This window comes from Paroedura picta, chromosome 8 (assembly GCF_049243985.1).
Source record: "Paroedura picta isolate Pp20150507F chromosome 8, Ppicta_v3.0, whole genome shotgun sequence".
Classification (NCBI taxonomy): domain Eukaryota; kingdom Metazoa; phylum Chordata; class Lepidosauria; order Squamata; family Gekkonidae; genus Paroedura; species Paroedura picta.
In genome coordinates this window covers 70,480,167-70,552,255 of record NC_135376.1, presented here as the reverse complement: position 1 = coordinate 70,552,255, position 72,089 = coordinate 70,480,167, and the positions used below count along the sequence as shown (strand labels likewise).

The following is a 72,089-nucleotide window of genomic DNA, read 5'->3' as shown; positions in this document are numbered from 1 at the left end:
ATCAGAACCATGGAGTAAGCAGCAGAAAATCTAAGCTTAGGTCTAGTTCCTTATATTTTCAAAGGTCCCCCAAGTGTTTTTTGCAGATGCCATTATTTTGGTCTTTTTAGTGTTTAAGAAAAGGCCAAATTTCTTACTTACCTCACTGACCTGTGTAATCAGCTGTTCTAGGCCTTCCTTATTTTCTGTCACCAGCATACTGAAGATTATTTATATTCCTTCCTCCAGTCTTAATCCCAGTGTTTGATCCTTTGAGTTCAATCTCTCTCATAATGATCTCAGCATACAAGTTAAACAGGAAGGGGGAAATACTACAACCTTGGCACACTCTTTTCTCAGAATCCATAACTGCATTTTATTGTTTCTACAGACTAAATCCACTACTTGGTCTCTGCCTACTTAAAATGTGTGGGGGTTTTCATTCCATGCCCATTAAACTTCTAGAGGCAGATGTCTGTAACAGCCTGCCCATGAAACAGCAGGAGAAGCCTATCCACCAGCCCCATTTCTCCCACTGCTCTTCATTAGGATTCTTGAAGGGGCAGGAAGGAATGTAGCTCAGGACTGCTGGCTGAGTGCAGTGCCACCCTGGAGCTACTAGCAGAGCTGTAAACAGCCTGAAGACTGAAGACGGGCTCTCACCCAACAGGTAAATCTGAGACCAGTTTCAGACAATTTCCTATAGATAGTAGACCTGCCCTCTACAGCCTGGAAGCCAGGCCAACTGACTGTTTTTTGTTTTTATTGCTCAGCTCCTGCCTAGCACATCAGCCCTTTAGAGTTCTTCCACATTCTCAGTTTTGTTGTCTGTTTCTCTGTTGCTTTGGTGAGGTATTCCTTTTCTGCTCTTGTTTTGCTCCCTCTAGTGGTCAACTCAATATTACATTGCTTTATGTCCAACACATCTCAAAGCAAACTTAAATCTGTAAAGAAATACACTGGATATAAATTATGTAATATCAAATTGACCACTAGAGGGAGGAAAACACGTGTGGAAAAGAAAAAAAATGAAGCAATAGGGACACACGAGAGATGAAAATGAGACTCTGGAAGAGCCCTAATTTGTATGTGAACACTGTTTCCTCTGGAGTAGACAGCCTCTGAAGTTGGACACCAAGCCTATCCCATAGGAAATAATGTTCCTTTAAAATCTAAAGGGCTGTTGCACAAAAATCACCTGGGGCCCTTGCTCTCCCCCCCCCCCCCCGCACCCTCCCACCCTGGGACAGTGTGTACAGCACTAATATCTGCTACTCCTAGTGGCCTTAACTATGTATTTTATAACCTTGAATAGTTACAAGGGCAGATGTTCAATTGACAGGTACTTAGAAAATGTCATCAATTGTGGCTAGTGAAATTTGGTACTTATAGGGAAAGGGACACACAGATGGGACACTCATGATGGTAGAGTTACCAGATGCCCTCTTTTTAGAGGGCATTCCTCTTTTTTGTGCGACCATCCTCTTTTGGACTCTTAAAAATAAACAACTGGTGAACATGTCCTGTTTTGGAGTTGGAAGGTTAGGAATATTTCCAGTTAGTAGCAATATTCATAGCTTAAATACTAGGTGAATTTAAAATGAGATTTGTTATAATAATCACTTGTTTGTACTAGTCAGGGGGTAAATATGTCCTCTTTTTTGATTTTCAATATATGATAACCCTACCTTACCGCCTTTCCCCATTTTCCAGTGGCGGATTTCCAGTTGTCACCTTCTAGTTGTTCCCTCATTTAAGGCAGCCTGCTTGGTGTCTTCTAGACCCCATTCCTTCCCTGTAGTGGCTCCTACCTTGTAAAACAGTCTCCCTAACCAGGTAGGAGGAAGCATCGTATTGTTTTCCTCTGTTTTTGAAAAACTGTAATTGGACCAATACATGTCAACTTCCGTTCAGCATAGACTACAGTAAACGATTAAAGATGAAAATTAACCTACACACTTCCCCACTTGGTCATTGAGCTCTTTCATTACAATGCTTTTCACAAAATGAAATTAATTGAATGAATTAAATGCATGTAACCTCATTTCATAAGGTGTTCTTTTCTTGATCACAACTTCCTTTAATACAGTTTAGCCATTATTATAGGTCATTACAATTTATAGAAAGTTTTAAAAACTCTCTTTGTCTTAGAACATCTAAAGCACCACTAAACTACATGCCAGATGTCACCAAAGTCTCTCATTCATTCAGAACAATTTTTGAGCCTAGTAGCACCTTTAATACCAACAAAGTCTCTTCATTCATTCATTCATTCATTCATTCATTCATTCATTCATTCATTCATTCATTCAATGATGGTTTTCTGTACAGTGTATTTTGTTTCCCATTGCAGAGTCTCTTCTAATGTGTACTTTGGTTCCCACAGTCTTGGGGGTGAGGAGTGTTAAAACAGCAATGAACTGTGGGAAGAACAAGTACTGAGACAGATTTAGCTTATTAATGAAAATAAGCTTTGGCTGGAATGGCGCTAAATGCTCAGGATATGTGCAAAGCCCTTGTGGGAGGTCAGCATGCTGTTATTTGCTCTATACATAAAATGATTTATGTTGATAGGTCCCCATTACTGTTATTTCAGTTGCCTAGCATATGTTCCAGCATTCTGCCTTTGTAAGACAGTTATCATATATCCTTCCCCACTCCTATGTCATTTCTAACTATAGAATGCAGACTATTGTGGAAACCATAGGGAAAAGCTAGATAGAGCAGCCGAAGGATTCTGACTGATGGAGGACTAAAACTGATTACAGTGCTCGTACTTTAAAAAATACTATTGCATTCTTATGGTTTCTTACAAAGGCATGCCTTTCTAATGGTGTTTAGAATTAAAATCCCGGCATTTTTATTATGGAAATCTCAATGGTGCCGAACATTATTTTTACAAATGAAATAATCTGAATCGCAGCCAATCTGCACTCTATCACAGCAGTGCAGTGCAGTGGCAAAATACAGATTGTGCTTGCAAGCTGTCTCAAATTCAATTCTTGGCAAGCTTTCCGAAGTTCAGTTCCTGGTATCTTTACTGTTCACAGATCGGTAGTAGCAAAGACAAGGAGGACCGGAGTCTTTGGGCCTGAATGCCCAAAATATTGAATATTTTCAAATTCCTTGTGTCCCAAGTACATGTGGGCCTCATTCCAGTCAGGACCATCATCTATGAACAAAGGGGCTCCTTTCACCTATTACACACTCTGACTGTTCATTTCACCTATTACACACTCACTGCCATAGTGTTAGCAGCTTGGGAAATAGAGGGACACTTTGGGGGTGGAACTGGGAGTGGGTGGGATTTGGGGAGGGGAGGGACCTGCATGGAGTATAAGGCTAAGGAGTCCACCCTCCAAAGCAGCTATTTTCTCCAGGGGAACTGATCTCTGTTGCCTGGAGATGAGCTATAAAACAGGGGGATCCCCAGGTCTCAGCTGATGCCACCAGGGAAGTTTGGACTGTGGTGTCACCAAGACGCAGATAACACCCAGTTTTACATTTCTCTTCCAATTAATTCCAAGGATGCTGTTGATGTTCTGAACTGTGCTCGGAGTCAGCAATAGGGTGAACAAGCTGAAGCTTAATCCTGACAAGACAGAGGTTCTCTGGGTTAGTAGAAAGGCAGAGTGGGGACTTCAGAGCTCTCCTGTCTTGTACAGGCTTGCAGGCCCTTTGAAAAGCCAGGTTCACAGCAACACAGCAATCCTCAGGGTGCTGTACAGGCCTGGCAGATTCCCCCTGTACACTGGCAGGGGATGTGGGTGTCGAGTTCCCAGACAAGTTGGGAATGGTCCCAGGGAGGACAAGGACTTCCGTAGAGTAGGATGCCATAGAGTCCACCCTCTAAAGTAGCGATCCCCAACCTGTGGGCGGCAGACCACATGTGGGCGGTGGACCACATATGGTCCGTCGACTAATTGGAGGCGGGCCCCGAAGGACGCCTTCTCTCCCCCCCCCCCCGGCCCTTTACAACACACTTTGGGTGTCATTGTCTCCCTTCACTCCCAGATGGGACTATCTCATTGCAGAGAAACAAGCTCAGGGTTCCCATTGATTTGTCATTGTCATGAGTTAAAATTTCCATGAAAATAAAATGTTCCTTATGTTCATTGTTGTGGCGTGTCTGTATCTTATTTTGAAGGGATGTTTAAACATTACCATAGCGATCAGAGAGCGTTAGGGCAGTGGTTGAGAGTAGAGGAGTAAACTACCCCCCCCACACACACACACCGGGCCTCAGTAAAATTGTCAAGCGTTGAGTGGTCCCCGGTGATAAAAAGGTTGGGGACCACTGCTCTAAAGCATCCATTTTCTCCTGAGAAACTGATCTTTGTGGGCTGAACTGTAATAAAAGAATTACTGAAGAGAGACGACTCTATATAAGTCCAATTTGGATATTTTATTGCCATATTGGTTTCCCAGTGCGTCTGTATTGTTCTGTATTTGTTTCTTCACTTGGGACCACCCCTCCCAGTTCATTATTTTTGCCCATGGAAAACAAAACATGTACACAGGCATTCAGGGACAATTAACATACATAGAACTTCCCTGGAATTGTGAATTTCCTGCATTCTGTAGGAGTTTGGACTACATGACCCATGAGGTCCCTTCCAACTCTAGGATTTTATGGTAGACTTTAAAGGTTGGCATAAGGTAAAGGTAAAGGTAAAGGTATCCCCTGTGCAAGCACCGAGTCATGTCTGACCCTTGGGGTGACACCCTCTAGCGTTTTCATGGCAGACTCAATACGGGGTGGTTTGCCAGTGCCTTCCCCAGTCATGACCGTTTACCCCCCAGCAAGCTGGGTACTCATTTTACCGACCTCGGAAGGATGGAAGGCTGAGTCAACCTTGAGCCGGCTGCTGGGATTGAACTCCCAGCCTTATGGGCAAAGCTTTCAGACAGCTGCCTTACCACTCTGCGCCACAAGAGGCTCTAAAGGTTGGCATAAGGTATCCCATTAGCTGGCTGCATGTGGAGGAGGAATGAGAAATCAGACCTGGTTCTCTAGATTAGAGCCCGCCACTCTTAACCAATACACCACACTGGTTACAACTATGTAGTAAGCACTTGGGGGATTAAAAGATCTCAATAAATAATCATATATTCTGTTGGCATAAGGTATCCCATTAGAATATATGATTATTTATTGAGATCTTTTAATCCCCCAAGTGCTCACTACATAGTTGTAACCAGTGTGGTGTATTGGTTAAGAGTGGCGGGCTCTAATCTAGAGAACCAGGTCTGATTTCTCATTCCTCCTCCACATGCAGCCAGCTGGGTGATCTTGAGCTAGTCACGCTACTCTGAGAACTGTTCTCTCAGAGCAGTTTTCTCAGAGCTCTCTCAGCCCCACCTACCTCACAGGGTATCTGTTGTGGGGAGAGGAAGGTGTTCGTAGGCCATTTTGGGACTCCATTTGGTAGTGAAAAGCGGGTATAAAACCCCCAGGTTTTCTCGCTTCTATAATTTCAAGTGTTAACAGTGAACAAAACTAGTTTTTCTCCTCTTGGATTCAAAATTATGGTACATGGTACCAAACTTTCTAAATAGTAGCTTATACCCTATAGGCTTGCAGGGAAATTAACTCTCTTATCTTTAAGTACTCCCCTGTCTCTTTTTCAGAATTAACAGTAATCTTGTGGCACCTTAAATACTTTATTTTCAAATAAGCTTTGGTGGATCTCTCCACAAAGAGCCCATTTGAGCTTTCAAAGAAAAACATGTTAGTCTTTATGGTGCCACAACACTCCTGTTTATTTTTATGGCAACAGACTAACACAGCAACTTTTCTCTCTCTCTCTCCCCCCCCCCCCCCCATTGCTTAGCTCTGAGCTGAAAAGAGACCGTTGTCTTTTTAATTCAGCCCTGGTAGAACAGCTCCTTATAGTTTTATCAACACTCAGCTGATTTTTTTTAAGTCTAATAACAAAGTGTTATCCACATGGGAAGATGCTTGTGTGGGTTCCCTGTTGCTGCTACAGTTGCTGAAACGGCAACTGAACTCACCTTATTTTCCTGTCCCTAGTGTTCCAGATGTGGCCATTCCTATCGTACCTTTAGGTCTTCATTGGCAACTAAATAAATACAGTGTTATAACAATATGTGGATCAGGTTCTCTGGATTTCCAGCATTCATTTTTAAAGTATGTTTCTAACCTCTTTCGTTGCAGAGATATAAGGGGAAATGCAAAGCATCACAACAAAAGGGATTACAGCAAGGGTGTTTCCACACAAGGACCAATGTTGCCAATTGGTTCCACAAAATGGAAACGCTATTTTAAAAAGTGCAATCTCAGCATTACGCATACCTGCATTTGTAGTGGAAGTAGTGTTTCATTCGTTTTCCACAGGTTTCCGGTCTCGCAAAAATCGCTAGAAAGGAACTGATTTTTTCTGTGCTTGGTCCCGCCCCTGGCCGTCAATCAAACAAACAGCCAATGGGCGGTTGTTATCATGCTCCGAAAAAGCCCCTTTCCCTTTAAGCACAGGTTAAAAAAAAAAAACACGTTGCAACGAATATGCCTTGATTCTTCCTAACGTAGTGACCCATCTATCTGGTGTGTGAACTGGCGAGTCATCATTACCATGCTCCCCCGAGTGAACCCCCCCCCTGCACAGGTGCGATTTTCGGCCGAAAATAAAGGGAACTTGCAAACGGGGCTGTGTTGTGCTTGGGGACTTAGGGGAGCTTTAAAGCAGCTCTGTGGAGGGACTGTAGCCGGAGAAGCCTCGCTGGGTGAATGAAGCCTCGCTGGTTCGTTGCTTTCCCCGCTTGCTCCGAGGGGAAAAAAATGGCGATCGCTTTGCTGGAAGTTCGGAGGAGAGAGCCGGGGGGAGGGACTTTGTTGGAACCGCAACAATGGGAACGCACAGGTCTTTTTCGCTAGTGTTGCAGATTGTTCGCAAGAGTGTAGCACTTTTCGGAGGGTGAATCCACTTTTCCTGATTTCCCTAGAAGCGCTACAACGAATCGCTTTTCGCGGAACTGTTGCAGGAGTGTTGCAGATTGTGTGCGGTACTGCAAATTAGTAGCGTTTACAATATGAATGCCTTCTGCTATATTAAAGTCATGTGGAATGGACCCAAAGATTCTCAACCAGGGCTCCCTGAGAGCTCCCCAGAGGCCTCCCAGCCTTTCCCCATATATCCTGTCTTGATGGAGGAACCAGCTGCTTCCATTGACTTGGGAGTGGCATTCTCACACGGCTACCACACCAGGGAAAGGGGGCAGAATCTGGATACCTACTCCTGCCTCAAACTGCCTCCTTTCTGTCTCCCCCAGTCCTCCTTGGGCATGGCAGGAGGTGTGGCCAGCTAACATAATTTCCAGCCCAGTTCTGGGACTCCTTGAAGCCTGCAAAATATTTCAGGGGCTCCTCCATGGTCAAAAGTATGAAAAAGGCTGGGTGAGAGCTGGTAGGGAAGCAGAGAGAGATACAAATAAATACTTGTTTCTGATTCTGTTTTGCCCAGTCAATCAGAAAGCTTGCTTTGTTCATTCAGACATCACACTAACCCAATGTGACCAGTGCTCGCGAGCCCACATGGGGGGACTCAGAAGAATGGGAGGAATGGGTGCAAGGTGGGTGTGGCTGAGCGCACCATTGGCGTCCCTCCTCCCCATCCCTCTCAATTCTGTTGGCGCTCCGGGCTCAGTGGCTTTGCCTGGGCATTCTTATTGCTGCTGCTTCTGCGTGGGGAGAGCCTGACAAGGGAGCGGGGGGAAGGGAAGTGCTGCCAGGTGAGGGGACAGTAGGGGTGCAGACACGGGACACAGGACATTTCTTTTAAAAGCATGCTTGTCCCGCTAAAATCGGAATGAATGGGCAGCTTGCACTAACCTGATTAAACTTCCTTAATTATGATGTCATAATTGGATCTTCTCTCATGTTGTATTTCAGTTTCATGTGCTAGGGTTGCCAAGCTCCAGATGGGACTTGGAGATTTCCTAGATTACAACTGATGTCCAGACTACAAAAATCAGTTCCCTAGAGAAAACAGCTGGTTTGGAGGGTGGACTCTAGCATTATGTCCTGCTGAAATCCCTCCCCAGACTCCACCTCCAAACCTACAGAAATTTCCCAGTACAGAGCTATCCCTGCATACTCTGAAAAAGAGGCTCTGTTTCAGAAGTGGATAGAGGGGACGAGTGAAAATTTGGTCATCTAACTTTTCTCCTTGCCTCATGCAATGTTATGTATGATACAAATGCAGTAAGCAAATATATATATATATAATTTATTTATTGTTGGGTTTATATCCTGCCCCTCCCGGCATTGCTGGCTCTGGCCAGCTTATAACATGATCATAAAAACACATGCAATACATTTATAAACACTTATAAAAATTTAAAGTTTAAAATAATCTAAAAACAGTCAATCAGCTGTAAGGGCAGACTAAAACAAAGAGGGTCTTCATTTTTGGTTTTCCAGGGAGCCCAACAATGTTTAGTTAAGTCATCTAGATCAAACATAATTTTAAATTGCTGATAGAAAATGAAGAGGCTGATGATCCTAAATGTGTCTCTCAAAACATGATGGAATGTTAAGGGTTTTCCCCCCCCCCTGGTATGCAGTCAATATGTTGAGCCTATTCAAACACTTAATCCCTGCAAACTGTGCCTCTTCTCTTCTGACTCCTAGGGAATAGAGTGAAATTTAGTAGGCGGGGAAAAAGTTCCGTCTTAAGTTATAAAGATGAGGGTGTGTGGGTTTTGTGTTTTTTTGCCTAATTAAAAAATCCCCAGAGGATCTAGTGGAAAAGAATTTCTGCATTAAAGATCTTGACAGAGAAGGTTTTGTGTGAATAAGTCATACGGTTGAACCAGCCTTATGGTTGAGGCCAGCAGAACCCCAACCAGCACAGCCAGCCTGGGCCTCCCTCCCTTGGCCCTCCCCTACTCTCCTCTAATTCCCACCAGAGTTATTGTCAACTAATTTGGTTGTGGCCAAGACTTGTGGTTTTAAATGGTTTTAATGTTATTTTACGGACTAATTGTTTACAGTTTTACTACTGGAAGGATGTGTTTTAAAGCTGTATACCACCTTGAGACAGCTAGTTCAAGAGGGGCAGTATCTAAATTTAATAAATAAACAATTGCTAAGGTTTCCATTACTGGATTTCTAATCAGGAAAAGGACAGGGAAAAAGAGCAAGAAGGCAAGTGAGTTTTAAAAGCACTCGTGACTTCAGCTGTCCATGCATGAAGCTTAGACAGGGAATTTCTTATGGAACAACAGCTGGTTTTGAAGCAGATAAAAGGAGTGGGTGTCCTTGACTTCATCCCTGGTACCAGTTTAGCCTACAGTATGCCACTCAAACTATAGGTCAGACTTTTTCAACCGTTTTACCATGGAGGAGCCCCTGAAATAATTTTTAGGCTTCGAGAAGCCCCATAACCAGGCTGGAAGTGGTATGAGCTGGCAGGAGCCCTCTGGTTGGGGATCCCTATCTAACCAGTGCACTATGCTGTTTTGTCCTTATTGGGTGTGCAAACTCTGTTTGCTGCTAACTACGGCTGGAGTGAGTCAAAATCTGTATTTTTCTCAGATATGCATGATTAAGCTTTCACCCCTTTATTATTTTAATCCATATTCAGTGTGCTTACAACTCAGGCACTATGCAGGGATACTTCCATGGTTTCACCAAGGATATGGGCTTAACAGGCTTTTGTGTTTTAGATTGTTAGATAGCAGCTTTTTAGAAAAACACACCTGTATTCAGCATGCTGTCAGGTGCTGCCCCCCTCCACCCGGAAGTGTGAATTCATGCATCTCTCCCTCCACCTTTGAAATGGTAAAATGGTGTGTTTCTGTAGCTTAGATGAGGCCACCTGGCCAACTTCCCCAGCCAGCTTGTCTCTAGATTTCACACCTGGCTAAGATCAATTGTCCTTTCATGGGAAACGGCATCCCACGTCTTTGGAGGGTGGCTCCTGGTCCCATCCCTATATTAGGGTTGTGAGTGGCGGCATCTGAATTATCCGTTCCAGGCCGAAGCATCCAGCACTGTGCCGCGGGGAGGGGAGAGGGGAGGTGCAGGCGCTGGTACATAACTCGTTGCACACACGCAAATGCGGAGCTCCACCTCCCCTCCCCCCCACGGCATGGGGCTGGCTGTATCAGCCTGGAACACACACTGCCACGCACAAGCCTAGCCTATATTACCCCAGCCCGAACCCAGGGCTTTGTCCCAGTAAATTCTCCTGTCCTACAAGTTACCTATAGAAGAGTGATCGCCTGTATGTCTCTTATTCAATAAAGTAACTTTGGTTAAGTACCTGAGCGTTGGTATTTACCGTGTTAGGGAGTGAAGGGGGACCTCACAGCTGCGCTCGCTTAGGGTCGTGACACATGCTCACAACCCTTCTCATCATCTCTCATTATTTTTTTTGAGAGGACAAATCCTAAGCAGATCTATTAAGCAAAAGCCATTTATTTCTTCAAGGGGCCTTACTCCCAGGGAAGTGTCTTTAAAGTTGCCAGCTTGCTGCACAAGAAAAAGGGATCTATCTATCTATCTATCTATCTATCTATCTATCTATCTATCTATCTATCTATCTATCTATCTATCTTGCAACTGAGGTTTCACTGGTTAGCACCCTGTCGCCATGTGATCCGAATATTCCAATGGAAAAGCGGCACTGCTCATTCTGAAAAGCTCTGTGGTTGTGATCACCACATCTGCCCTCAGAGATTTGTACTCATAATATGACAATGGCCCACTAAACTGTTTTCTGTTCTTTATTCACCAGCTGCGTACTCCATCGGCACCATATGCCAGATAAACTGAAGCCAACAGCTCCATGTTTTAGCCATGTTTTCACTGTATAGCAATGAAGCACCCATTCCTGCTGCAGCTAAATTGTACAGAAGCACAGTAGGACAGATGCCCTAACGATTTTGTATTAAAATTTGTATTAAAACGATTTTGTATTATTTTTTGAAACTGGATAGCATACCCTTGCAGCCCTGGGATTTTAATTCTCATTTGACCACTGACATTGACAAGATTTACCTGTGTGTTTGTTCTAGATGTGAACAAAACAATATTTAACAGGCTGATGCCCACGCTAGACCTGCTAGCCTTGAGGAATGGTTTTCAGCCATCAAAATAATCTGAATCCAAATACTTTCCCCTCATGTCTAGAGGCTCGCCTACAACTGAGCCTTACACCAGTTCTATGGCGCCTATGATACAACAATCACAAAAGCTTATGCCTCGCATAAAAAATGGTTGGGCTTCAAGGTGCCACTGGACTCAAACTTTGTCCAGCTGCTTTAGAGCAGGGGTAGTCAAACTGCGGCCCTCCAGATGTCCATGGACTACAATTCCCATGAGCCCCAAGTTCAGTCCCTGGCATCTCCCCCAAGAGCTCAGAGAGGTCTTTTTTATCTACTACCATGTAATCCTTTTAACGACAAATGCCAAGGACTGAACTTGGAAAAAAGTCCAGAGTGACAATTTAACTTCATGAGGAGACACTGGCATGTGGCCTAAGGCAAACTGGAAAGCTTTAGAACAGGGGTAGTCAAACTGCGGCCCTCCAGATGTCCATGGACTACAATTCCCATGAGCCCCAGCTGGCAGGGGCTCATTGGAATTGTAGTCCATGGACATCTGGAGGGCCGCAGTTTGACTACCCCTGCTTTAGAGCATCTCAGCTACCCGGTTGAGTGAATGTTCTGTTCTAGTCAGAGGAATCATTTTTGTCCTTTGTACTATTCTGCCCTCTGGTGGTCACAATATTGAATCTATAGTGTCATCAAGTACGTGTGCACAGTAATTCAGGAGCTGACAACTCAATTTCCCCCTGCATTGCCCTCTATAAAACCTCATGGCATCACATGGAATATGCTGAGCATACAGCTTCTGCAACACATGGGGAAGGTTCTCCTGTGCAATGAATCTTTAGGTGTGAACGGTTTTCGCACATTGGATATTCCTGTTTTCCATTTGAAACGCAGAACCTTGACTTCTTTCCTTGTGGTTTTATTTCAGTGGTGGAGCTATTGCCTTTTACCCTGCACTACTTGCACTATATTTTGAATCAGGGAAAGGCCGCTCTTCCCCTCAGAAAGCAGATCAATCGCTCTTATGAATGGTCGTCTATTGGTTGTTGTATGTGACATCATGATCCAGAACCAATGCAGCTTTTTACCCACACATTTTGTAGCCTTTCAAGTTATATCTACTTTATTTCAAATGTCCAGCAGTACTTATCCAACTGTAGAGATATTTTAGGTTCCATTAACAGCATTCCTTACTGCTACCTCCGCCATTGAATTGCCCTGTCATTCCATTTCCCTATATTATTTGTTATTTTACTGCCTGTTTATGGCTCTGCTGTGCAAAGTCAAGAGAAGAATGCTCATCCTGGCCTGTTCTCAAAGAATTTGAGCATCACCCTAGCTATCAGCACAGCTATTACATGGAGACAGGATATGGCTCCATCAATGTGGAATTGGTACCTGGGGGGACGGTATTAAGTATGAGATGATATAGACAGACAGTTATTCCACTAAAAAGAAAAACTTTAAAAAATGGAAACTAAATCGTAAAACCCCAGTCTTAAACCTTTCTATGATGCTTCCTAATTACTATGTATCTCATTTAGCTTCATTGCAGGTAACGATTTTGAGTATGATCAGTATGTGACTGCAGAAAATGGTCAGTTGTCTCCTTTAATAGCTTCTGATTCGAATAGGGATGAGCAGTGTGGACAGAATGGGGGACCAGGACTGGGAGTGACCCCCATTCAGATTCCCACTTCTGTCATGGATGCTTGCTGGGTGGTCTGGGGTTGCCAGCTCCATCTTGGGAAATCCCTGGAGATTTTGGGGGTGGAGCTGAGGATGGCAGGGACTTCAATGGAGTATAATGCTATACAGCAGGGATCCCTAACCTGAGGCCCATGGGCTGCACATGGCCCCCTGATCTCTTTCTGTGCAGTCCTCCAACCTGTTTGTCTGCTGCTATTACCCTCAGGGCATTTATGCTCAGACCCATACTGTTCTTCTGGCCTCAAGAGGCAACATCTGCTGCTATTCCTCCTGTCCTTTTCTTGAAAAAAAGACAATAGCAACATTGTTTGTTTTGGTCTCCATGGTTCCTTCTGTCAGTCACCCCCCACCCTTGTTCTTATCCTCCATAATAGGAAGGTAAAGTTGATGTGTGAATGGGTTTAGGGGATGTCAGGTATGCTTTTGCAAAAAAGATGGGGAAAGGACAGTAAAAGGCCTAGAATTTTTGCAACAAATAAAAGGATACTAAGTGTTTTGCATACTGAACATTTCTAGAGGCTCCACCCATCAAAGCAAAAGGTTTCCAAAGTTACTGGTGAGGTTGCTGCTGCGAGCAAAAGCATTCTTCCTTCCACAAGAAGAGCTGGTTGCTCTGACTTCTGGCTTTGCTTGCTTCTGCTTCTCCTTCCCTCCTCACTCCAGCTAGGAGTCTTCTTATACATCTGTGGTTGAAGGTCTTTTGAGTACTCTCTTAACAGAGAAGCTTATGGCATTCCCCTTCTCACATCTTCCTCCAGTCAAGTTCCCCTCCTTCTGGCTGCCATTTTACTTCACATGATTGAGGCTTGGCTGGCAAGCAGTGATGTGTTGTTGGTTCTGGAGTCCCTTATTTCCCATAAGCTTCGCTCATATGTCTGTAAATAAAGCAAAAAGATACCCAAAGGCTCTTGTGTTTTCTGTCTGTAGGAAATGAAAATCTTTTGCACATCCTCTAGAACTTGTCACTGCTTGAAGGTGCAGGGAATGCTTAGTAATGACCAGTTTCTCTAATGTAATGATTAAACTAGCAAAACAATTTGACTAATTGGCTGCTATTTACGTCCCTTAAAATCGGCCTCACTTCACATTATGAATAGCTGGATCTATGCCAGGTCAAAAATGGGCAAACTTCCACTACCTGAAATCCTTGTGTCCAAACCACAAATGTGTGTGGAGAAAGGGTTATTAATAGTCGTCTAGTGAATGTATTCTAGATACAATGCAAGGTCTTTCTGTTTAACCTTACTATTTCCGTTGTGTGAGAGCCTGGGGAATGTGGAGCCTGCCATACCCAATGGGATGATTATTTTAAAGGACGGTGTAACTGTAATTAGATAATCATCTTCAACATTCTGGGTCATTTAAATTTGTTGTCCTGTTTCTCTGGACACCTTGGATGCTTTCAGAGTGTAGTTTAAACTTGTTGTCCATTGTTTAGTAAGGTTTGTTTTACACCTGGAGTGCTTTTAGAGTATCATTTAAATTTGTTGTCAAATTTTTTGGGGACCTTTGGGTACTTTTAGAGCAAGGCAAAATAGAAATGTTTTTTATAAATCAATTCCAGCGGGGTAGCCAACGTCTCATCTGTGGCACAAAAAAAAAAAAAGAAAGAAAAAGGAGCACCTTGCGGCACCTTTAAACCAAATCGATTGACTGTGGCTGTAGGTTTCGTGGACTGCAGCCTTCTTCCTCGGTACCAGGAATAGCTCAGGTTCTGCTAGAATGGGTGACCGTAGAAAAGAGTCTTACTAGAGTATTTTATATATAGTTTGTATAATGTAGCTTGACCAAAGTTTATAGAGATGGAAGCCCTGAAACAACCATTAGCTGTAAGTGGGAGGGTTACATATGCTGTTTGGTTCCACATACAAGATAAGGGAACAGAAGGCTTATTGCTGTCTCCAAGAAGACCACTATTAGCTCACTCCCACCATCTTGTGCCTGGCTAACAACCAGCAGCCCATCCATTTAATTTCCAGGCACGACAGGAGAAATTTGTCAGAGTATTTGATCATAAATTGGATTTTAGATTATGTTATTTTAAAACTGACCAATTGTATGGGCTTTTAATCAAACTGCTGTGAGCCATCCTGAGACAGTTTGGACAGAGGCAGCCTATAAGTCAAAATATAAATTTTTAAAAAGTTTGCAAATCTAGGAAGGTGAGGTGTCACCCAGCCAATCAACATTTATTTGTTTGTTTGTTTTCTTCAATTTTTATACCACTCTCCCATATGGCTCTGGGATAGAATGTTATGAGGTACAGTAAAAATCAAAGGTATAAACAGCAGTCATTACGTAACACAACATGAACAGTTTCAACAAGAATGTAAATTAACAATTACAGTAACTGGTCCAAATGAAAAATATCAGTAGGAACAATTTTAACAGAACTCCTAGGGAGGTCGGAATTATTCAGATCATGGAGGGTGTGACTTGAAAGGTCGGGTTAGCCTGGTAGAGGAGCTCCCTTTTGCAGGCCCTGTAAATTGTGGGAGTTCAGGGATGGCTGTGATCTCTTCAGGGAGCTCGTTCCACCAGGTAGGGGCCAGTAAAGAGAAGGCTCTGGCTCTTATTGAGGTCCAACATGCCTTTTTGGGGCCAGGAAACACTAGCCAGTTGGCGGTGGCAGAGCGTAGGGCTCTTTTGGGGGTATAGGTAGGGAGACAGGTACACTGAGCCCAGACCACATATGGCCTTGAAGGTAATTGCCAAGACTTTAAGCCTAATCCAGAATTCAATTAGGAGCAAGCTGAATTGCTGGAGTGCTGGCCGGATGTGGGATCTCCATGGTGTATTTTTCAGGATCCTGGCCGCAGGGTTCTGGACCAATTGTAGTTTCTGGATCAAGGATAAGGGTAGGCCTGCATAGAGAGGTGACCATCTCATGGATCACTGTAGCTAGGTGTTCTTGGGCCAAGTAGGGCGCTAGTAGCTTGGCTTGGTGAAGGTGATAGAAAGCTTGCCATGCTACTCTTGTGACCTGTGCCTCCATGGAGAGGGAGGCATCAAGGATCACTCCCAGGTTTCTGGCGGAGTGGGCTACTACTAGTTGTACGTCCAGATTGGGCAAGCACGCTTCTTTGCTTGGTCCCTTCTTACCCAGCCACAGGACCTCTGTCTTTGAAGGGTTGAGCTTCAGAAACTTTGCTTGAACCACCTCATCACTGTTTCCAGGCATCTGACTAAATATTCTGGGGGAGAGTCAGGGTGGTCGTCAGGATGAAGAGCTGGGTGTCATTTGCATATTGGTGGCAACCCAGCCCAAACCTCTGCACCAGCTGAGCAAGAGGGCACATGAAGATGTTAAATAGGATAGGAGAGAGGACTACTCCTTGTGGGACTCCACATGTGAGCTGGTGATGATTAGATACTCTGTCTCCTATTGCTACCCTCTGTCTGCAACCCCAGAGGAAGGAGATCAGCCATTTCAGGGCTGTCCCCCGTATCCTGGCCTTGGCAAGGTGGTGAGCTAAGAGCTCATGACTGTGTCAAACGCTGCTGACAGGTCTAATACCAGCAGTGCTGACCTGTCTTGATCCAGCTGGCGGCAGAGTTAGTCCATCAGAGTGACGTAGGGTTAGGCGCTTCAGCACAAACGGCTGCTTTGGACGCCGAAGTGCCCAGCCCTAGTGACTAGCACTGTTTCTATCCCATGGCCAGGCCGGAAACCCAACTGAAATGGGTTAAGGACTGAAATTTCCTCCAGGAATGTTGTTATTTGATCCACAGTAGCCCTTTTAACCAATTTCCCCAGAAACTCTTAAGTGCAAGATGGAGTGGTAGTTGTTAGGCTCCTGCAGATTTAGAGATGATTTTTTGAGCAATGCGTGTAACACTGCCTCTTTTAATCCCTCTGGAAATTCTCCCATTGACAGGGAGAGGTTATTTCCCGGAGAGGGGCTCCTATTCTTATATCTGTTGGTTTTAATTGCCACTTGTCTAGCTCGTGAGACTCATCTGAAGTAACTCAATGTTTTCTCCAAAGACGGCCAAGGGGCCTCTAGTTGCCTTGAACCCTGAAGGTGCCAAGGTACTTGATGATGATGCCTGTGCCAATGGAACGGTGTCAAAATTGAAAAAGGAATCTTACAAAGATCCACGCCAACCTTGCTGGGTTGGAGATCTGTATTTCAGTCCTTCTGCTGTGATCTCCCTATTTGGCACAAAATGCATTTTAATCTTTTGCTTCATCTGGGATTCTCATCTGATTCTTTGGATTACTGGTTTCCTCGTGGATCTCACAAAGAACTTGGTTTTTCAAGAAGTTGATTCTCAGACTCACACTTCATGCCCTTAAAGAAGTCCAAGAAACTCTAAACCAGTTAGGTTTCTAAACGAAGGTAACCCCCTGCCCGGTTATCTGAGAACTGGACACAACTGATGGGGATGGGGCTACGGTTTCCAACTCACACTAGGGAAACACCTGGAGATCTGGGGGTGGAGGTGGCTGAAAGGGGCAAAAAAGGCATAACGCCACAGAGTCCCTTGGCCATTATCTCTAGAGAAAGTGATTTTTACAGTCGCTCTCCAGTCCCCACCTAGAAGTTGGCAACCCTCGGGATACACAGAACCTCCGCCAATCAACGCCCCCCCCCCCCCGGCCGCCCATGCGCGTCTGGCGGCTGCCCTTCCGCCGCCTCCCCGTGCCCGCCCCCCTTCCACGACGCGCATGCTCTGTGCTTAGCCTGCCATCCCCAATGCTCGCGCAGCTCGGCGGCTCCCCCTCCCAGCCCTCAGAGGCCGCGTCTGCCTGGCTGGCTGGCTCGCTCGCCGCCGTCTCCGTCCCTTCCGCGCCCTCCACCCCGCCCCCCCCCGTACCCCGGATTTCCCCCAGGAACCTGGCGGGCGTCGGGCTGTGAGGAGAGCGGGGGTTTCTCCCCGGCATGGCGGGGCGGCGGGGCGCGGGAGGAGGGGCGGGCTTGGGGGAAGCGCTGCAGCCGTCCTCGTCGTGCTGCGGCGGGGGAGCCGCCACGGAGCCCGCCCGCGAGCTCTTCGAAGCCTGCCGCAACGGCGACGTGGAGCGCGTGAAGCGCCTGGTGCGGCCGGAGAACGTCAACGGCAGAGACACGGCCGGCAGGAAATCCACCCCGCTCCATTTCGCCGCAGGTACGTCCGGCCAGGCCGCGGCCCGCCCGGCCCCTTCTCTCCCCCCCCCTCCCCTCCCCCCGGGTAGCCAGCAACGCCTGTGCGTCTCCGTCCCTCTCGGCCCTTTCCCCGCAGCGGCCTCTTCGGTCTCGTCCAGGCTTTTGTGTGCAGGCGAGGGGGAGAGACGGCTGGCCTCCGTGGAACTAGCGGGCCAGGATTATGGCTCGACCATCAGCCCTCGCTCTCCCCCGCTCCTGCTGCAATGTAGACACAGACCGAGGAGGCGAACCAGTGGCTCCAAAGCACCCTTTGCAGCCTTTTTGACCGTGGAAATATCCCAATAATAATAATAATAATAATAATACATTTATCTCCCGCTGAAGTGGTAACCTGCCCCTCTGGAGAAGTGGGTGAAGAAATAAGATGCGCCAATCAATTAATCAATGGATCGTTTACCGTTTCCACTGGGGAGAGAGAGAGACCAGTAGAGCAACAGGGGAAATGGGCTCCAGTGACGTCTAGTGATTTCAGCGGCCATCCAAACTTCTGGGAAAGGCCAAAGAACCCCTGGAATCTCTGCTCCAAAGGGTGGGCTGGTGTATGCCTGCCACAAACTGGAGTACTGGGGGAAATGCATCTCTGGTAAAGTAGTCCAGTGTTTAAGTGTCCATTATGGGAGAGTTATTTAAAAAGCAATAAAGGGGGTGTCATTTCACATGGAACTGCTACTTTTTAATGTGAAAAGTACCTGATGCTTTGTCTTAAATATTTTTTTCCCATAACATCTCAGCATGGATGTTGAAGGCTGTTTCATATACACTTGTTATTACACTTTTCTTATTACTTCAGGAGGGGGAAATAAATCACACATAGTTTGTAAATTTTCTAGGTCAGGGTTTTGTAAGGGCCCTGGAAGGATTTCTTGAATGGGTGGGAATATATATACGTGTGTGTGTATATATATATATAATTTGTTAAACAATTATCAGGTGATATGAACCATATATGGTCATATTGACCCACCCTTTCCCAAAATGGCCCCAAGGGAAGGGGCCCCAAGTACACAGGTATGCTTCCCAACCATATTCTGAACCATTGTGTCACTTCTGGAATTTCTTGAAGACTGAAGAATGTTTCAGGAGTTTCTCAACAGTAAAAACAGTTGAGAAGGCCTAGGCTAGATGGTAGAATGTCTGAAACATTTACACTTATATTGGCAGTTGGTCTGGGTGCCATTGCATATGGGATGAGAAATAAAATCCTTTTGATATGTGAAAACATTCACCTATGTAACAGTTTTTATAGGAAACAGAAAGGCTTTGTGCTTTATTACTCATTTATTTTTATATTATTATTATGCAAGAACTGGTTTAGCCACTAAAGCATAGGAGTTCCCCCATTCAGGTGTGCTTAAACCTTTTATCTACCTGTCCACCCCAGTCATCCTCTACAGAGTTTGAGACAATGTACATGTTTCTGCTCTCACCCATGTTAACCTTTTTATCTTTACAACATCCATAAAGTAGATTATGCTGAGAAAATTAGGACAGATGGATGGGGATTTGAACTTCTATCTCCCAAGGCCCATTCTCAACTGCAGTCAGTATAGCACATCGTAACAACTGAGACTCCTGTCTGCAGTGTAAGATTTGTTTTAAGCAGCTAATATAAGAATTTATTTTTAAAAGTCTCCATGATGCACTGAATAATCTAAAACAGTGGTCCCCAACCTTTTTATCACCGGGGACCACTCAACACCTTTTACTGAGGCCCAGTGGGGGGGGGGGGGTAGTTTACTCCTCTACTCTCAACCACTGCCCTAGCACGCTCTGATCGCTATGGTAATGTTTAAACATCCCTTCAAAATAAGATACAGACATGCCACAACAATGAAGTGTGTTGTAAAGAGCTGGGGAGGATGAAGTAAAGGGCCGGGGGGGGGAAGAAGGCGTCCTTTGGGGCCCACCTCCAATTAGTCGAAGGACCACATGTGGTCCAGGGCCCACAGGTTGGGGATCACTGATCTAAAATGTTATTTAAACTCTAAAAAACATCCATGTTCAGTTCAGCTCTGGCTCAGTCACAGAGGAATACTTAGCAACCATCTGAGTACCAAAATTCCTCAGCAATAAATGTCTTCACAAGAGAGTTGCTCCTTGCACCACAGTATATGGTAGAGGAAGAAGTGAAAAAGCATGACAGATAACAATTATTTAATATTTCAGTGTGTTGTTGTGCTCAGAGTAGGGTAGTAGAATATAAACAAGATTGGGATTTGAATAAGCATGGAGTGGCAAAAAAGCTGGTCTTTATGTGCTTCTGTGTTGAACCATGACATTTAAGACAGACCATTATTCAAATTGCAGGCATACTGCTTTTTTCTTATGCTCCATGGGCCATCATACAGACTGTAATACATATTTCAAATTATATAGGTCAGTGGTCTCCAACCTTTCTGAGGTTGGGGACCGGCAGGGCATTGGGGCGTGGCCCGCGCCCGCGCGGGCCACGCCCACACATCGGCCGCGCCCGCGGGCCGCACCCCCGCATCGGGGCGCGGCCCGGCCCCGATTCCTTCTACCCGCCCTGCCGCAGTAAGAAGCTTGCCGGGCCACAAGCTTGCGGCCTGGGACGTTTTTTACTGCGGGGGGGGGGCGGGGAAAGGGAGCCGCGGCCCGGCACCATGGCCTTCGCGGCCCGCAGGTTGGGGACCACTGATATAGGTGACCGGTTAACTTGTATGAATCATACCCTCTGCTTTCTTTTTATTGTCCATGTTTGTGTATGTAAGTTTATTTGAATCTTCTCTGTACAGTTGCTTTAAAGTATATTATGAAAGAAGTTTTTAAATTCCATGCACAATGTCACGAGATGTCATAGTATTGTGCAGAACACAAATAAAGTAGAACAATAACCTGTTAGCATGGCTAACACCCAGTTTAATTAGATGACATTCATTTTGTTAGTTTTGTTAGACTGTATATTTATGCTCTGGATCTTCATAGTAGCTGGAATTATTTGCTGGGAAGTGTTAGCTCACTATAGGGAACAAATTGCCCCTCATTAGTATTTATTGATCTTTCTAAACTCAAATACTTTGGCCACCTCATGAGAAGGAAGGACTCCCTGGAGAAGAGCCTAATGCTGGGAGCAATCGAGGGCAAAAGAAGAAGGGGACGACAGAGAATGAGGTGGCTGGATGGAGTCACTGAAGCAGTTGGTGCAAATTTAAATGGATTCCGGGGAATGGTAGAAGACAGGAAGGCCTGGAGGATCATTGTCCATGGGGTCGCGATGGGTTGGACACGACTTTGCACCTAACAACAGCAACAACAATGCCAAGTCATCACTAGTCACTTCCATTTGGGAATGGATCTCACCCACTCTGATTGGTTTTGCACTTTTATTTGGATGCTTTTAATCTTTTCTGTGCTTAGTACAAACCCAAACTCAAAGGGTCTTATAATTTCAAAAGACAAAAATAGAAGGCTTCACAAATATTACTCTTAATAATCAACAAGAGTAGTTCAAAAGCAATCCAAGCAATAGATGAGCTGTGCAGGGGTGATAACAGCTGTGCCTTTAATGAATGCAGTCTCTCCCCAAGAAGGCAGGCACTTCCACCTTTCCCTCCTTTCAGGAGATCACTTTCTTTATAGTTCAGGAGCTGGAGGAAAGCATGATTAAATTCTGAAATCATGTGATGTGATGACAGCTCATCTAGTGCATCAATTTTGTGAACTCTGGTTTTTCCTCATTAAAAAATATTTACCCCATCTCTATATACTCAGGATATTTACACCTACCTGTTGGGGTTACCTCTATTCATCTGAAAAAGTGGATTCTGGCCTTCTAAAATCTATGCTCCAATACATTTCTCAGTTTTTAAGGGTTTTGTTTTTTTTATTTTTGCCATGGCAGATTAAAATGGCAAGTGAGTATAAATCAGCAGCTTCAACGATGAGAAATCAAGTTACTACACGTGTAAAAGAGAAAAAGTACATAAGATGCTTGTAGTGTGGCCTGACACAAGTCCCTGCAGCTACCTCAGCACGTTTCTGCCATTGGTTGACTTAGGTTTCAAGATTATTTTTCCTTGGTGTTCTCTACCTCCTTACCCTGTAGAACCCATCTCAAAGCATTGTTCCTTAATTGTTCCATATCTTCCACAACATTTATTTTCTTTTTCCCCCCTTTTTTCATTTTTTACTGTTTAGCTTGTTTTTCCTCCAATGAGCTCAAGTTGGCATACAAGATTGGGCCTCCCGTACCGCCCCCACCCCTTCTTTCCACTTATTCCGCCTCCATAACTACATGTTAACTAACAGACCAGAGTGTAACATCAGCTGTTCTAAAATTGGGCATTTTAATTTTGTTATACATTTTTAAATGATATAGTTATTTATGTTTTTATTGTGACCAATGTTTTATTTGTTGTACACTGCCCCAAGACAGCTAGTCGGAGAGACGCAGTATAAAAATCTAAATATAAATAAATAAATAGCCAAATTAATATATTAGTGCTATAATTATAAGTAATGGCTATTTCCTTTATATGAAAAAGAAGAGTGAAATAGGATCCTTTGTTAAGTTGAAATATGAATTTACACAATTTGGTCACTTTCATTCATGCAAATGAATGTGCTGTGGTGGTAGCTGCTGCCAAAGCGGTTTTTGAAATCTAGACAGCCAGTCAGACATCTCCAGTGGCCAATCAAAAGCCCTGGTAGGCCTATGGGTGCCTGTTACAGACTCCTGGATAAAAGGCGGAGGTGTTTCACTTAGGTCCCAAATAAGACTCGGATGCTTTTATTAAGCATGCAGTTTGATCCTGTGCATGCTTATTTACAAGTAATGTAGTAGGAGAAAAGGACCCAAGTCCAGCTGGAGTTTGCCGTGTCCTCTGAATGCAACATCTGTTTCTTCATTGGTCTTTATTTTGTTTGGGCCGGTAGTAAGTTAAAGACACCTCTTCCAGTTTACTGCACATTCAGAAGGTATGAGACAGGATTGTCAAACTAGACTTCCTTGCTTCCTTCTAGCTATCTACTTTTGATAAACTGTTTATTTCAGGTTTCGGTCGAAGGGACGTAGTTGAATATTTGCTTCAAAGTGGTGCTAATGTTCATGCTCGAGATGATGGAGGCCTCATCCCACTTCATAACGCCTGCTCTTTTGGTCATGCTGAAGTTGTTAATCTTCTTCTGCGCCATGGTGCAGATCCTAATGCCCGAGATAATTGGAACTACACACCTCTTCATGAAGCAGCCATCAAGGGCAAAATTGATGTCTGCATAGGTAATGTCTAAAACTCCTGCAGTGATTTTTTTTTTAATGAAGCTATTTAAGACTGATTCTATTTCTTCCTCAGTTTGTACATTTTCAAAACATCGGTGCTTTTCTGTAGGAATGAGGAACAGATGGTACTGACTAGACTACTTTAAACTATCATTATACTGAAGAGCCTCTTGTGGCGTGGTAAGGCAGCAGTCTGAAAGCTCTGCCTATGAGGCTGGGAGTTCAATCCCAGCAGCCGGCTCAAGGTTGACTCAGCCTTCCATCTTTCCGAGGTCGGTAAAATGAGTACCCAGCTTCCTGCTGGGGGGTAAAACGGTAATGACTGGGGAAGGCACTGGCAAACCACCCCATATTGAGTCTGCCATGAAAACGCTAGAGGGCGTCACCCCAAGGGTCAGACATGACCTGGTGCTTGCACAGGGGATACCTTTACCTTTACCTTACTGACAGCCCAAGTTGATCAAAATGCTTATTTATTTGCCACATTTGTAGACCACCCCTATCAGGCCTACCATCTTGGGGCAGTTGAATAGGGAGGGACACGAATCAGGAAAATGAGGTTTGGTTCATGGCCCTGCAAACTACATTGAAAGGGACTTTTCAGTGCGGTTTGCATAAAAGTGGAAAAACAGCACCGCAGCTTGCTCCCCATCACTCAGATATTTTGGGCTATCTTCTGCGGTCTCTTTAAAGTTTAAACAGACTACAGAAAACAGTGTGAAGACGAACTAGTGACAGGGAGCAGTTTGTGGTGGGGAGCACTCACCTGTTTTCGGACCGTCTTTTGCGGACTCTTTAAAGAAACAGCAGAAGACAGCCTGGAATACAACTAGGTGGTAGAGAGGCACTCCCTGCCATTCAGCTGTTTGGGACTGTCTTGTGCAGTCACTTTAAAAGGACTACACAAGACAGGATGAAATAATAGAGTGGTGGAATGTGCCTCATCCCAAACAGCTGTTTTTTGCAGCTTTTTGCCAGGAACAGAAAATTGGTTTAAAGGGAATTAGAGTCCCTTTAAAGCTTGATTTTTTTCTCCACTAATGAACCAGTACAAAGTGCTCTAAAAGTTCATAACAGTAGACCTGTCACAAAGTTCTGATCCTAAACCACGAGTACGGGAAAATTTGTGATGAATTTTACTTTATGCTTGGTTTGTGCCCATCGCCAATGTTAAATATTTATATAACTTGCAAGTAAATCCTCTTATTCGGCTTCTCTTAGTAAGAGGCCAACAGAGTGATATCTAAAACAGACAGGATCCAGGTTCATTTTGAGCATGATCCATTCCTGTGTGAGAATATCTGCATGTATTTATTTTATTTATTTATTTATTACTTTTCTATCCCACCACTCCCACGGAGGCTTGTGGTGGCTAACAACAGACATAATAAAACCCTCAATAAAACCCATACAACAATTTAAACCAGTCGAAAAACCAACCAATCAACCTTAAAAACCCTCCAGTGCTCAGCGGCAAGCAACCCAATGTACACAGCTATATAACTTCCAGTGGTTCCCACCTCCTTTATTCCCTTCCTTGCATATAGGCATATACTATTCATTGGTGTTAATGTGGAATGAGAGAGTTCCTATATTCTCATCCTGCCCTTCCTCCCTTGTGCAGGGCTCCAGTGAAGGATTTACATTAAGCATTAAGATCCTTGGATGTCTTTCATTGGAGTGATTTACTGTTGTACTATTCCAAGGGTCAGCTTTCTGATTGTATATCGCTTGTATTTTTCTGCTTGGTGCTGCCAGTCATAAAACTGCTTTTGAAGATGTACGGAATCCTGTTATTCTGTTCTGAGATTTTCAGCACAATCCAGTACAGTTACTCTAGTTCAAGTGCATTGATTTCAATGGGCTTAGAATATGGTAATTCTCCATTGGACTATGCTGTTAGAATTGTCAACCACCACAAGCCGGCTGTTCTGGGAGTGGTGGTCTAAAAATCTGAAAACAAAATAAATTTGAAATAAGTCCTGATTTGGTATTGCATGCTTTATTAAAGGACTTCTGTCGCAGGATTATTAAAACCAGTGTTGTTTGTATTTTTAGTGCTGTTGCAGCATGGTGCTGATCCAGTTATCCGTAATACAGATGGAAGAACAGCTCTGGACTTAGCAGATCCATCAGCAAAAGCGGTGCTTACTGGTAAGGAGTGACTTCTTTAATCCCCATGGTTTGAGTACAGTATTACTACCTTCTGCAGTTGTTCCTAGTGGTCTTCCATAGTAACAGTCCTCATTGGGCAGCATGAGTGATTGCAGTAGGTTCCGACTTCTCCTAATTACACACATAGATCTAAGAATAGTCTGAAGTCTGAAGGGAAGGCAACTGTAAGCGACTTTGAGCCTCCTTCGGGTAGGGAAAAGCGGCATATAAGAACCAACTCTTCTTCTTCTAAAGTTGTTGACTATAAAGCCCTGGTTTTCTGTGTGTTTCTGCTTTGCTGGATCACATCATAAGCTGAACTGGACCACAAGAGTGTTCTCTCTCATAGTTCAAACAGTTTCTTGACCTGTTTGTGACTGTACTGAGGACAACCCTTTATTTCAGTATAAACCTAACTTTGTGCTAATGCCATATGTCTGTGTGATATTCTCAGCAAGCATCTAGTAGTATCCTTTGCTGACTTGAGAAAGTGTGCTAGAAAAAATAAACTTCAGTGCTATAGTAAAGAGAAGTGCCTACTTGGTTTCTACATAACAGAAGTAAAAATAATATTGGCAGCTTGTTTGTTACTATCATTCAGCCACAGGTAATCTTTGGGAGGATTATTCAGAGCCAGTAACTAGCTAACAGAGTTGAGTTGCTTTTCATTTGAGGTGTATAAATCTCAGCTGTAGAGTGATCTAAATAAACAGTTTTGTTGCCTTCCTTTGTTCAGCAATTTTCACTGTCATATGATAACAAATACTGTTTTGATTGTTTTCTAAGATTAACAAAAATAATTACAATTAATAAATATGTTGAATCAATTTAATTTTAGGTGAATACAAGAAAGATGAACTCTTAGAAAGTGCCAGGTATGTATTAGTATAACAAACTGAAACTCACATGAATGTATATATTCAGTCTTCTGAATGTTGAGGCCTGAAATATAAGGAGATAAGTTTAACTGGAAGACTTTGAATAGTCATGGGCATCAAAGAGGCTATTCTGATCTCAAAGGTGTGCAGTGAAGAACTGAAAAGCTACTAATACCTGGTTTGTGCAATAAATCCTTGAAACACGTTTTTTTTAGAAGCCAGAAGTGCATAGAGCAGAGCACAGAAGACCAAATAATAATTTCTACCCAGGTAACATCATGCAATTTATCACTCGGACAATTTATTATTTACTTCATTTACGTCTCACATTTCTACCCAGTGGAGACTCAGATAGGTTTACAACGTTTTCCCGTTTTCCATTTTACTTTGTATTCCTATAACATTCTTTTTGGAACTTCAACATAAAAAGGGACATATGGTCTTCTAAATGCTAAAATATTCAGCTGTAAAGAGGCTTCCAAGGAAGATGTTCTATCTTGGTTGTGTCAAGGGCTGAATATGTAGAGCTTGGGGGTATTCAAGATTTTGGCCCCATTTTTAAACTTAATTTTGGAAATTGCTTTTAAACAGATACTTTTAGTTTAGAGTGGTCAAACGTATGTTTAAGTGATTAGAAATTAGATGTCTGGCAATATCTGGTTATTTCCTGTGGTATGCCTTTTCTTCTTGCTAGATCTGTGCTTGACACGACGTTAAGTAAAAGGGGAAGTTATTCTGTTTGTGTTAGTGAAAGTATAATTTTCATAATGAAAGATTTTGTATTTCTGTTCATAGCTAAATGGTAGTTTCATTTTGGCTGTGCTGCGTTGCACATTGAATAAAATAAAGTCTAATTATATGCCTGCAAGAAGTTCAGGAATCGTTAATTATCTTTCAGGAGTGGAAATGAAGAAAAATTGATGGCCCTTCTCACACCACTAAATGTCAACTGTCATGCAAGCGATGGCAGGAAGGTATTTTGGTTTTAAAAATATGTATTTAAGATTAACTCCATTTTAAAGAATTGATTGAACTTGAAATATAATCTACCCTAAGATGTTACTTTAAAGATATTTGACTTGTCATTTTGGTTATATTGTATTTACTAGAAGTAGAAATCCAATTTTGGTGATGTAGTGGGTCTGGAGCTTCTTGGCCAGCTTGGTATAGTAGTTAAGAGTGTGGACTTCTAACCTGGTGAGTCGGGTTTGATTCCCTGTTCCTCCTCCACATGCAGCTGGCTGGGTGGCCTTGGGCTCGCTGATAAAGCTGTTGTGACCAAGCAGTAATATCAGGGCTCTCTCAGCCCCACCTACCTCACAGGGTGTCTGTTGTGGGGAGAAGAAAGGGAAGCCTCCTTCAGGTAGAAAAAAGCGGCATATAAGAACCAACTCTTTATATAAGCCGGGAGTCTGTGAATGCTGTTTCTTGCTGAGCGACATTCATAGCTATTTATCTTATTAGAACATGGCTGTCTTGAAACTCTATTGCTAAAAAGATAGCAAGGAATCTACTGTGGAGAGCATGCTAAGTTTTAATTTGTCAAAACACTAATGTATTCAATAAAGTCAGAGTCCAATGGCACCTTTAAGACCAACAAAGATTTATTCAAAGCGTGCTTGCACTTGAAAGCTCACGTCTTGAATAAATCTTTTTTGGTCTTAAAGGTGCCACTGGACTCTGACTTTATTGTGCTACTTCAGACCAACACGCTACCCACTTGAATCTAATGTATTCAATATTACTGATCACTTTCCATAAGTAGTGTTAGGGGTTTTGGGAAGGAAGTTTCTGATGACATTTTGTATAAGCTCTTGAGAGTATAGTATATAATCTTAGGTTTGTGGAAAGGCTGCAGGGAGAGGTTTTCATTCCCCCCCCCCCCCGGGTCCACTGTGTATTCATCAAATTTAACTTGCCACTGTCACAAATAAACAAATAATTAAAAATCCGTATTTGTTTCTTTGAATATTAAAGACTTGAGGGGAAGGATATTTATATGCATACCAGTTTTAGAACTAAACTACAGAAGGAGGAGGGGGAAGAACTATCATCTGTGTCCTATCATCCATGAGCGGAAGTACCTCATCTGATATCTGCCATGCTATAATGTAGAATATTTTCATTGTCGTGTTTTTGACTTTAAAAAAGAATGCTAAATGTCTTTATCTAATTGTTAAGTGTACTTATTCTTTTATTTCCAGTCAACACCTTTACATTTAGCAGCCGGTTATAACCGTGTGAAGATTGTACAGCTGTTGTTACAACATGGAGCTGATGTACATGCTAAGGATAAGGGGTGAGTGAGTATGTTTTGTGAAAGGTCTGTGATTTACAGATTTAATTAAGATATAGTACACTTACATTAGGGAAACTGGCATGGCTCAAATTGTAAGATTTTGTTTATGAATCTTTGTTTCCTTAATCAGAACAGTAAATGAAGTCTTCAGGTAAGCAATTAAGGACATGTTTTAGCACATATTAGTGTCAGATTTTTTCCCTTCACCACTCTGCACTTAGATCAAAGGGTTGTAAAATTGTTATGGAAATGTTAGCTCAGACCTCCTGAACTAGTTCTGGTGTGTCTTATGTTCCACAGGAGGCTGACCAGCTGCTACAATCCATCTTTTTAGATTAACTTAATTAAACCTGCCAATTTAAAGAACTGAAGAACAAGAGTAATTGATTACTTCTGAGTGAAATCTGTTGGGACCATATGATGATGGTGCTTCCCCCAGACTGTCTGGTTTTTCTTCTGTCTGATTGGCATTTTAGTGGATTTTTAATATCAACTGTGGTTAAGTGTTCTTGAAAAAAATGTTTTTGTGTGTTTGCTGAACTTCTGTCTTCTAACTGAAATGTTCATTTTTTCAGAGACCTGGTACCACTTCATAATGCTTGTTCCTATGGTCATTATGAAGTAACAGAACTTCTAGTGAAGGTTAGTTTCTTAAATCCGTGCTGTCATTCTAGGAAGCTATTCTGATTTATTTTAAGCATGTTTCTCAATCCTGCCAGATTAGGCTTTCAAAATGACTATAGTGAGATTCAGATTTTGTTTCCAAGTAAAACAGTTTTGAAGTAAAATAGTTTACTGGGAAGAATGATGGACTGCATTTAGTTAGAACTGGAAAGTATGGAACAGCCACATCTACTACTTATGGACTTGCAGGTTTAGTACATAATGCTGCTTTCATTTTTCAAATTAAAAATGTCTCACAAGATACTACACGTAAACATTCAGACAGAAACATACATAGATGGAAATATGGAAAACTAAAACTGTGTTTCTGTGTCAGATAATGGGTTTGGGGATGTGATTGCAGGGAAGAGTCTCACTGTGCCATTGTACCAGTTGTGAAGACTTTGCTACACTTGCAGGGCTATAATGTCTGGATTTGAAAACTTAGTTCAAATCCACTCTTGGTTCTAAAGCAGGAGTAGTCAAACTGCAGCCCTCCAGATGTCCATGGACTACAATCCCCATGAGCCCCTGCCAAATGTTGGCAGGGGCTCATGGGAATTGTAGTCCATGGACATCTGGAGGGCCACAGTTTGACTACCCCTGTTCTAAAGCTTTCCAGTTTGCCTTAGGCCACATACCAGTGTCTCCTCATGAAGTTAAATTGTCACTTTGGACTTTTTTCCAAGTTTAGTCCCTGGCATTTGCCGTTAAAAGGATCACATGGTAATAGATAAGAAAGACCTCTGAGCTCTTGGGGTGATGTTGCCTGTCATAGTAGACAATACTGACTTTCATAGATCAAGAGTCTGATTCACTGTAAGATAGCTTTGTTTGTGGACCCTGCATTATTTTGAGCAAGAATGAAATGCAAATGTGTGGTTTCTAGTCCGCTGTTTGCATGAGTTTTTGTTTGTTTTTTAAAGTAGTTCATGCTTTCATTTCCCTATGATGCCAATATCTTACTACAGTTATGAGGAACTAAAATAACAAAACATGGTGCTCTTTCCTTCCGTAGCATGGAGCATGTGTAAATGCAATGGATCTGTGGCAGTTTACTCCTCTGCATGAAGCAGCTTCCAAGAACAGAGTAGAAGTGTGTTCTCTCTTGCTCAGCTACGGTGCTGATCCCACGTTGTTAAACTGCCATAATAAAAGTACTATAGACTTGGCCCCAACACCACAATTAAAGGAAAGACTGGCATGTAAGTACAAAGAAAGTGTAAGATACGTTTTCAGTTTTCGTAAGATATCTACATCTGTTGGGCTGACAAGCAGTATTGGTAATTACTGCCTGCCTTGCGTCTCCCAGATCCTCTAGTGTGCATGTGATAATAATACATTTATATTTGTACTTTGTCCTTCCCTGGTCAGCTCAGGACAGCTGACAACACATACAAAAACTAGCATACAATTTAGGTATTAAAACATTCTAACATTAAAAAAAAACCCTTCTCTGGATAATTTTACCCTTTCTGAGGGTCGACCAGAAATTGGAAGGATTTATTTTTTTTACAGATGGGTTGTCAGGCTAGGAGGTCAGTGTCTATGATGTTCTTTCCTAGCCTGGTGCAACAGCTCCATCTTGCAGACCCTCCAGAATAAAGATCCCAGAGAGCCCTGATCACCTCAAGCAGAGCATTCCACAAGGCCAGGACTAAGGTCCAAAAAAGCCCTGGCCTTGGCTGAAGCCAGTTTTATCTCTTTGGGGAGTAGGTAGGGGAAGAGGTGGTCGTAGATACAGGGGTCCCAAACCATTTAGGGCTTTAAAACTGAGAATCAAGACCTTGAGCCTAATCCGATCTCCAGTCTGGAGCGGAGGCAACTAGGAGAGCTCAGGTGTAATATGTGCTCTCTACTGGGCCCTTGAGAGGACCTGATTTTCTGCATTCTGGATCAGTTAGAATTTCCGGAGCTGCTTCAAGGGCAGGCTTGCATAGACAGAGTCAAAGAAGTCTAGTCTGGAGGTGATCATTGCGTGGATCACAGTGGCTTAGTCAGGCCTCAATAGATAAGGCGCAAGTTGTGCCCGGCGAAGATGGTAGGACATTTGGCAAGCGACACTTGTGAGTTGGGCCTCCATAAACAGGATCATACCCAGGCTCCTGTTAAATGGACACCGTCAAGAGCCAAGAGCTGCATTGCACTATTCTTAGTATTCTGACCTAGCCAAAGGCCCTCTACCTTAGTTGTATTTAAGTTCAGCCAAATCCACTTGAGCCAATCTCACGGCCTCCAGACACTTAGCCAGAGAATCTAAGGATGTCAATGAATGGCCACCCATCAACAGAAATAGCTGGGTATCATCAGCATACTAATGGCAACCCAGTCCGAAACTCTTTACCAGCTGGGTGAGGGGACACATGTTAAATAATATCAGGGAGAGAATAGCTTCCTGCAGGACTCCGCATATCAGGGCCTGCCGCTGGGAAGTTCCTATTATAGAAAAGCACAACAGTACTATGTTTTATTGTTCTTATTACTGTTTTTAGGGGATTGGTTTTATGTGACCTGCCTCAAGCCTCCGGGGGGAGGCAGGATATAAATTTAATAATAATAATAATAATAATAATAATAATAATAATAATAATAATAATAATAATAATGTCAGTGGTTGGCCTGCCTCTTGAGATTTTGGGGATAGTTAGCAGTGTGACACTGAGTGTAGCAGATCAGTTTTGACTTGTATGACTGCCTAGTTCACAGAAATGCTAATTTGTTCTTCTGAATTGTAAATGGAAATAAAAGATCCTTTGTCTTCCACCATTAAAATGTTGTGTCAATCATGATTTTTGAAAGTTTCCCATACAGTAGAGAGATTTCACTTCACTTCTCTGCTTGGGTAGAGTGTGTGACAAAGTGTTGGTAGGAAAAAAGAATACCTAAGTAACTAAGAGTGTTTTATGAAAGCTTTTTTCATAAGATTAAAAAGAATACTGCTATAGTAGAAGCAAAATATTCTCATGATAATATTTATTTATTATATTTATATTTATATATTGCCACTCTCAAATGTCTCGCAGTGGTTTACAAAGTCAGTAAAAACACAATAAAACCCCCTAAAATACCCATTAATACATAACCAAGATGACGAGCAATAAAATACCAATCCCCCCCGTTCAGCATGTGGGTCAGTAGCTCTCTCACTGGGAGTGAGGATCCTTCACTAGTCTCATTAAGAGATCCTCTGATGGTAACACGAAGGCCCCAACCATATACCTGGGAAAAGAGCTCCACCTTGTAGGTCATGCGGAAAGCTGACAGCTTGGACAGGGCCCTTTGAGATTATCACACCATAAAGCCTGTTTCTCTTTCAGATGAATTCAAAGGACACTCACTACTACAGTCTGCAAGAGAATCTGATGTAACTCGTGTGAAAAAAATCCTCTCTCTTGAGATTATAAATTTCAAGCATCCCCAGACTCATGAAACTGCCTTGGTAATACAAACAGAGTTCTTGTTATAACTAAATTGATTATACCAGCATCAGAATTAGATGAGTTTTAAATTTATAATTTGGGGGGGGGATAAGAAAAGTTAAACATAAACTTACATTTTTTTCCAAAAAATTCTGAGAAATTGCACTTGTCAACTAATATGAAGGCCGTTGGTAAGCAGTTCTGTGGTTACAGTAGGTAATACAATTCTTTAGAGGATATCAAAGCATTAAGGATTACTAATATATGCTATTATGTTGCAATATTTGTGCAAAATAATATTTGAGCAAAATAATTTTTGGCACATTAGATCAAGTTTGCATGTGAAAGATCTAAAATTGTGCAAGCATCAAAAAGAGTTGCACTTTGAAATGGATTTATGTTGAAATTAGGTCAGATAATCTATCTTTGAAATAAAATGTACTATTAAAATTGTTGGGATTTTCTTAATACGTATAGTATTATGTTTTCATGGAATGGTGTAGTTTTTAGCCACTTGCCACAGCATTGCTGAGCCATATCCTAATGCTTGGATATAATATATATTTATAAAAAGTCTCACAATTCCGGTGCATCTTGATGTTCAGTTTTCATTGCAAAGTAATCAGCAAGTAATGAAATTATTTCATATTTAAATAGCACTGTTCTGCAGCATCTCCATATCCCAAAAGAAAGCAAGTATGTGAGCTGCTTCTAAGAAAAGGAGCCAACATCTGTGAGAAGACAAAAGAGTGAGTTAATGTGTATACGTTAATAATAAACAGTCTGTCACAGGTCTAAATAGGAAATGTCATAATTTCTCTCTCTCTCTCTCTCAGCTTCCTGACACCCCTCCATGTGGCATCAGAAAAAGCTCATAACGATGTTGTTGAAATTCTTGTGAAGCATGAAGCAAAGGTCTGAATTACTTTTAATACAGTTTAATAGGTTTTGCCAGGTATTGAAAAAAACTTCTCATATTTCTTTTTAAATTTATTTTATAAATATAAATGTGTACCTTCTGTGTCTACTTCTCTTGTCATGTTCTGACTGCTGCACAGAACATGACAAACGTTCTTGGGAAACCGTTAAGAGTATTTGGGGGGATTTGTTAGCTTGCCTGTGCTTCCTTTGATCAGAAAGTGATTGAGGGAGAAGAAACTCTTGTTCTCCATCCCAAACAGGTTGATTGTGTCGTGAGACAAATTACCATTAAAAATTGTTTCTTGGAGATAGTCTCAGTTTTTGTGCAGCTGTAGAATTCTGTGATCTCTCTAGGTCAATGCGTTGGATAATCTTGGCCAGACATCTCTGCACAGAGCAGCCCACTGTGGTCATCTGCAGACCTGCAGGCTGTTGCTGAGCTCTGGTTGTGATCCGTCAATTGTGTCGCTGCAGGGATTCACAGCCTCTCAGATGGGAAATGAGAGTGTTCAACAGCTATTACAAGGTAATACACAAAGTGCTTGTGTGCACTGAGGGTTTCTTTCTTTTTCTGTTAGGTTGGCTGCATCAGCCCCCTTAAAGAGTTTAACTGATAGAGAAGGAGGATAATTGAATTTGAGAATTTGGCAAGAGTAGACTCCAAGGAAGAGGTCTGAATAGTTGGTTTATCCATTGAACACACAACTAATCTCCTGACAAAAGTTTTGAGGGAATCTCTAAACAGAAGCCATAGTATCATGATTCCTTTGAATTTGTCCAAAATGGTTTGGTTCATTAATCAGGGAGGGAGGCAAGACAACAGATATTCATTTTGAAGGGGGTATTAGCACCCTGTTCTCTCTGAAGTCCTTTCCAAAACATAATTCCTTCTCCCTTTCTTAAAGTTGCCTCACCTAATAAAGTTCTGTCTACAACTGTGTATGTATATGAAACTGCAGGTTTCAGTTACCGATGTTATTATTTGTGCATCCAACTGGTAGTGTTTAGCAATAAGTATGTATTAAATGCTGATGGAAGTTTATTTTAGGAAATAACATTGCTTAAAATGTTGACTTTCATTTATGTCAACAATATTCTGCTGTGCTAATAGAGATTTAAGAATATAAATTCCTGTATTTGCTGAGATGTGCTGAATGCAAGCCTGCCTCACTTCAGAGATACCTGAAATGCTGAGCAGTGACTAGGATTAATTTGGTTCACTGTAAATGCAACCTTCAGCCTAGTATAGCTAACATTTGTAGTCAGCATGAGAACCTAGACATGTATCTTTCCTAAGGATACGTGTTAATTAGTATATTTGTCGTTGCACAAGTTTATGCATAAAATTATTTATTTTCCAGAAGGCATCCCTTTAGGCAATTCAGAAGCAGATCGACAGTTGTTGGAAGCTGCAAAGGCAGGAGATGTGGACATAGTCAAAGTAAGGTTTTAGCTGCAGTGTATTTTCTAGCTCTGCACGCTCTGCCGGCTTACTTCTACAGTAGTTTGTTCTCCAGTCTTTTTAGAGATAAGATAATGATGGAAATAATATGGTGCGTATTAATTGCTGTGCAGTATTTCCTAGGGAGTTTCTGATTTTGGAATATTTGATTTTATCATCTTGTGAGGCAGCTGGTGTACTAAATTACTGAATTAGTCATCTGCTGAAATTTCATTTAAGGCAGAGTACAAAAGGCATACTATGATATAACTTGGTATGTAATATACAGCTATGAGATTCCTGCCACAGTACCACAATTGAGCAAACTTTTTTATGGAAGAATTTGGCTTATCTTTGGGAAATGTGAGCATATGATATGCACATTAAAATAGGCTTATTTTTGCCTACATGCATGCTATCATGCTTTATTTTCCATTTTATCATCTACATGTGGTCCTTCGACTAATTGGAGGTGGGCCCCGAAGGACGCCTTCTCTCTCCCCCCCCCCGACCCTTTACTTCATCCCCCCCAGCCCTTTACAACACACTTCATTGTTGTGGCGTGTCTGTATCTTATTTTGAAGGGATGTTTAAACATTACCATAGCGATCAGAGAGCGTTAGGGCAGTGGTTGAGAGTAGAGAAGTAAACTACCCCCCCCCCCCCGGGCCTCAGTAAAAGGCGTTGACTGGTCCCCGGTGAGTGATCCCCAGCGTTGAGTGGTCCCCGGTGATAAAAAGGTTGGGGACCACTGATCTAAACAATACAAAGAAATGTGGTTGAGTAGTAGTTGTCCTATCTTCAGAGTAAGAGGGGGGACTAACCCAGGTGGCAGGACCAGATAGCCGCCCAAGTGACCCACACTGGAATTTGTGACGTCAGATTGCTGGAGGTGGCATTGGAGGAGATCTTTTTCTCCTCATGCCTGTGCTGGGGACTGAGAATGAGTTGCAGCCTGCAGCCATGCCATCATACCTGGCTCCAAAAGCCAGCACAGAGTTGAGTCTACCTAGTTTACAGCAGGGTGGCAGTGGGTGTCTATTGCAAAAAAAGACAGTTGTACAATCTTACAAACAAGTACAAAACATATTAAAAAGTTGGTTTTCATTTATAGTATATACTGTATCTAAAATATTAGATCTTCTTCCCTCGGAAAGGGAGTCCAAGAATTTAAGGTTTGGGTCCTAAGCCTTCTTTCTTCTTGCTCCTGTTCATCTGTTGCAGAGGCAGCTCTTCACTGCATACCATGTTCCTCTAGTACAACACACTTTGCGACTCATGAAAGAAATTGTTCTTGTATGAGTGGAAGTGCCTAAACACCAAAGCATTGCCTTCACAACAGAAAAGGGTGCGACGCAAGTAGAAATAAAACTTAGGGTTCCCAGCCTAGGACTGTCCAGGCAACACTGGGATAATCACAGAGATGATCTGAACATTACATTTAGGATACCATTAGCACAAGGAGTTGCCTTCTTCATTATTTTGTCTTTTGGAAAATTCCGAGGAAATATTATTTTCTTAGACTTGAAGAGAGTCTTATTTAAATACATTTTTTTAAGCAATTGGAAATAGTAGTGGCCTTTTATGGTTATATGGCAGCCGCCAAAAGTAAAGTACTAAAGCTTAGAGATGAATCAGGATACTTTGGTGTCTGAGGTGAAAAGGGCAAAGTGGCAGTCCCCTTACCACCAAATAAAAATATTTGTTCTATTAATACCCAGAATCTGCCGTGGAAGGAAGCTGGTCCTGTTGAAAAATCATGTGTAAAGTAAACAGAGTCTGGAGGAAACTTTTAGTAATTAATCTGTTCATGCAGAAGGGTAATGATCTGTGGTTCTTTTTGCTTTTTATACCAATAATAATAATGCACTTCTTACCTGTGTTTTGCAGAAGTTATGTACAATACAGAGTGTGAATTGCCGGGACATTGAAGGGCGTCAGTCCACACCACTTCACTTTGCAGCAGGATATAATAGAGTGTCTGTGGTTGAATACCTTCTGCAGCATGGTGCTGATGTTCATGCAAAAGACAAAGGGTAATATTCTATTAGGTGATTTTTAGGATTTGCAGATGCCTTACGTATGTTAGGAATCGAATACTTGAATTTTACAGACTGACAGTTCCTAGTCTCTTGAGATTCATATCTAAGTGATGCATGGGTCTCTGTGACTGTCATATATACTTATATACCTCATATATACCTCAAATAGACAGTTACCAGTAAGCTGTTGAGAGCAAGGGGGAAGGTTCCTTACCTGGTTCCTTTCTACTGGTGAAAAAATATAGTCTAAATTCACCCTTTAAAACATCGTTTAGCTAGTTTGTGTATACACATTAACTTCAGGCACTCTCAGAAAGATGATTTAAGTGTTTTCCCTTGAGGTCACTCATCCACTCCTGGTCTACTCTGTTTTGTTGCTGTACAGTTGCAGCTGGCATAGTTGGGGTCTTCTGGCTGATATCCATCCCAGAAAATGAAATTGTGTAACTTTCAATGGATGTATTATATTCGCACTGACTTTCTGAAGTATGTGATCTAAATGTTTTTACTTGTCTGTACAAGGTCTAGGGTAAGGTAGATTTGGTAGGGCTACAACGCATAGGGCTGTGACACAAATCTTAATTTCACTGTTGGATTGGAACAGACTGTGCAACAGAGACTTCAAAGGCCTGCTGAAAGGGAGTGGGAAGGGCCTTCTTAAAAATTCTGGAAGATTTTGTCTTTGTAATTCCCATTTTGTCTTTGTAATTTCAGTATTTTCTATAATGTACTGAATATGTTGGCTAGGCAAAGATTTCCTGCTGGCTGTTTGATGCAGATGTTTCTGAAATCTTTTCAGAGGCCTTGTCCCTTTGCATAATGCCTGTTCTTATGGGCACTATGAAGTGGCTGAACTGCTTGTTAAGCATGGTGCAGTTGTGAATGTAGCAGATCTGTGGAAGTTCACTCCTTTGCATGAAGCTGCTGCAAAAGGGAAATACGAGATTTGTAAACTTCTGCTTCAGGTATGTCGCATACAAAGCTGAAAATCATACTGCATTTCAGCTCAGTTGGAGTTTTTTTGATGTTGGTATTAAAATAGTATTGATCCTTTGTATGTGCTTATATAAATAGAAACTGACATCACCAGTAGTTTGTTGTGCATATGGTTTCCTATTTTGCATTTCCCCCCTTGTTTTATATGCATTTCTGTTTTTTCTTTTTTGGGGTTTTTTTTTTGATGAACAATAGCATGGGGCTGACCCCACAAAGAAAAACAGAGATGGGAATACTGCCTTAGACCTTGTCAAAGATGGTGACACGGATATTCAGGATCTCCTTCGAGGAGATGCGGCTTTGCTAGATGCGGCAAAGAAAGGTTGTTTGGCTCGGGTGAAGAAATTGTGTTCTCCTGATAATGTAAATTGTCGAGATACGCAAGGTCGCCACTCAACTCCTCTGCACTTAGCAGGTTGGTGTTTTCAGGTGTCACAATACTACATCATTTGGTAATGAATTTCTTAGGAAAATGCAAAATCTTGTTGATTCAAACTACTACTGCGTCTGATTAATATATTGGTCTATGATGCACTTGTTAAATCATTGTACAGGGACAAGAGAAATAATCATGTTTGGAAGAATTTAATAATAGCCTGTTATTTGACTTTCCCAGGCTTGCATATGTACCTTGTATATTCCCTGTGAGACCTTTGGGCCATCTAGCCTAGTGCTATCTACTCTGACTAAATGCTGCATGACTCCTTTTGGAGTTTTTTCTCAGCGCTGCTTATCTGTGATCCATTCTACTGAAGACACAGAGTATAATTTTCGGACTGATTTATAGCCATTGCCCTCAAGGCAGTTCTTACTGAGTTGCATGCATTAATTCTTACCCTGAATGAAACTAACTACCCATTGCAGTCATTAGAGGCACTGCTTTGGGTGTCCCCACCATCTGAGGCTAGACTGGGGGCAAAAACCGAAAGGGGGAGAGGACTAGAACTAGAACCAAAAAAACCCAACAGGACCTACAAAGGTTTGTCTATATTGTTATTAAAATTATATTTTATTGTGCATAGTTTAAAAAAAATAGGAATTAAAAACATATGTCCATAGTGCTATTGCAAACCATTATGCTATGCATTATGTGAACCAAAAGACTGACACGTTTCGGCGCTTATAGGGCCTTCTTCAAAGGTCTGGTTTTAATACACACCAATTCTTCACTCATTGCACTACGGAAACACACTGTTGAAAATGTTGGGCAGTCTTTGGAACAGAGCTAATGATTGAAAACTAGACATCTTCTTTCATTAAGTGGCTTGGATACTTTACAACTCTTACTTTGGAGCTTTTATTGGCTGCTGTATGTATTTAATATGTGTTAAGGACTGGTATATGTTTAAAAAATTAAAAATTGTGCACAATAGAATTAATTATAATTTTAACAACGATACAGACATTCAACCTTTGTAGGTCCTAACTGTTAGACTGGTAGCAACCCAGGAAATGGCTTTCTTGGTCATGACACCAAAACTCTGCAAGTCCATCTCCAAGGGGATGTCCATCTCTATCTTGTCTTCTTCCAGCTTGGTGAAAAAATGTGATGTTTGATTAAACATTTCTTTGCTAATGTTTGTTTTTCCTCCTTAAATAATTTTAAGTCCGTTTTAATATTTTGGTTGTCCTCTTTAAATAGTATTAAGGCATTTTAATACTTTGATTGGCTGTCCCTTTGGGACCCTAAATTCTATGGAAAGGCAGTATACAAAAGTTGTATTGTAATCGGTTTTTAAAAAATGAGTGAGAGACAGAATTCTATATTTTAAGAAAGCTGGGGGGGGGGGAGTGAACAGTAGAGGTTTTTCCCCCTGGAAATTTATTTTTAGCTGATTTTGTATTAAATGTTTGAATTTTTGTCCCATTGTCTGCAAGCTGGCTACAATAATTTGGAGGTTGCAGAATACCTGTTACAACATGGAGCTGATGTTAATGCACAGGACAAAGGGGGCCTGATTCCACTACACAATGCGGCATCCTATGGGGTAAGTAGTTTATAATCTTTGGGAGCTATGATATTTCTCAAAATATATAGGATTATATATGCAGGCCTTCAACCATTTTAGAAGATGTCCATTCTATCCCATAATTAGTTTCATTACTTGCACACAGATTGATGTAGCTGTCAAACTTGGAATGTTCGGTATATAAGAGCATAATTTTACTTGCAGTAGCCATTCAGTAGTGTTGAGATAACTTACAAGGTGTGTTTTGGGGACTGTTTTATCCATTTTGGTGTATTTTTGATCCTGTGTTCCTGCTCAGGTTTGCTTGGGAGGAAACGGGGAATGTGTATTCTGCATTTACCACAGGAAGCAATGAGTAATCATTGATTTAAGTCAGGATCTTGTTCCTGCAGCAAAATTAACCCAGTGGAAAGAGAGTTTGTCTTCTTAGATGAGAGAGGTCTCCACATTAAGTACATATGTGATTAGTTTTCTTCATGGTGAGAAAAATAGTTTGAGAGCCTCTCAACCCCATCTCAATTCAGGTGCACTGGCTTTTCCAGATATGAGAGCAAAAAACGGTTAGAAATGGTTTCTGTTAGTTTCATTGCTTCATACTGATCAGGGTGTTTGATTGCTGGGAATTCCTGCAGGAATTTTTATCAGCAAATGGCTTCTGTACTATTTCCTGAATACAATTGGATCTGTCCTGACACCAAACTTGTTAACAGGAATAGTACACCCTTAAGTGCATTTCTTCTGAATTTTTAATGGAGTAGAATGTTGTGTTGTAAAAGAATTATTTCTTAAGATCCACGCTGTGGGTTGAAGATGGATTAACTTTTCCCAGTGCCATGTGTACACGTTGGAAGGCTCACCTGTGTGAACAGCTCTGTGGTAGATGTCAGCTTTCAAGGGAGGTGTATCTGATCCTTCAATGGCATTTGCCTTACAGTAGAACTGTTACCTACTCGGTGTTGCAATTAACTCTGCTTGTGCAATGTCTGATTCAATTAGCTGAAATACTAAGATACACTATTTGCAGAACAAGTACTCTCGGTTGTCTGTTGACTCGGCTCACTAATCCCTGCAAAACCTGAGTGGATTTATTTTCTGTTCTAATCACCATCACGGTGGGTAACTGCCAAGACTGTGCTAGGCTAAAAATGTTGACAAACAGCCCTGGCATTATACACATTATATTCGGTTCTGATGAAATACATACAAAGGGATTAGATGAGACCAAGGTTTGCAGCTCAAGTTTCAGTTGAGACGTGAACTCACTGGGTGGCCTTGGGCAAGATGCTATCTCAGTGTCAAGCAGCACTGGGTTAGTCATATGGGAAAACCAGTGTTGACCCTGTTTATGGGAAGGTTGGAAGAGTTACTAAATTGATTTATAAGGAATACTTAGCAGAAAGAGATAAATATTTAGGAAGATGTGGGGCAGAATCTCGTATATTGGGCCACTTAGAATCAGGCATCCTGGGCTCCGTTTCCCTAGCTTATGGCTGCTGTGTTAAATGGGATGTATTCTCAAGTGTGTAGAGATTGCAATCTTGGGTGTAGATTGAAAGACACTTAATGTGACTTTGCTGTTGGTCCTGTTCTTTCATCAACACCCCCCCTCACCCCTATGCTAGATAGTAAACACATGTAGTTCTTTCAAGTTAACAATCAGTTTGTGTGATGTCACTGTTTTGTATTTCTGTAGTGCAATTCAGGAGCCAGAATTATCCAATATTATGTTATGTAGCACCTTTAAGAACTTTCGCTTTGTCACATCGGTTTGTAACTTAGGTAGAAGATTGTTCCACCAAGATTTTCACCAAGATTTTAAGTGCCTTGTTGGTACTACAGCCCTGATCATATTGCATTGTTTATTTTTTATTAGTGTCCCTGTCTGTTGATTGTATTGACTTTACCTGTGTATTCTTTCTCAAGTCCCAGTGAGGAAGACAGATTATAATATAATTAATAAGTAATAAAATGGTGACCTTATTGATCGTTGTAATTCTCTGGGAAGTGTGGAATCCCTCTCTAATAACTTGGCCATCTTCCATTAATGATTATTACAACTACTGATTTCCAACACTAGTTATAAACAAATAAAGCATAACAGTCTACTTTGGGCTCCTCTGAGAACAATGTTAGTATTGCACCTGCAGATGCCTGCAGGAATCCACATTGGATTGACAGGTAGCTTTGGGAAAGATGGCATTCATCTGCTTAAAAAAAAGGATTCTTATCCTTTGGCTTTTATGCTGTTGCTATATAAGTTTAGTGCTGCTCATCCTTAGCATTTGAGAGAAGTTGCAACTTTCTCACTATTGGCTTGGTTGGTCCAGGAGTGTGTGTGTGTAGATGGGTTGTGTCTTGAACATATAACTGCTACCTTGTATTTAGTCAAACTATTGTCTGCTCAAACCTGCCAGGTCTTTCATATCACATGCTGCTGAGGCTATTTAACTAGAGATTCTGTAATTGGAGATACTGTTGACTGAACCTGGGAGTTTCTGCATGTAAAGCAGATTCTCTGTCACTAAGGCACAGCCCTTCTTCACCCCTCTTCCCACAGGGATAGAAGAATAATACTAGAATTAAGGGGGGCGGGGGAATGCCTGTAGGAAGATGCAGTAAGAACAACTACTGAAATAGGCATTGGAAATTTATTCTGAGAGAGGATGTGGTTTTGGATATCTCTTTGCACAAGTCAGGTTTTCAATCATTTATTGTGAGAGACATTCACAGCCAAGGAATAAACTCACTTATTGTCCTGCACTGCCCTCTTGCAACATTTGCTTCCTTAGGAAATCTAAAGAAAGATAGAGGGGTATTTTATTCTGCATAAATTTATTTTATTTTACAGCATGTAGATGTAGCAGCCTTACTTATAAAGTATAACGCTTGTGTGAATGCTACGGACAAATGGGCTTTCACACCTTTACATGAAGCAGCCCAGAAAGGAAGGACACAGCTTTGTGCCTTATTATTGGCTCATGGAGCTGATCCTACTCTGAAAAACCAGGAAGGACAAACGCCATTAGACCTAGTCACTGTAAGTTTGGGGAATTTTTTAGACGTTTGTACTAAACTTTAGTTGTTGGTTGCTGGCCCAGGACATAAGATTTTGGAGTTTAAAAGCTTTATGGTGGGTCACTTCATGAAACAAAATTAGATATTCCTCCAGTAATATTGAAGATTGACATAAGGAATTTGGTCTGGTTTCAGATTTTTGAAATACATTTTTCCAGAGAAGGAAAAGCAATGGCTGTGGAATTTGAGCTCATTTATTAATGTGTTGCTTGGAGCTTGGGCTACTAAAATGACATCTCTAACCAATCCCTTTGATGGAGCTATAACTCACAAAATTCTGTGCAGCTTACCCACTTATGTTTGTCAAGACAGCCAGGAGCTTGATAAATGTCTGGTGCTATAAGTAGAAATGTAATTTCCAACACTTTATACTGAAGCAGTTTTGCGTTAAATGTAAACAAAGTCTTGAGACACTTTAGATGTTACTGTGGCAGGAGGTTTTGTAGGCAGCAGCCTGTTTCATCAGAGGCCTTTGTTGTACAGATTAGCATGACTGCTGTTCCAGAGTGTATGCACAATTAATTTAGAATGCTTGTTGATAAAGCAAATATGACTGGCTAGTTGCATGTCTGGAAATGGCTTATTCAGTGTATTGTTTAAGGCAGCAGCATTGCTTGCTCAGGGATACCCTAGACCAGGGGTAGTCAACCTATGGTCGTCCAGATGTCCATGAACTACAATTCCCATGAGCCCCTGCCAGCAAACTCTGGCAGGGGCGCATGGGAATTGTAGTCCATGGACATCTGGAGGGCCGCAGTTTGACTATCCCTGCCCTACATGAGGATTATCAACCAATTGTAGAATATTTCAGCATGCTTTTTTTTAAAGTATGTGTGTTTATACTCTCAACTGGGCTCTGAGATTGGTTATGATGTACACAGGTTATTTTGTGTAGAGCTGCCCTAGAGATTTATGGCTGTCTGTGGATTTTAATCTGGATCATCCTTAGGTCTTTGTGCTGAACTTTACACTGCCTTTTGCATTGGAGCAATTATGCAGACGGAATCTCTAGACCTAAGCAGTGACAGTACATCTGAAAACACTTTTATAAAGAGTTTTATATTTTAGCTTTACATTTTTGTTACAAATACATTTGTTACAAATACATTTAAAAATAAAAATGTTATTTTTAATCAGCATAGCCCTGTTAAAATACTGATTCAGATGTGTTGCTGTGTTGATCTTAAACAGCAGAACAAAGTTTACAGGGGCCCCTTTAAGGTATAAGGTATAAGCTTTTTGTGTGCATGCCCATGAAAGCTCATACCTTGAATAAAACGTTGTTGGTCTTAAACGTGCCACTGGATTCAAACTTTGTTCTGCTGTTAGAAGACTAGTACATGGGAAATGCTTAAGTTGTTTCTATTCTTTTTCACATATGAGTGTTTAATTATCTCATTTTTTAATTCTCAGGCAGATGATGTTAGCGCATTATTGGCAGCTGCCATGCCTCCTTCTGCCTTGCCATCTTGTTACAAACCTCAGGTTATAAATGTATCTCAGAACACGGGATCTTCAGCTGATTCGCTTTCCTCTGTTCCATCCAGCCCTTCTAACCTGTCAGCTGCTAGCAGCCTCGACAACTTGTCTGGTAGCTTTTCTGAGCTCTCAGTTGTTAGTACAAGTGGGGCTGAGGGGGCTACTGGCTTAGAGACAAAGGAAGGTGAGTTTTGCTCTCTGACACTGAATCTGTTTGTTTTTGCAGATATAGGATTCTTTAAGAACTATAGAGATTTCAAGCAATTATCAGCACTCAATGCAGCAACATCATGTGATGTTGAATGGAAAATTTATCTCAGATATGGATGTCTTTTTAACCGTGTTTCAGATATGGTAGTGATAGTTTTGACAATCAGCCATGATTCTTTGAACAATATACTTCCTGTGTGACAAGCTCCTAGATTAAGAGAGACAGTAAAATGGTCATTTCAGCAGCTAATCATTCCATGCTTCAGATGTGTAACATTTTTGGGGGCAATTTGATTGTCATTGCATAGTCAAGGCTCTGGGAGACAAGGTTGTTTCTAATCAAAAAGGGTTTGGAACAAGACAAATATGTTATTTCATTTTATATGCCACTAATATATGATTTCCTCTTCAGTTTCAGGTGTAGATTTCAGCATAAATCATTTTGTGAGAAATCTTGGACTTGATCATTTGATTGATATATTTGAAAGAGAGCAGGTAGGTAAGCCATATTGATGTGGAAACTAAGCACACAAGTTGTATATTTTCAGGAGCAACAGAAGTAAAATCAGAAATATGCATCTCAGTTTGAGAAGATGACCTCTATTTAGGATAGATTATGATGATTTTGAGATTCTGTCCTTATATAACCGAAAACTAATCCATGTAGTATTCATAGGTTATATGGTGATTTTAAAATACCTTCTGACAGCGACTGGTTGCAATTCGCAAAATTTCTGGTAGTCTTGCATTCGTCTATTAATGCTACAGTAAAGCATACTAGCAAAGACAATTAGTCGAATCGTACAGCTCCTTTCCACTAATGAGAATAGAATTGAAGTCAATTGTTGCATTTTGTCTTTTTTCCTTTACTGCATTGTTTCTAATGCTTGTAATCCATTTTTAGATTAGTTAAGGAATGCTACTGTTTATATTGTTTTTATTGCATCGTTTCTTAAATGTTGTCCTCTGTCCTGAGTCTCAACCAGATGAAGGCTCTGGTGTTTGTGGAACAAAGTTGTGATTTTTTTTTTGTGAGAACACTTAATACAAACTAAGTTAAAGATGGACTTTCACAAAGAGCCTATTTTTCAATTGGTGGAATAAACAGGCTTCTAGTTATAGGTGAGGATCCAAGAATCCACATAGATAAGCTTTTGAAGGACACGTTTTATGCATAAAACTAAATAAGAATTATTTCCCATAATTTCAAACTGTTACTTAAACTAGAATCATTTTTTTTAAAAGGCCAAATTTTACAAGCTAGAAGAGATCCAAGAAAGGTTTTATTGAGAAAATTAGAATGTACTGTTGCTTATATAGTAGTTTTCCTTTCTACATGTAAACTTAAGGGTTGGAAATGACTGGGTGTTAAGGATACCAACTTCAGCTGGTGCCCAGAGTCCTCCCAGTATTACTTTGTGTAATACACCTTGAGACCAAGTGAGAAAGGCACACTATAAATGATGTAAATCAAAATTAATAACTGATCTCTATATTATAGAAATCTGTTTCTCTAGGGGAAATGGTGCCTTTAGAGGGCAAATTCAAGGACAAACAGAAATCCTAGGGTTGGGTACAGATGCTCTAGGACTTCCACAACTCCTGTGCTATGCAGTAGAAATTCTGTGCTATAGCACAGCATTGAGAGTAGAAGCTACGAGACACTAAAGGTCAGATGCTGGTTGGGGAAGAGTGGGACTGCCATTGGCTGTCATCCTTCTATAGACTTTCAGTTTGAATTTTTCCCCTTAAAACTGAGGAAAGGGTGGATTTTGAGGGTTCTTTTAAAGATTGAATCAAACATAACTAGATACATAAGAGCAAATGCATAGGATCATAGAGTTAATAGAAGTTATGTAAAGAAGAGGAAAACATATCTGAGGTGGGAACTTTCTAGGAGGAAGTGACTTTACAGGAAAGGTAGGAACTAGCCTTTGATCATGATGTGACTTCACATACCTGCTGAGCTCTAATCTCAGGCACTTCACCTAGAAGTTTCCTAAGCTAATGATTTTCCTTCATACAGCAGCCTAGATTTTACATATTACATTTCATATATATTGTTATTCTTTTTAGATAACATTGGATGTACTGGTTGAAATGGGGCACAAAGAATTAAAGGAAATTGGAATTAATGCTTATGGACATAGACACAAAATAATTAAAGGAGTTGAAAGATTAATCTCAGGACAGCAAGGTATGTTGCACTGCGTTTCTTTTCTTCCTTCTCAGATTTAATAAAGTATGAAGTATGTAGATTGATGCCCTTTTGTTCTTAACTGTTTGCTTTATGATACTGTTAACATTTATTTAAATCCTAATCTTTTAAAGACTCACCAGTGATGTAATCTGTAAGTCAGTTGTGTTTATGAACCGGATTTCATTATAGTGGAAGCATCTTTTGAAGAAGTGATCAGCTAGTCAACCTTGGAAGGATCACTAATGATTTTATAAGAAATGAGGATGCTCCATAAAACGAAATAAGAAAGTGCCTCTTGGTTCTTCTGCAGCTTTGGCTGTCAAAGTTTGTTTTTCACAAACCCCTTTTACATGAACTCTACAGAGTATAAAGAGTAAAAGACCCTGTGTTGAGATATTTCATTTATTGTTCTTCCTGTGTTCTATTTGAGATAGGCTGCACTATATTTTATAAATTGATGCAATCTTCTGTGATTGTAAATTTTTCCCCCACCTGATTTTTAGTAATCTTATGTCTCCTTATGCATTTTGAAATGTAGAAACTCAAAAGCAAGATTCTTGGATGTCATAAGATGCATTGCACTTTATTTTTGTCCTGTCAAAATGGTTATTTTAAAATTGGGCTTCTTAAGTTTAAATATTAGCTGAGGTTATTGTTTTACATATTACTCATAGGTCTTAATCCCTACCTGACTTTGAATACTTCTGGAAGTGGAACTATCCTCATAGATCTTTCTCCTGATGATAAAGAGTTTCAGTCCGTGGAAGAAGAGGTATATTATTAGATTCATAGTCCTGCAGAGAAAAACAAAAAGCTCTAGTGGAGTGTTTGACTGTATTTTTACAGATTTTAATGAATTTAGATTTCATTTCATTGCCTTAGCTCAGTGGTTCTCAATCTGGAGGTCGAATGGCCCTTACACAGGGGTTGCAGCAGGGCAAGCAGCTTGGCCGTGGGGAGGAGGGCGCCATCCAAACAACAGCCTTGCGGGATAGATCGAGATAGAGCGTTCATCTGCTGGGAGCAGCAAAAAAGAGCAAGATTGGCATGGTGGGACAAGAGGCAGAACTGAACTGAGAAACCCCGGGGGGAAAACCAATTTATATACAATCATGAACAATGGATCTTCACGCCATTGGTCAGTTTCGGTTTAATTTCTGTGAAAGAACACTTGCATCATTTTATGGCTGGGGGTCACCACAACTGGAGGAACTGTATTAAAGGGTCACGGCATTAGGAAGGCTGAGAACCACTGCCTTAGCTGCTTCACTATTAAGCTTAGTGTTCTTCTCCATTTGAAAAAGTGTATATAGATTTTTTTTTATTTTAAAAGAACAATGGGCAGACATGCAGAACAGAAAATGATTATATATAGCAAATCATAACATTTAAAGATTGCTATTAATTGTATAATATATATTTATACACAAAAAGCAAAAGAATTCTCCCTGGCTTCTTCTCATCACAATTTATATTTAATAGTGTTGTACTTTGTCTATTTGTTTAGTTAACAATTAATAGTTTACTTTAAATATTTTATAACTAAACTATTTTACCACTACATTATTAAATTTAATCATTACTGCTTATTCCATGTTAAACATCTTATCGCCCCACATATTCACCTTAGCATATTAACATATTCACTAATATTAATTAACTCATATTATTATACTGTAATCCAAAATGTGAACCAGTATACCTGAGTCTCCGTGTGAATCCGTTCACTTGGATTGCTTTAAAGCAGCCACTGTGTAGCTGCTTCTCATTTGAATCCAGTTCATTATGCTTGGGAGAAAAATAATAAAATCCATTGTGGTAGTATAGATTGGTTGAAGCTACATTGCATTTGGAAAGCTAAACAAGTTTTCATTGCACTGCTTAATGCTTTGGTTAGAGATTGCCTTCCCTACTTTTCAGATGCAGAGCACTGTTAGAGAACACAGAGATGGTGGGCATGCTGGTGGGGTTTTCAACAGATATAACATCTTAAAGGTAATGTACAGATCTCTCACCCAGAAGTCATTGTTTGTGCATTTTTAAGATAGTTACCTTCATGGATCTTTGATATTAATAGACACAAGTCATATGTGTAGTAGTTAGGAGTGCAGACTTCTAATCTGGCAAGCCAGGTTCGATTCTACATTCCCCCACATGCAGCCAGCTGGGTGGCCTTGGGCTCTGATAAAGCTGTTCTGACCGAGCATTGATATCAGGGCTCTCTCAGCCTCACCCACCTCACAGGGTGTCTGTTGTGGGGAGAGGAAAGGGAAGGCGACTGTAAGCCGCTTTGAGACTCCTTCGGGTAGAGAAAAGCAGCATATAAGAACCAACTTTTATTATTATTCTATGTCTTAAAATATACGGTATAAATATAAGTGTGTTGAAGACTTTATTAGTATCCTTGAAAAAAACAAATTAAGAAATAAGCTCACTGATTAAGTAAAAACGAAAATGAGGTTTTATACCTAGGAACTCGTTCTATTGTTTCAATAAAGCTTTCGTTATTGTCAGCTTGAAAAACATTTTCTGGACCCCACCAGATGTCAGGAAGCACAGTATCCAGCAGGGCCTCAGCCTTCCCAAGCAGTGTTGCCACCATCTTACTTGGGTTCAGTTTCAATTTAGTCATGCTTAGCCATTTAGCCACAGCAGTCAAGCAGCAGCTCAAGACATCTACCATGTCACCAGGTGATTTGGATAAAGAAATATAGAATTCGGTGACATCAGCATATTGGATGACAGCCAACTCTAAAACCACAAATGATTACTCATAAGGGCTTTGCATAGAGATTGAATAGTGTGGGGGATAGGACAGGGCCTTATGGAACACCACAAAACAAATCCCAACCTGATGACAGCTGGTCTTCAGCACCAGCCCTTTGAGGCCAGTGTGCAAGGAACAATTTAAAGCAATCCAAAGCACATGCCAACTCCCACATAGGCCATTGTAGTACCATTGCAGCCTTATTAATAAATCTGTCTTCTTTTTTGAGTGAGTGTTGTATTTGTTAAATAAAGCCTGATAGACATTTTCCAGGTGTGAGTCCAAGGAATTAGAACAAATGCCATTTCAGTGAGCTTAGCTGTAGATGGTAGACTGTATGGTGTCCACTGAGCAATAGCTGGAAGTGTGTAGGTGTGTATTGTATGCTGGTCGTTGGGTTTCAAGTACAAGATATTACTTACCTGTTCAGTTGTATCCTGAAGTTAAGCTGTTCTGTGGACTAGGCCTAGCTAAGGTTGAAACGGGGTAAAAATATTAAGACAGGTTTTATAGTGATGTTAATTATGATGATGAGTGGGGAAAGGGATTTTATTTTTGTGTCTGAAACAGTTACAGGTATCAATTCCCTCTTATATATGTTTAATAATGAGTACAAGCTTGTAGATGTGCAGTTCCAAATGAACACTGATTATAAAATGGTTGTTATAATTAAACTGGCTGATGACAACAAAATGAAATTCTTATGACTTTGTGGGGGGGGGTTCTTGTTCTAGATACAAAAAGTGTGCAACAAAAAACTCTGGGAAAGATATACTCATAGAAGGAAAGAAGTGTCTGAAGAGAATCATAATCATGCTAATGAAAGGATGTTATTTCACGGTAAGTGCTTTACATTTATGTTTAGAAGGCATGGACTTTGTGTTTTGCCCAGTCCGCCTCCTGTATCTGGAGTGGGAGGAGTCTGTAGAGTAGAGGGTCACAGAGGTGGATCACTTGATAACCCACACCAGCCTCTGGTTTTGTTATTTATCATTGGAAACTGAAATCAGTTAAAAGAATCCTGAGTCAATCAGGGCTCATAATTTCTTCTTCCTGTGTTGGCCCATGCAAACTCAGACAAAATTATTTAGACAACTAGCCTGTGTTTTAACAAAATGTCCCAAAACACCTGTTTTAACAAAGCTGTGTACTTTAAAAATAGCTGTGGAATGGCACAAGCAGACTTTTTTGGATAGTGCATGTCACCAACACCAGAGCCCCCATGGTGAAAACCCTGCATTTCCATGGTTTTAAATACAGAGAGTGTAAAGTTTCCCAACAAGCACAGTTAGGAAAGATTAAGTACATTAAGCAAAGATGTTTGGCAATAACCTCCTGTAGCTCAGGATACTTAGAATAGCAAGATTGAGAATCAGCCTCCGATATTTGCCATCTTGTTAATGTGCAGTCTGTTGGGTTGCAGTCTGCTGCATCTCAATCAGCCATAAATACACTTTGTCTTGAGGCAGGTATTAGTGGTATGAGCTAGTCTGGGTGATTCCAGGGTTCATTTCCACCCACCACCCAATTTAGTCCAAAGTAGTGCTTAGCTGATAGACCTGTTTTAATGTCAGGCCATATCCAGATAATGCAAATCTGAAGCAAACTTCACTCCTGTTGTAATGTGGCAGTATTATTAGGCATGGTTAGGCCTTGGTTCCAAAACTTAAGTATAATAATTCTTATTAATAATATAAACGTATTATTGTAATCGGTGTGGCACACTATTCAGTATTAACAATGGCAAAAACAGCGTTTTGTATTTTAATGTGCTTGCAGGATCCCCTTTTGTGAATGCAATTATTCACAAGGGTTTTGATGAAAGACATGCCTACATAGGTGGAATGTTTGGAGCTGGCATTTATTTTGCAGAGAATTCTTCCAAAAGCAATCAGTATGTGTATGGTATTGGTGGTGGTACTGGTTGCCCAATACACAAAGAGAGGTCTTGTTACGTTTGTCATAGGTAAGTTCCAGTAATTTTACGAACTGTATTAAAATTGGTCAAAGCTGTTCAACACCTTGCATTTTTTAAGCTTTAGCTTTTCAGTTTAGCTTTTGCTATCACCTTTACATCAGATAAACACATACATGTATAAGCCGTTACAAATTCATTTCAATATAGCAAACATTGTCCATGGCAAAAAAATAAAATCAGGTTCCTTCCCTTCTTCCACTGCTTGCAGTCAGTCACTGCTTGCAGTCATCTGTTTATACAAATGAGCTAAGTTTGCTGATGAATCCAAAATCATTGCATGTGATCTGCCTAATAACATTAATTTCCCATTATCAGAAAGCTAAATGCTTTTAGCTATTCTTAAGGTTTGGATTCAGGCTGAATTTTCTTTTAATAGGAGGCACTTGTTTATTTCCCTTCCTTGTACTTCTGCAGCCACTGATTGCTTCCAAAATGCTACTTCTGGGGGGACGGGAGACACTCAGGAACAGCATGAGGGGCAGATTACTGGAAATCCTCCTTCTCAATTAACAGAAAATTTAGTCTGGATCCAACCCTAAGTCCACTTCAGATAATCAGTTAAAGTTTGTTTAAATCTGGTGCACTACAGCTGTTCTCTTGTAAGTCATACTTTTCCAGATTATCATTGTTAAAAACAAATAGAAGGGTTTAAAAAATAAAAAGGCACCAGCCAAGATGATATCCTTGAAAACTTCAGGGTTCTGTAAGTTTGATTTTTTATCCTGTCTACTTAATCAGAGGCTTGCCTGGTAGGGTAGCCTAATCTTGGCCAGAGCATTTTTATTTGTATTTATTTCATTATTGATCCCACCTATCCTGCCCAGATTCTAAGTGGAGAACAAAGATTTCTAAAAAATCAGACAGCAAGGACCTTCAATAAACAAGGAGTAGGACTCAGGCCATATGTTGTTTGTGCTTTATGTTATTGTCATTTTAAGGCACGAAAATGCCAATGCAGAAAACAGACAGAACATATCCATCTAATAGATTGTTGTCGTCGTCATACAGCTGATTTAAATTATTTGTGAGTGCCAGAAAGAGGCTTGCAAAATGTGCTTGTTAGTGTCATTGCTTGGGGACTCAGCTGAACTGAACTCTGCTAGTTAGCAGTTCAGGATAGTTTCACCGAAGCCATATGAGCTTTTTCTTTCTGTCTTTATTTATATGGAATACTTATTTATTGCCTTACCTCAGTTACGTAGCATCCAGTATGGCTTCCAATACAACTGGAAGCCTAAAAATAATAACAATATTAATAAATATTTAAAATCAGAATATCATTGGCACTGGTACATTTTATAAAAGGAGCAGCAAATCATAGAAGTAATTGTGCTAAGTACTGTGGCGGCAGCATCCTACCTACATAATTGTACATGTTTAGAATCTTAGGTCATCTTTCCAAGTTTTGCCCAACATACTTTGCAATACTCAACAAACACAAATACTAAAAGCCACGAATAAAAAATAAAACAATAAATGCAATAACAGTAAAGTGCTATCAAATACTAGAAAATTTAATATTTGTGCGGCACCTAAACGTACTTGTTAAGTTGCACTAGCCCCCAGCCTCGCCTCTCCATTTCTAACTAGTATAAAGGTCACTGTACATACAGCAGTGCACAGTAATCAAGCAAGATGAGGTTGGAGCATGACCAAACTGAATGCTCATCAGTCATAATCCTGTGCAGTGAATCTGAGAGTGAGAGCTGAGACCCCAAAAAATGGCACACTTGGTTTCAGTAAGATTTTACATTGATATAAAAACTACATGTTCCTTTTTTCTTGGCTTGCTTTCATATTTTAAATTGTTAGCTTTTTCTTTTTTTTACTTTCACGCGTTATGAGTAAAAGTTTGGTTGTTTTTTTAATATAGGCAGTTGCTGTTTTGCCGTGTTACTTTGGGCAAGTCTTTTCTTCAGTTCAGTGCAATGAAAATGGCTCATTCTCCTCCAGGACACCATTCAGTTACTGGTCGGCCTAGTGTAAATGGACTAGCTTTAGCAGAATATGTCATTTACAGAGGAGAGCAGGTAGTGTATTTTTTGTTTTCTTTTCCAAACCTTGGTTTTTCTTTAAATTTGCAAGCTTGTTCATAGCTCTCTTGGGGTCTGTATCTTTGTCTTTCCATAAGGGAACTAGATTTTCAAGGCTCAGGGTTCTTCGCTTCTTCAAAATTAGCACCTCAGCCATTTTTCCTTATCAAGCAATTATTGTTCATCTTGTGCAACAACTCTGTGATATGTTCTTGAAAAGAGGAAAGTATAATTAATCTCACCTATCTTTCAGGCCTATCCTGAATATTTGATTACTTACCAGATTGTGAAGCCTGAAGCCACCACAGAAGCTTGAAACAGCAAATGTTTGGCAAAGAGATCAAAGTGAAGAGTGTACTGAATTGCTGAAAAATTGTATCCCATCCCATGGGCATTGTGGCCGAAAATGTGAATAAAATCTAACATTTTGACTTTGGTAAAGCTTTAATAAATGTATAGTAAGTTTTCTACAATTTCAAAAACGTTTTTCAGCACTTTAACAGATCTCATCCCAGGTGATACTGGTTTTGTCTGTACTAAATTATATAACAACAATTAACTTGAACTATGTTTTCTATATGCGATTACAGTGAAATTTAAAACTGTATTGCAATACAGGAACTCATTTTACTAATACTGTGTTCTTTAAAACTCTACATTTACACAGAGTCATTTGTAAAACTGTAAATAAGAGCTTTTCTACTAGCTTGGTATTTATTTACATTGTTTTGTAATATGTGTGTGTGTTAGAATTGCAGCATATGCAATTCTTCTTCCAGTCATTGCATTAATCATCTGCATTTCACCACATACAGTGGGTTGAAGGGCCTTGTGAGTTGCCAGGTCTTGTCAGTCAGGAAGAAGTGCCCAACATTCAAACACAATAATGATGTTCCAATAGATGTTCATAAAATAGCACACATTCCAGTGTACTTGGATAGAACATTCCAGTTCCTGAACAAATCTACCAGAGGTTAAAATTTTCAGTTGGCAGAAGTGAGCAGAGTAGCTATCTATCCACAGTGCAGCTAAATTTTGGGAGTATATTTCATTTGAAAGCAGTGTACTTTATTTTTCTCTTTTATCGATACAAGACTAGAACTGCATTAATTAGCTATACCTAGTTAGCCAGCTTCCTGTGAAAGTTATGAACCTGACAGTGCAGTCCAGTGCATTTATTCCTCTCTAAATCCCATTGAGTTCAGTAAGCTTAGACTAGAGCAGAGGTGGCCAAACTGTGGCTCTCCATATGTCTATGGACTACAGTTACCATCATGCTGGCAGTGGCTCATGGTAATTGTAGTTCAGGGACATCTGGAGAGCTACAGTTTTGTCCTCTTAGGCTAGAGTAACTTTTGATAGGATTGCATTGTGAGACACTGGCAACTTCTTAACCCCCTCCCCCTTTTCCTGCATTCTTTATTCATTTAGCTCCATGTAGAATGACCTAATCATTTCAAAGACATTGTGTATATATAATCATACATAATTTCATTCTAATTTTAAATTATATTTTAATTGGCTTCTTCAGCGTATAGGATTCTGACCCATGCTATAATTTGATTATGAATAATTATCACATAGTTCAAAGAGAGTCTGCCAAGACTGCTTGAACAGTCTTGTTCATATTGTGATGTCTTAAGTAACTGTAGTGCACATGAATGAAGTCAGTGCATGAATTGTTCCAAAATCATGTGGGAACCTTTATTAACCCACCACATGATGCACTTGCTGCTCCAGGCAATACAGACTGAATATAAAAGGGGTCTAATTTGTATGGTACTTTTTTGCAGCATGTTTTCCACTCCCTAGCTTTACCAAATGGCCAGATCTGATGTTCATGCAAAAATCTATGATTTAAGCATTGAGTTATTAGTTTCCTTGCTGAAGAATTTCATTCTTCAGGAATTATTATTTAATATGATGTAAATTACAGTGGTATGGTAGCATTTTAAATGGTACCATAAAGTTGGTTAGAATTTTTTTTTAAAAAATTGCATGACATATCGTCACTTTTGAAGGTAGAATGGTTTTGAGATTATGTTGGCTTGAGGTGAAATCCTAGCCTCCTGTGCAATTAGCGTTATGCTCATCTTGAAGTGTCTTCTGTGTATTGTACCACATTCCATACCATTCAACCCTAAATAAATTTCATTTTCACGCTTTTGATAATACGGTGTTATGACTGCAAATCTCTCTATATATATATCTAAGTATACTGGGCAAGAATATGGGAAATAGTAATTCCAATTATGATTGTATAATTAAAAACAATGTACTGTATTTCTAGCCCTTCCATAGTTGATGGTGAAGCCTCTGTATAGTTGAAATGTGGGTTGATGTCTCAGTTCTTGCATTGCCAGAGGGGAAAATTTCATTAGAATTCCCAAAAACATGATTTGGAGTGGCATATGAAAAGAAATTGCTTGCTGTCATTCCCACTAAGAAATGCCACTAGGAACATGGCATTGCATACACACTGTCCAGAGAATGCCTCCAGCATATTTCCTTTAGAATCTGTTCTTTCAGAAAATCCCCACACACAGACATGCATACATACACACACACACAAAAGGCCAGTATTTAACTGTACAGGGTTGTTGGAGGGTTTTGTAACAGCAGGGGGCACCACACACTGACATGTTAGCATCTGAATGATGGGTCTGGGGCAGGAGATTTTGCCTGTGATAAAGACATGATCTATGCTGTGAGAGCTGATTGGTATGGTATTTCCCCCCCAATAACTATTAAAAGCACATGCTCACATTTACACACCTAACAATTCATATGCCATGAAAGAGATTATAGCAGGACACTCAGATTCTTTCAAGAAAGCTGGAGGTTTTTCAAAAGCTGGATGAAGTATTAGTGCCGTTATCTTCACTGTTGATGAACAAATCCTGCAGACTAGAGAATGCCCAAACAATCCAAATAACAGCAGTCCAAAATTTTATGGAAGGCAAGAAAGCTGCTTTTTAAAAAAAACACTAGAAGTACAATGGGATGAGGGGCATGAATTCTGGTGAAAAATGTAACAGATAAAACAATTTGAGGAGCAAATTACTGCAGATGTAATTTTTTGATATTATCAATCTGCATATTCTAGAATTCTTGAGAAGCCATGGTTTTAATACGGTTGAGTATATCCCAGCAGTGCGGAGCCATAATTTGGTTCTTCCCTGGTCAGTGGCATGATTTATCGTTCTGAGAATGACATTTACTTCTCCCACTGTTTTGTTCCCCTTTCCCCCTCCCAGTCATGCCACCCTAACTTAATCCAAGTATGGCATGAACACTAAATGCCTGATTTTCCAGGATCCTTAAAGCTGATTGGGGGTGGGGGGCTGGAATGTTGTCCATGTTGTGTCCTTGGTAGTCCTGGCCACACCCCACTTACCGTGTTTAATTATAAGCTCAGGAGCAAGACCAAGTTTCTTGCTTGTATAAAGCTCTGCATACAGTAATGTCAGTATATAAAAAAGTAATGTGAATGGTGCTTCAAGATTATAACCAGTATGCACAGTGAAATCTCTTGTCAATTGTATGTGCCATACAAACTGCAGCATACTGAACACACACATAGTGATTAATACCGTTCTAGAAGTAAGCTATTATGCCCCCAACAAGCTTTGTTTTAGGCAAGCACAACATCTGGGAGCGTCTCTGCTGGAAAGGAGCTTTTTAAACAATAGTGGAATGAATACAACGTGCAGCCTTAAAAACAAAGTTCTTGGTTCATAAGCTAATATAAGATTTTCAAAAACCCACTCTTTCACTGTGTTTGTAAGATACTAAAAGCCATAGTAATTGCTAGTGGTTTAGTAGTTCAGGGGCTCTGCAGGTTTGTTGGCAGGCTAAGGGCTTGAAATGAAAGAGAAGTCTATTGCTCAGTATGCCAAAGGCAGCACAAGAGAGACCACCAGTTCTGACAATCAGTCATTCACGTTTCCCACTGTTTTCCTCTATTGAGGCAAAATCTGAATAGCTGCTCTGAAGTCTTCCCCACACAAAGCTCTTTATGAGTCTTTACTGAGGCGTGATTCAAGCAGCTACGTTGAAATTGCCAGCCTGAAAGCAGCCCTTCTTGATGGCATTTGGCAGGCTGGCTTTGCATGGGAGGATAGATTTATGAGTTGTGAAAGGTGGACAAATTAACATCCTGGGCATTCTTGATACGATTAGACTTTTTAGGGCATGCAGCCATTTGCATATGGCTCTGACTTATCACATTTGTTTTGTCCTCGGCTCATTTTAATACGCTTCCCACCCATTCTCCCCATCCCCTGCATTGACGCTGCTTGCATCCTTTTGTTGTCCGCCAAGGAAGTAAATAACTCGGGCCACTGTAAAGTTCTAGGCAGACATCTGAGCTTGACACTCTTCTATTTTACTAAATTAACTGGGTTGCAGTTTTAGCACTGAAAGGGAACCTAAGTCTTCATAGAAGTGAGATTCAAAGCCGCCTGTGTCTAGTGTCTGAAACTTAGGTTACAAGTCGGTAAGTTAGGGTTCATTTCCATCTTCCTGTGCAGCCCCACACTGGGACTGCACAGGCTAGCCATGGACATTTTCTTTCTAGCTTAAGTTCCAGAGGGGATGCCCCATCCCTTTCAAAGCTGGCACATGCTCTGATGGCAGGCACCCCCCTCCACAGTTCCATGTTCACCACCAAAAGGATAGGAAGATTTCTAGTGAACTTCATTGATGTCATCATTGTGGACAATATAGACTCATGTTCTTCTTTGAAGGATTGTTTTGCATATCCTCCAGAATCTATCTTGTGGGCTCTCTTGGTCAGTTGTGCTTGTGATCCCTCCTTATGGTGTCCAAGGCACTATTTAAGAAATGTTCTAAATGTGCAGCAAGAATGACACACGACTATGAGAATGACTTCTGCCTCCGGTGCCTAGGAGAGGCCCATAACATGGTTATCTTGTCCAATTTGTCAGTGCTTTAACCTGAAGACTGAGTCAGATCAGGGCATAGAGGTTAAAATTGTGCTGAGGGAGAAAGCTTTGTCAAGCATGATTCTGACTGTCTTGGGCCCCCTTCTTCTGGCCCCAACTACTAAACCCCATTCTGGGCCTCTATGAGTCTGTTCAGTTCCTGGGGGGTCCAACTATCAGGATTACTCTGATTCCTCCAACGAGCCACTTTTGTCACCCCAGAAGCCAAATCTAGGCACCCACATTCACACTCCCCAGGACCCTCAACCAATGACTTATCTCATTTGGAACCTCCTGCTAAGATGCTTAAGTAAAAAAAAAATAATAAAAGCATAAGGGAAAGAAAAAATGCACATCCAGGTCAGCAAGTGTCAAGTCTTCCAAGGGTCTGGAGCCCAACCAAGATGTCATCCTGATTCCCCCCATGACCTCATCTAGTCTCCTTTACTGGTTCCTTTTCAGGTGCATTTGACAACCTAGCATTCCTGTAGCATAACTAGTGCCCTCAGAATCAGGACCTCTTTTATTTTAGCTACTGGTGTCCCTCCTTAGCATTCTTACTATATGTTGTTGTCCTATTCAAACAGATATGTCGGATATCACCCCGATTTCCATACCATAAATCAGAGGAAGAGGTCTCCACAGCATTTTGTAGTTTCATCACCTGATGATACTGTAGGAGATCCAATTCCAATATCTCCTAGTAAAAATCTCCATCTCTCCAGAGAACAAAGGCTGTGTATGGCAAAAGTGTTTAATATTGATATCTCCAGTTTAGAAAACACCCCAGGAATAGTTGGTTTTATGATCTTGGAGAGCCTCATTGTTCCAATTAGGCAGAAACCACTCCATCGAAGCCACGCCTCATAAGATCAAGTATTTATACAAAGTAAAACAGGACTCCTGCGAGTTTCTGCCCACGCACCAACAATCCTAGTCACAGAAGACAGGCAGGCACACCAAAGACTTGGCCAGCATTCATTTCCAGCAGACCAGGGAAACCGCCTTCTTGACTCTTTGGGGAGGAAGTTATATGCTTCATCCTCTGTCAATTTCTGAGTCTCAAATTAGTAAGTAATTATGGAATGCTACCAAGTTTTCCTCTGGGAGAGTCCCAGTACTTAAGACAAATTACCTGACAGATCCAAGTTCCTTGCTAAATTTATTCAGTTTGAGGCAATTAAGTTCTTGAAACAAGAGATTAACATGGGCAGGCATGCCACAGATGTATCAGCCAGATCTATGGTCCCTGCTACGGTTCTCCAGAGTAACTCATAACTACACAGTATTGCTCTCCACCTAGAGACTTGCCATAAGGTTGAAGATCCACCTTTGAGGGAGCAGCTCTTTTTTTCACAGTCCACTGATTCGTTCCTCTCCACTATGAGAAAGAACTGCCAGGCAGCCAGATAGCTGAGTATATTCTTCTCAGGCAGCAGTCTGTTCAACAGCAGAGACATTTTTGAAACATTATGCTTTAGATCAGGGGTAGTCAAACTGCGGCCCTCCAGATGTCCATGGACTACAATTCCCAGAAACCCCTGCCAGCGGATGCTGGCAGGGGCTTCTGGGAATTGTAGTCCATGGACATCTGGAGGGCCGCAGTTTGCATCAGGTGAGGAAAGAGGCAGATGTTGACATGACTATCCTACAAGCGTTGTTCCAGTGAAAGATTCACCCCCTCGTTAATGAGAGTGGCTCATTAATAGTCCCTATGTGAGGCTGCATGAAAGTTGGAAGAAGAAAATACCTGTCACTGTTGTTCATTGATATCTTCTGTGCAGACCCACATTCCCTCCTTCCTACCCCACTGCGAGCTCTCATAGGATCTTTTATGCCACGAAAGGGGGCTTGCAGGGGCTTAGCAGGAACTGAGCGAAGGGGAACCTGCCTTCAAAGCATGTGACACTTTGCATGGGAATCCCATGCATGCACCAGTTCTGAAAGGGGTGTGGCGTCCCTCTTTGGAGTTTTAAGCTAGAAAGAGAATGTCCATGGCCAATTCTGCATATCCACAGTTCCAACGTGTGTCAGCACAGATGTCAAGGAACAAGAGTCACAAGGACATGCAACTCTGTTAAGTCTATTCATTTAAAAATGTGTATGCTGCTTTTCAGTATAATGAAGACCCAAAGTGGCTTACATTTTCCACACCTCCGTTTTATCCTCACAACAAGCACCATGATAGCTGATTAGGCTGAAAACGTGTATGTGACTGCCCGAAGGTTACCTATTGCATTTCTATTGTAGGTTGCGGATTGGAACCTGAGTCTCCCAGACCTAGTGTAATACCACCATACAGTGTACACCTTACAGGGCTGCTGTGATGTTTGCTGAGAGTTGCCTTGAATGCACAAGGGAAATACTGTATAATTGCTTAAATGTTTTTAACACCCAATCAGCCATGACGCTTGGTAGGTAACCTTGGGCCAATCACACTGCCTCAAACTCACTTGCCTCGTTTGTCATGAGGATAAAATGGGGTGGGCCAAACCACTATGCTCCTCTGAGCTCCTTGAATGGTGAGACAAGATAGCATTTACTACTATAAGTAGCATAGAAGATAATAGTACATATAGAATTTACTAGCTGTTTTTCACCTTTAAAACTATCCCAGAGCAGCCTGTAAAACACTGTTAACATTAGTTAGCATTACTACTCTTTAACAGATTTGAGGTGAAAAGACTGGCCATTAATTCTCAAGGAAACCCTCCTCACCTGGTTCCTCAGGAAGAAGGTTACCTGAGGGAATCACACTCACTGTTCTCGGGATCCTCAGGTGAAGTGGCTTGTAGTTAAACTGTAAGGGAAGCCCTGCCCTCCTGGCTCCTCAGAAAGATGGTAGAACTGAAGATAGACATGTAAGTCTCTTCAACAGATATCTCACTTTTCAAGTTTCTTCCTGTCAGAGCAGTATGGCATCCTCAGAACCCTAGTTTGCCATAGCACCAATTTTTAATTCAGTTTCTTCCCTCGTATGATTAATTTGAACCACAGCAGTTGCACTGCCTGTTTTCACTTGTGGAGCTGAATATTGGAATACTTAAGTTATATCAGATAACATTTGGGGTGGGGGGTGGGTATACGAGTCAGAATTTTGTGTGGTAGGTTCAGGTTTGGGGCAGAATCCCCAAGCTTACTTGTTTGAGAAATTAATCATTAATCTCCTTATGTGGTGATAATAAAATGCTGGCAAACCAGTTGCCTTCCTATAATGGAGGCAGGTAACATATATGTGTACAGCTGAGTTGTATCTGATCCTGGCAAGTTTAAAGAAGAAGAAGAAGAGTTGGTTCTTATATGCCGCTTTTCCCTACCCGAAGGAGGCTCAAAGCGGCTTACAGTCGCCTTCCCATTCCTCTCCCCACAACAGACACCCTGTGAGGGATGTGAGGGTGAGAGAGCCCTGATATCACTGCCCGATCAGAACAGTTTTATCAGTGCCGGGCGAGCCCAAGGTCACCCAGGTGGCTGCATGTGGGGGAGTGCAGATTAGAAGTCCGCACTCCTAACCACTACACCAAACTGGCTGTAAATTCCCTTAACTCCTAATTAAAAGAGTGAACCTCTTCATTCCTAAAGAAAACATTTACTTTTTTCCTGCAGAAATAGACTTGTTTTCTATCCTCCAAAGACCTTACATGTTTCTCATGCATTTGATAATCCTTACTTTAGCCCTGTAAGGAAGGCTGGTAGTATTATTCCCAAGCTGCTTGCTTACTGAGTTTACGGCAGAGGCCTGCAGGTTTGAATCAATGACTTCTCAGAGAGTAACAGTAAGTTAGTAAAGGTATTTTTAAACAAGTGATCCTAAACTCCTGACATGCCCCTGGAAGGAGCTGGTTAAATGCTCTTAGATGCTGCGGAGCTGCTGTCAATACCCACATCACTCCTTGTGATGGCCTAAATCTGGGTTCTTATTGGTCTCCCTCTGGGTGGGATGACATCATGCCTTATCTTCAATAGGTTAGCGTAAATATCTGCTGAGGACTGCTAAATAATAGAAGCAACTGGGCGGGGGGGGGGGGATGTTCCCACTGGGCGGTCTCAGACCCAATGAAAATGCAACCTGACTTGGGAGAAAGGAGACTCTTTTCTTTTTAAAAAATTGCTCGTAGTTTGACTATTAAAAGGAAAGCCGAATGAATTGTAAGCTGCCATTCGACGCCAAGGTACTTTACAGAGTAGAATCTCAATGAGCGGGTAACCCTCAGCTAGGCTAGGTTGAAGGACTTTACTGTCTGAGCAAAAAAATGCATATAATTTTTATGCTGTTTGTCCTTGGACAGAGTCCAGACTCATTGGTGTATGTCTCCACAAACGTGGAGCAATATCCTTCACTCCTTGTTATTGCTTTCCAGTGAGCAAAATGTATATAGTCATTGTAGGCATTTAAAGTTTATTTGTTTTTCAAAATACGTAAAACAAAAACCAGTTTTTACATGTATCAGGCCCACCAGATGTGTTCTGTTGTTGGGTTTTAGTACAACTGTTCTATGTTACTGCCAGGACAATAGGAATTGCTGCAGTCTCTTGCACCAGAATCAGGGTGAATAGTTTTCCTCCATGCAGGTTTGACTTGAAATCCCATGAAGCAAATTCAGGACAGGCCCTAAAAAACATCTGTATCAGGCATCGATCATACTATCAGGTCATATTAATTCCAGGTCATTGATATATATGCTTCCTACAAAATGCGTGAGTGCATGTTTACACGCATGTGCATATACAGATGTAGGGATGGATCTTCCTTTTCCAAGGTGTCTCTAAAGTCCAATTCAGACAATAGTGTTTAAGGACTGCAGGTATGTCAAATGACCTCATGAATAAATGCAACAGGGGAACCAATAGCCCAAGGCCAACTGGAGTTTCCAATTCTAGAAATAGATTGAAAATATGGTTTATACATAGCTTGTGAACTCTGCTCATACATTTAAATTACTTGCGGGATCTTATACTCGGGTTTAGGTTGCAGTGCTTGTGTAACAATAATAGTACTGATAAATGTTTATTATAGGCATTATATATATTTAAAAACAGCTCTATCTTTATTTAATTGTATTTGTGGTACTATGATCTGCAGAATATCAGATATCCTATCTAATTCCACACTGACATAGATAGGAACAACAGGTATGCAAAATGGAGCTAGGGACAGAGGGGAGAATTTCTCTACAAACTTAAAGGAAATTCAGGTTTGCTTAAGAATCTGAAATCTTAAAAAATACATCAAGGGATTAAAACTTTCTTAAATATTAGAAACAATGCATGTAGTTTTAAGGAAATAATACTCAATCAGCTCTTAGTGACCATTATGGAGGTTGCTAGGCAACTACAACAATATTGCTGAGCCTTCTAAGCCTTGGTTTCTATAAAGCAACACTGTGCAGAGAGCAAGGAAGGGGAGACTTGGAAACAACAGCAGCGCTGGACAAAGGTTCCATCTCCCTCCCATCAGGTCCCTTAATGGAGGAGAATCACTGGGAACAAAACAACCACAATTCAGCCTCATGTAGCACTGGCAATAACCAGAGAACTGGACCCAGCCTGGCACTAGCAGCTACCACTTAGCCCAGCCAGACTTTTGCCTAGAGAAGAAAGGAGAAAAAGCTGGACCCAGGGGTTGGCTGGTGGGTGGGAAGGAAAGAATGAAGCAGGATAATATAAAAAGGCATGGGGGAGGATGCCAATAAAAGGACAAGTGGAAATATTGGGGGGGGGGAGTCTGCAGGGGGGAAAGAGATGCCACTTGCAAGTCCTTGTGAATCCCTGCTTATATCTATTTATTTAAGAATTTACATAGTTTAACCTTAATTACTCATTACCTTAATTATCCTTGCATTATATTATTGTCGTTCATTTCTACAAGCTTCTGTTTTGGAATAACCTATCTAGAATTCTGCTGATTAGGTTCTAATGTATTCCTAGAACTCAGCAATGTGGGACGTTAGATCTGTGGGTGCGAAGGAAACCAGGACACTGGGAGTTCAATCAGCTCTTTACTGTGACCCCAGCATGATGGTTGAAGAGTCAAAACTGAACCAAAAAATACCCACCACCAACCCCAGCTTATATACACAAGCCCCAAAATAGATCTTCCCACCAGTGTGTGCTATTGGTCAGTTTGCTTTCCTGCTACACTTTGGTCAATTACATTGCTAGCTTACATTGCACCTCTTGACATTACAAGATCACTTGCACCTGCATAACTGGAAGCCAGAGGTGCCCTGTGGCATCAACCTGCCCTCTGCAGTTTCCCCGGGGGCTGGCAACCCTAAGAAACAGGCAGATATGAGCTGGGATTATTCTCCATTCCTGAGCATGTGTGGCCCAATTTGGAAGGAGTTTCACACCCTCGCCAATGCTGTTTTCCTAACTTGGTGGGGGAGGAAGCTGAAGCTCCATGCATGCCACGGCAGAGTTTAGAAATGTGAGATACTAGAGCACCAGGCTGCATCCTTATCCATTGTTGTTCCTCTATATATTTATGAAACAACCTAGGAGGTGGGACGTGTCCGGCTGTCCAAGTTAGAACAGGGCCAATCAGGGTGCAGCCAGCTTTGTCCTGATTGGCCCTGCCCCTACAGTTCCCACCTTCTGTCCCTGGACTCTAGCCTGTTTGCTCTCAGACGCCTCAGTGCCTAGAGCAGCAGCAAGTAAGGGGGGGAGGCCCTGGGCAAAGGGTCATGGTGGAGGGCTTGCTAACGAGGGCCTCCTGGCCTGCTAGGCTGGGCCTGATGACTGCCTGCTAAGGAGCTCTGTTTTGGCCCTGCTAACGAGCTGCCCAGCCCCCACCTGCCCCACTTAATCTGGCTGAGAGCTGCGGGCCAAAGCCTCCTTAAGCTGCCTGGCCGGGGGAGGGGGCACTTTCAAGGCCCGTTCTTAGGGACGGGTTTTGAAGCTAGTAAAAGAATAAAATAGTAAGAAGAAACAGCCTTGGGTAAAAAGAGAAGGGAGAGAGAATTAATCCTAACGGTCTAACTGTTCTGTTCTGTTGTTCTTTTGTTCTGGAGGCAAGTAGGTAGGAAATGTGCTTAAATGAGCAGGAAGTGTCCAAATGAGCAAAATAGGAGGAGATTATTTGAACAAAATCTAGAAAGTTCCTAATCTTAACTGTGCTAGGTACACATCTCCCCTGATGCCCCCTGTAGGATCTTCTTCTCATGCTGTTGAGAAGATCTTGCATATTTGTGAACTGGATCCAGCCCTTGCATTTATAGGTAGGACAATAGAGCAACTCTGGTCATAGACTTTGACCTTCAGACTACAGTATAAGGAAGCCCAGTCATTTTTCCCCCTGATTTTGCCATTTTTGTACATATATCTCATTTACAGTGGACGCAACACAAATGCCTTCTGTACGTGTATGAAAAATACAAAATGTACAAGAGGGCTGACCCTGACTATAACACTAAGAAGAAGAATAGTGTTCATTTTTTAATATCAAGGACTGTAACAGCTAAACACACGTCTACTGCTGACGTAGCATCTGTGCTCTGAATAAGGACTTTGCAGAGACCTGAGAATTCCCATGGCCTTTGTTGTCGCTGCAGACTGCCTGTGAATCAAGAGAAATGCACTGTGACTTCCATCAGAGAGATTTGCTGGTGTATTCCAGGAGGGGAGGGTCCTGTTCTGGGAGAAGGCTGGCTCTCGATGAGTAAAATCACGCCATGGAATCAGGCCATTTCCTCTATTCAGCAAAGTGTAGAGTGGGCTGAGTTAAATCTAGCCCAGCCTTCCCTCTCATGCCCTTTCCCCCTTTCGAAGGTGCATGCATAATTAACCTTCTGTAGGCATGCAATCAATGGAACACAAAGTATTGGCCGTGAACCCGAGGGAAGTTTGGGTTGTACGCTGCTAAGTTCCAACCGAGTAAGGCACGTAAAGGGGAGGGGGGAGGAATGGCTAAGCTGTAAGACTTCAAATTATTTCCAAAGCCGTTTAATATTTTATACAGGATCTAGCTTCAGAGAGCCTCTTCAATAAAGAATCATTTGTGGAGCAAGAGAATTAGGGCTAAAACTCTAGCACTCCCATTGAAAAGGGCTTCTTTCTTGCCTTGGTGGTGCCTAAACATCAAATCCTTATAAATCTAAACAGAATGCAGTAATTTATTTTTTGCAATATAGAGAAAGCTGGAAAGCCAGTCATGGAACTGCTATTGTTTGATTCCCCACCACTACCTCTGCCTGTTTTGTGTACAACAGTGCAAAGTTAAAGAAGGAGCAATCTCTTCCAAGCTTCTTTAGCTGCTTGGCTGTATTCTGTGTATGCTGTTCTTGGAAATCATATCCACTGAAATTGTGGCAGTCAAACCACTCAAAAAAGCATACTTCGGTGCCAGCATGTTGTAGTGGTTCAGAGCAGTGGTTTGGTTCCTGACTCCTCTATATGCAGCCAGCTGGGCTAGTCAGAGTTTTCTTAGAGCTGTTCTCACAGAGCAGTTCTCTTTAAGCTCTCTCAGCCCTACCTACCTCACAAGGGGGTCTGTTGTGGGGAGAGGAAGGGAAAGGTGCTTGTAAGCCATTTTGGGACTCCTTCAAGCGGTGAAAAGCAGGTCTTCTTTTCCACCAGTATGCTCTGCTGTAGCGATCCCCAACCTGTGGGCCGTGGACCACATGTGGTCCTTCGACTAATTGGAGGTGGGCCTCGAAGGACGCCTTCTCCCCCCGGCTCTTTACTTCATCCCCCCCCCCGGCCCTTTACAACACACTTCGGGTGTCATTGTCTCCCATCACTCCCAGATTGGACTCTCGTTGCAGAGAAACAAGCTCAGGGTTCCCATTGATTTGTCATTGTCATGAGTTAAAATTTCCATGAAAATAAAATGTTCCTTATCTTCATTGTTGTGGCGTGTCTGTATCTTATTTTGAAGGGATGTTTAAACATTACCATAGCGATCAGAGAGCGTTAGGGCAGTGGTTGAGAGGAGAGGAGTAAACTACCTCCCCACTGGGCCTCAGTAAAAGGCGTTGAGTGGTCCCCGGTGAGTGGTCCCCGGTGATAAAAAGGTTGGGGACCACTGCTCTACTGCATACTCCTAGGCACTATCATTCTCAAAGCACAATAACTTGAGGAGTGTATCGTTAACCAGATGTACATCTTATGGTGATATATGCAACGACCATGGATCCCTTTCTCTTCTATGCCCTTGCAGTATTTAGTAAATCAGAATATATCATGTAAAATGTTAAAGTTTCCCTGCCCCGCCAGCTCTGGCCAATAATGTGATGTCACACATTTTGCAATCAGGAGAGAAGAGAAGACGTAGGGACACCTCAGACCTAGACAACATCTGGCCTTTAGGAACACAGTTAACTCTCTACAGTTACTGTTTTTGCATTCATGGAACTATACCTTCCCACAACTCTTTACTTTGGGAAAGAAGCAAATGTCCATCACGGGCTACCGAGAGGGAAGCACTGCTCTAACCATTTCTCTACACCAGCTCTTTGATATCCTATTGTACTCTGAGTTTATTTATTTTATTTATATTTGCTTTTATTGACAACCACTCCCTGACCCTGCCAGCTTGTGGCAGTCTGCAGTAAAATCATAAAAAACCCACATAAAAGACAAGATACAAATACTAGCAACAAAAGCCTCCGGGGAGGGCGGTATATAAATATAATAAATAAATAAATAGAATCCAAACTATATCCTCTATCCCCCCAATCCATGCCTGACAGCAACCACACACCGCTGTGGGGGGGGGGACACTCCTGCCCAGATGTCTGGCACATGGGGCCTATACAGGGAGGGACCCAATCTTCCTGGCCTGACCTCAACCAAATGCCTGGAAGAAGAGTTGCTAGCTTGTTCGTCCATCTTTATTTTAGCTAAAGTATTAGCAGTCTCATTACAATGAATACGACAGAATATAGAAGTAAGAATTGTTGAGTTTTGTTTGTCTAATAATACATTGGCCACTAGATATTGCACTGCTCCTCAGGGTATGATAGACAGACAGACGACAGATGATGGACAACAGATAGACAGACAGACAGACAGATGGAGATACGGACAGATACAAAGGTAGGATTTTAATTTGTATCCCACTTTTCTCTCTAATGGGACCTTATCATGTCATTTTCCCCTCTAATTTATCCTCACAGCAACAACCTTGTGAGGCAGAGGTTCAGTGGAGAGATTTTATTGGGCACAAGGTCAGTTATCAAAATTCCGCAGCCTAGCAGAGCAGCATGTCATCGCCTAGCACTTTCAGCCACTCCATCACAGCAGCTATTAAGATGATGGGAAGGCAATAAAAATACTCCAGAGCAAGGTTAGGAAACTGAATTGTGTGTGCCACTTTTTGTTATAGGATGAGGTAATATTGCACACTACTTTCTGCACCCAGTCATGGGTGATCTGCCCTTTAATACTCTTGATAATCACCATTCAGTAAATATAATTTTCGTGTGACTCCATATGAAAACTCAATAGAGAAAGAAGAAATAAATTAAGTTTTTTTTAAAGGTTAGGCTAAAACAACGAGAGCATAACAGATGAAAAACTTCAGGCCAAGATGGCTTTTTATTTATTGACACCATTTATACGCCACCTTTCTCCTCAGTGAGCTGACTTGCCTCATTCTCCTCTCCTCCATTTTTCCCTCACAGCAGCCTTGTGAGGCAGGCTGGGCAGAGTGGGTGTGACTGGCTCAAGGTCACCTAGCCAACTTCGTTGGCCAAGTAGGACCAGGAATCTCTCAACTCCTAGTCTGGCTCTCCAGGGCTGGAACTATCCAACACAGCAATTATACAAATGGAAAAGGGAAACCAAAGTTGGGCACTTGAACCATTAAGGGAGGAGAAAAAGCCTCCCTGGTGCACACAGAATCATCAAGTTGGAAGGAGCCATACAGGACATCTAGTTCAGACCCCTGCTCAAGACAGGATCAGCCTGTTTAGTGTTTGAATGTATGATAAAACAACATAAATAAAATCGGAATTTACTTTGGATGAAGTTAGATTCAGGTGGGTTTGGTGTTGGTCTGTAGAAGGGCCTGCAAGATGGAGCTCTTCCACCAGGCATTTGGTTGGGGCCAACAATAACATCATCCAAGCTGACCCCTTCCTACAACAAGCTTCCCTGGGGCAAATGGATACACCTCTAGGCAATGTCCTTCAGACACAGGAACTGTAGTGGAAGTTTTAGAAAGGTGTTTTAATTATATTACTTTTTGATTAAATGTCTTCTATTGTTATTTTAACTATTCTGTTTTAACTGTTGTGCTGTGAACTGCCCTGAGCCAGCTTGCTAGGAAGGGTAGCATAAAATTCCAAAAATAAATTAAAATGAAAAGAAACAGAACACAGTTTGAGTCCAGTGTCACCTTTAAAACCAACAAAGTTTTATTCAGGCTGTTCTTCCAATTAAGTCTATTAGAGTAAGGGCTTCTGAAATAAACTTGCCAACCATCACCATAAAGAGAAGAAAAACAGCAAGACAACCTGAAAAACTTAAGTGAGAGCTACATGCTTGGTCTGATGAATAGTCTCTTTTCCTAGCATGTCTCTTGTTTCTCTCTCTAGCATCCCCCCCCCCACAGCTCCCTGACCACCAAAACTGCTCATCCCTCCTCTTTTCTAATTGTTCTGATTAGACCATTTCAGTCCCTAAGCACCCAGTATGGGGCCTTGGACCCAATTGTGTCCATTGTGTACTTTGCACACAAGAACAAAGGAACAAACGGATCAAAGATTTGGGGGCTGCCGCCCAAATGCCGTCATGTGACCAGTCCTCTCCAGCTTTGCAACTGTCAAACCTCAAGCAGGCCCAGTCCTCCCTTGCTATTCTTGTGGAGCCTTCAGTTACCTAGCAACAGTTTGGAGCTGTTGTTTACATTGTTTTATACATTTAGTGGTCACTGCTGTGAAAGTTTTGGACACGTTAGCTGTTTTGAGGTTTCCTTCGGAGGCCTGCATGGTACAGCCTGCCCAGTGGTAGGGTTTTGAACTGGCCTGGTTTTCATTGCATATAATCCTGAAAGGTGATGTGAGCCATTCATTCAAAAATATTGCAAGTATCACGGTAAACGTTGTGGTATAAATATGCTGAAGTAGTGGAATGCATTCCTTCAGGCCAGAATGGTTTAAGGATTTGTAGCACCAGAGCGAGTTTAAGGATTCGCGGGACCCTAGCAGAGTGTAATTGCAGTGGGAGCAGCCAGACTGGGGGCAGAGGGTCTCCCCAAAAGTGGAAAGGGGTATCACTCCGAGTGTCCTTAGAGAGTGAGAAGGGGGAGGAGACATGCGGTCTGGTTCTAGGAACTCTGTAGCACATGATGTGTTTGTAAACTGAGCCTAAACCTTAACTCTGAATACAAGTTCTGCTGCTACATCAATAAACAACCAGAATATGCCTCAGGATAGAAAATGTTAGGGCAACATTTCAATTGTTCGTATTCATTTGCTAGAAACTGACATTTCTTGAGAAGGGGTCATGCCTAATATGGAGGGGGAGAAGATATGACAAACAATGATAATGTTATGGGGTGGAATTGCTAATTGTTGTTGTTGTTATTATTTAAATTTATTACCCACTACTCCTGCCAAGCTGGCTCTTGACGGGTTGCAGAATAAAAACCCACACAATACAACAATTCCCATTAAAAAACCCAGTTCAAATTACAAATTATAATAGCAAGCATTGTAGCAAAATAACCCTCCTCCACCTACCCCCACTGGGGTAATTGCCGCCGTGGGTAGGTGAATTTCCTCCAGGTCAGGCTGGATTCTGGAGATTTTTGGTGGAGGGATCACTTGAGCATGAAATTGGGGTCTCCGTGGGTGGGCAGGTAGTTGTTAGTTCCTGCATTGTGCTGGGGGCTGGACTACATTACCCTGGAGATCCCAATTCTATGATGTTGCAAGAACATCACAAATTCAGATTTTTAAAAGTTATACAAGCCTGGAGATTAAACAATTGACATGGGCTTGGATCTGTTGAAATGTAAAAAGGTCTACACCGAATGGCTGTCCTGTAGACTTCCAAGGAAACGATGGAGGGCTACCCTTCTCTCTTCCGAGACTCAAATTGCCTACCACAAGCAGAAAGGGAACTGAGGATCCAGAAGGCCATAGTTCTAAAAGCGATTCCTCACAAATGTGATCCAATCTGTGCGAAGAAAATGTTCATGTGCCTGAAATTGGGAGAATGTGCTTGTTCCCACCGTAGCTGTGGAAATAGCACCACAATAAGCATTTCTTAGAGGCTCCTCAAGGCAAGCACCGAAAGACACAGAAAGCAATAGTTTATGGTGACACTTCTATTGGCCCACAGCTACTGACTGTTCAGCTCTTTCAAAGGTTTAACAATAGGCTGGTGCATAAACTAAGTCAAGACTGTATCAATAGACAGATTCATTAGGATGGAAGACTCAACACTGAACTCCAAGAGTGCGTCTAGGGGGAGAGACAGAAATGTGTTGTTGATATCAGACGGAGGAGGTTCTGT

The 72,089-nt window shown here is 41.5% G+C and overlaps 1 protein-coding gene across 3 annotated transcripts; it reads left to right on the top strand.

The window, feature by feature from the left end:
• Positions 1-17,478: 17,478 nt before the first annotated feature.
• On the top strand, positions 17,479-55,851 carry TNKS2 (tankyrase 2). 3 transcript variants are annotated; one of them, XM_077350311.1, is made up of 27 exons: positions 17,480-17,877; positions 22,930-23,154; positions 25,213-25,308; positions 26,147-26,183; positions 27,085-27,160; positions 28,391-28,485; positions 29,061-29,127; positions 30,167-30,353; positions 32,466-32,587; positions 33,225-33,316; positions 33,404-33,482; positions 33,843-34,014; positions 34,850-34,929; positions 36,820-36,965; positions 37,771-37,936; positions 38,163-38,382; positions 39,846-39,955; positions 42,786-42,974; positions 44,426-44,675; positions 45,114-45,196; positions 46,778-46,898; positions 47,576-47,673; positions 48,822-48,896; positions 50,403-50,508; positions 51,448-51,634; positions 53,520-53,676; positions 53,933-55,851. In XM_077350311.1, the coding sequence occupies exons 1-27, from the start codon at positions 17,655-17,657 to the stop codon at positions 53,993-53,995; spliced, it is 3,522 nt and encodes a 1,173-aa protein (XP_077206426.1). In that variant the 5' UTR covers positions 17,480-17,654; the 3' UTR covers positions 53,996-55,851. The 3 variants fall into 3 exon arrangements, with proteins under 3 accessions (XP_077206428.1, XP_077206426.1, XP_077206427.1); XM_077350313.1 differs by lacking the exon at positions 53,520-53,676 and having other exon boundaries at positions 17,479-17,877; XM_077350312.1 differs by lacking the exon at positions 42,786-42,974.
• Positions 55,852-72,089: the final 16,238 nt, after the last annotated feature.

What these genes read in the sequence shown, in the direction of transcription:
- TNKS2 (XM_077350311.1), top strand. Translation starts at nt 17,655, where the DNA reads ATGGCGGGGCGGCGGGGCGCGGGAGGAGGGGCGGGCTTGGGGGAAGCG. An exon ending in ACAATGCGGCATCCTATGGG is followed by an intron (nt 39,956 to 42,785) that starts GTAAGTAGTTTA and finishes TTTATTTTACAG; the next exon opens with CATGTAGATGTAGCAGCCTT. An exon ending in TCTTGTTACGTTTGTCATAG is followed by an intron (nt 51,635 to 53,519) that starts GTAAGTTCCAGT and finishes TTTTTAATATAG; the next exon opens with GCAGTTGCTGTTTTGCCGTG.